Here is a 72,089-nt window from a genome sequence, read left to right on the forward strand (position 1 = left end):
TTCTGAATCCTGCACGTGGAAATAAAATGAACTCGGTTTAGTCGTACAAACATTAAAAAAATCATCTCTGCTCCGACAGGAAACCAGGTGGAGTTCGACACCTTTTGGCGCTGGTGGAAAGCAGCTTGGAGGTCTTGCTCATGCTGGCTTTGCTCTCCCGTTTCTTCTTGCACGGCGTGTCCCTCTGGATGCTCTGGCTGGAGGAAGGTGGCGACGAGGAAGAGCTGGTGCTGGCACGGGAATCCTCATCCGACATACCGGTGTGGATTGGAGAAGAGCCGGTACCTGAGGGGAAGCAGAGGCGGGGGCTTCGTTTTAACAGGTTTAAAACACACTAGGATTTAAAACAAATCACAGCAGAGAGGGAGGAAATATTAGCCCCTGATAAACGTCGCTCTGGTTGTTCTGGTGTAAATCTAGTTCTCTATAAACTTGTTTTGCTCCACGTGGAGTAAAAATATCCGCTGAGGGGTTTTCAGGAGGAACAGAAACAACCAGATGTGTTTAAAAGATGAATGAAGTCAATGTGGAGACGACTTGGTTCATCTTCTTCTTCTTCTACTGAATCAATTCAGGACTGGTCTCCACCTCCTACTTCTTCTTCTTCTATTCTCACTCCTCTTCCTTCGAATCCTCTTCCTCCTCTTTCTTCCTCATCCTTTTCCGTCTCTGCTTCCTTTTCCTCCTTCTTCCTCAATCTCTTCTCACTCCTCATCTTCCTCGTCCTTCTCTCTCTTCCTCCTTTCTCTCCCTCTTTGACCTCCTTTTCTCTTCTTGTTATCTTCTTGCTCCTTCTCTTCCTCCTTCTCTCTCTCGTCTTCACTTTCTTCTTCCTCACCGTCCCCATCCTCTTTCTCTTCTCCCTCATTCCCTTCTTTCTCTCTTCCTCCTCCTTCTTCCTCATGCTTTACCTACTCTCTTCACCTCTGCTTCCTTTTCCTACTTCTTCCTCACTCTCTTCTCACTCCTCATCTTCCTCGTCCTTCTCTTCCTCCTCATTTCTCTCCCTCTTTGACCTCCTCTTACTTCTCTTCCTCCACCTCCTTTTCTCTTCTTTCTTGCTCGTTATCTTCTCACTCCTTCCCTTCCTCCTCTTCACTTTCTTCTTCCTCACCGTCCCCATCCTCTTTCTCCTCATTCTTCTCCCCTTTAATCCCGCTTTCTCATTCTTCTCCTCCTCTTCCACCTCATTCTCTTCACCTCCTTGTCTCTCCTTTTCCTCCTCTATCTTCACTTCTGCTTCCTTTTCCTACTTCCTCCTCATTCTCTTGTCACTCCTCATCTTCCTCGTCCTTCTCTTCCTCCTCATTCTCTTCTCACTCCTCATCTTCCTCGTCCTTCTCTTCCTCCTCATTTCTCTCCCTCATTGACCTCATCTTACTTCACCTCCTTTTCACTTCTTTCTTCCTTCCTTCTCCCTTATCTTCCTTTCTCTTCTCACTCATTCCCTTCTTTCTCCTCATTCTCTCTCTCCTCTTTCTTCTCCCCTTCAATCCCGCTTTCTCCTCCTTCTCCTCCTCTTTCTTCAAATCCTCCTCCTCCTCCTCCTTCTTCCTCATCCTTTTCCTCCTCTCTCTTCACCTCTGCTTCCTTTTCCAACTTTTCCTCCTTCTCTTCCTCATTTCTCTCCCTATTTGACCTCCTCTTACTTCTCTTCCTCCACCTCCTTTTCTCTTCTTTCTTCCTTATCTTCTCACTCCTTCCCTTCCTCCTTCTCTCTCTCCTCTTCACTTTCTTCTTCCTCACCGTCCCCATCCTCTCTTTCTCCTCATTCTTCTCCCCTTTAATCCCGCTTTCTCATTCTTCTCCTCCTCTTCCACCTCATTCTCTTCACCTCCTCCTCCTTCCTCTTCCTCATCTTTTTCCTCCTCTCTCTTCACCTCTGCTTCCTTTTCCTACTTCTTCCTCATTCTCTTTTCACTCATCTTCCTCGTCCTCCTTATTTCTCTCCCTCTTTGACCTCCTCTTACTTCACCTCCTTTTCACTTCTTTCTTCCTTCTCCCTTATCTTCCTCGTTATCTTCTCACTCATTCCCTTCTTTCTCCTCATTCTCTCTCTCCTCTTTCTTCTCCCCTTTAATCCCGCTTTCTCCTCCTTCTCCTCCTCTTTCTTCTTCCTCATCCTTTTCCTCCTCTCTCTTCACCTCTGCTTCCTTTTCCTACTTCCTCCTCATTCTCTTCTCACTCCTTATCTTCCTCTTTTACCCCTCTTCCTCCTCATACTTCTCTTCCTCCACCTCCTTTTCTCTTCTTTCTTCCTTCTTGTTATCTTCTCACTCCTTCTCTCTCTCCTCTTCACTTTCTTCTTCCTCACCATCTCCATCCTCTTTCTTCTCCCGTTTAATCCCGCTTTCTCATTCTTCTCCTCCTCTTCCACCTCCTTTAACCTCCTTCACCTCCTTGTCTCTCCTCCTCCTCCTCCTCCTCCTCCACCTGAATCCAGGTATTTAGTGAAAGAAATGTCTAAGTCTAAAAAGTATTGATACAGGTATCGGGATATTTGCCCTGGTATTACTTGGTATCGGCTCGAAATGTAAAAAAAAAGAAACGAGTTATCCTATTCACGTCTTCTCAGAATAATTGTGGCAATAAATAGCCCCTGACTAAAACACTTCTAACCGCATGTTAATGTGTCCTCAAAGGGACCACAGTAGGTTCACACAGGTTTCATAATCCACTTTCATTATTGACAAACACGCGTGTTTATGAGCAGCAGCTGTGGACACTTAAACCCAGCTCCCTTCACTCGATTATTTCACTCAAATACTAACATTTATAACGCGTATTTATAGATTTATCAGCTGACAAAATAAACTAGTAGTTTTTTAAAAAAGGAGATAAATCCAGAGACGCCATGAACAAAGCTGCTGTTACCTTGCTGCGTTTTTAATTTTAAATGTTAGCTCCATTTCTCGGCGTGTTACCAACTCCACAGCCGTGAACTCGAGCTAAATCTAGTTATTAGACGAGTTATGGGTTATAAATGTAGTTGATTTGTTTATATATTGTGGTTATAACCCGCTCCTGACATCACCTCCACCCCTTCCTCATGCGCAAAGCTAGTGCTACCTGCTAACACCTCCCCCTCCAACTCCCAGCGAGAAATAACACGAAAACTACTTCAAAAATAACCCCGGCGTTGTTTATTTTACATCCATCCCGCGTGATATCAACCGCATTTACGCTTAAAAAATAAAAACGAGCGCTAATTCGCGAGTAAAAACGCGTCAGACAGTAGTCGGGATCAGCTCCGCTCCGGGACATAGTCGGAGCCCGGTTTTTCCCACCGACTAACTCCTGGCGTCTTGTTTGTTTGCCTTCCTTGCGCGTCTCCGGAGCTTTAAAGTCCAAACACACAAACACACACAGACACACACACACTTCCAAATACAATCTGAAATGTAAAAAGCATGTTATTATTTATTTAGTTTGGCCGGTCTAAACTCACCCACTCTATTGTGTCTGGACCTCCGCCACAGTCGAGGCTGGTGCCTGTCGCCCTCTGCGGAACGGAAGTAGCCTACCGCGGCTGCAGTGGGCTGAACGGCTCCGGTCCTACTCCCTGGAAACAGGACAGCCTACATGCACACACTTACAAATGATCCGCATCCACTTAATCTAACACAAATTAAACAGCTGGCTGCAGACGGCACACGTATGCGTTAATATTTCACTTAAAGACATAACAATTTTTGTTGTTGTTGATCGCAAAACATCCCCAAAATGTAAAAAAAAAATACATAAAATAACCTGTAAAAGTGCTTTGTTCACTATATTCAGAGACCTTACAATGAGAAAAAGACTTAAGTCATGTGTTGAATGCAGCCTGCGTATGCACAGTTTTAGTAATGTGCAATAGTTTGAGGTTTTTTTTTGTGTCAAGTTGCATCAATTTTCTGCACTTGCTGCTTAAAAAACCTCCTTGTTCCCTTTTTCCTGATTAATTATTTAAAGTTGGAAGTTTAATTAGATTTAAATCACTAAAACTCACCACACATTATTTCACTAGTAATTCAATGTATCACAACCAGTAGGTCAAAGGTTTCTACACACTTGGTTGGGGGCTTGCATCTTATTTGATTTAAATATTCTGGCTTTATTACTTTCGTTATGTATGGAAAGGAAAAAGGTGAGGGGAGGGGGGGAGGGAGGCTTGCAAGCTGAAGAAGACCATCTGACTTAAACTGTGAAGCACGGGGGCGGCAGCATCATGTTGTGGGGGCGATTTGCTGCAGAAAAGGGGACTGGTGCTGTCCAGAAAATTGGAAGATTATGCAGATATGCTGAAGCACATGTTACGTTTACGTAAAGTTCTGATCCATTTGGAATGAGTTGAAAGACATAAAAGCTAAAAATAAATCTTTCTGGGAAATGTTTACTAGGATTAAATATCGAGGATTATGGGGAAAAAAATTAGTTTAGATGTAGCCAGATAAGGTTTATGTGAAGTTTTACTTTAGATGTATATATTTTTTTATTTGTAAGATGGTTTGGCTTCAGTTAAAACGCATGTATCGTACACTGAATTATTTAATCTGTTGGTTTGAAGTGTGTTTTCATGGAAGAAAATCCTAATCTGTGCAAATTGAAACTAAATCTGCTCCAATATCATCCTCCACAAAAGACCATAAAAACAGCCTGGAGTAGTTTTAAAATGCAGTTATTTACTGAAACCTAATCCTCTCATCTAATCTTTGGCAAAAAAACAAACAAACAAACAATAAAAAGAATAAACATATCTGATGCAGAGTTTAGCCAGGTTGGCATGCAGCCTCCTGGCCACCGTCTCCACCAGCTAATGGCCTCATTATTATTAATTAAAACGGGCCAATCAGAGTCATTAATCAGGATCCAGATCATTTTATTTGAGGGGAAGAGGCTTAAAAGCTTTTGTTGTATGAATTTATAACACTATAAAATGGAAGAATGACAAAATATTTTCAGTGTGTTTGAGGTTTTGTTTTTTTAATACTACTGAACCACAAGCTCCTGCACTCAAGCTTTTGACATTTATCCTTGTGAAACATCCTGGACAAGCACAGTTTTACATGAACCGTATGAAACTGCTACAGTAAAACTGTAGGTTGTGAGGCTCTGTCATTCAGACCATCTTTTCCATCATGGCCTCTTTTAGCGGGATGCACCTTCATGATTTAGGAACAACAACAATGACGACGGTGAGTTCAAGGTGCTGACTTTTGGCCTCCGAATCTCGCCACATCTCCATCTAATCCAACATCTAGTGGGATATCCTGGGCAAACAAACATTAAAAGGAGGCCTCCCACCTCTTAACTTAAACCAGGACTTAAAAGGAATCCGCTGCAAACGTCTTGATGCCAAACACCACAGCGACGGGCGCCTCGACGGGGGACGAGGTTAATTAGGCTGGTGATCCCAATTAGTCCGTGTATTTCACGGTATTTCAAGTACGGGTTTAGACTCTAAAATTAACAAATAAATAATTAAGAGTGTACTTAATTTTCAATTTAAATAACAAAAAGAATGTTGAATATATATATATAGAACAGAAAGAGAACTAAACCAGAGAGCGGCCATTTTTGTAGGCGTAGAGGAAAAAGACGACAAACGAAGCACGGACATGACTTTGGAACAATACTCGGATGTAATTTTAGATTTTAAGGCTGTTTAGGCTTCTAACTTGACCCCGTACGCCTACGCTACAGAGACCAACAACATATCCTTATCTGACTACTGATTGGTTCCCTTAATAGTGGCGCATTTCCTCTTTAGTTATTTCCAACTGATTGTTTTGGATCAATAAAGATTGAACACATGGAGGAAAGATTAACTGGGGCAGTTTCGGAGATACAAACATTTGTGCGACTTGCCTTCGGCCAAATTTTGTGCCATTTCTGACAGTGAAACTGTCAAAAAAAAAAAAAGACACAGCGCCAACTAGTGTTCGGCAGTACTTTAAATAAGCCTTAAGAAACAACAGGTTTATTTAGTGCTCAACATAATGATCCATTCCTGGGAAAAAGCCTTGGACCAGGGCTCCAGATGTTGAAGACGACTTCCTAGTTCCTAGTCAGACTAGTTCAAGTCTGATATTAAATTTTCATCATTGGTTTTTATTTGAAAATGTTTTTGCATTGGGATTTAAATATAAAAATCTAATGACGGCTGTTTTTCCCAATCTTCGCTTCTGGTTTTAAAAGCAAACTCTTGAAATACCAACAAATGCACAAACCGCGATAATATGGCTGATTCGTTGGATGTTAATTGGCTCAATATTAATTCTAAACATGGTGCACAAATGTAATAAAAGCTTCCACATCGGGGTCATTGAATGAGAATACAAGGAGGCAGAAGAAGAAGTAGTAGAGCATTTTTTTTTTAACTTTTTCTCACAAGCCAACCACAGTGTGTTTTATTGGGTGCTTCAGTAATACAAGTGCACAACAAACCACTCTGCAATTGCAGAGGTGGCGGGTAGCCAGTAAATATACAAGTCCTGCCTCTTTCACAGGCAGACCTATACTTTTGCGGTCTGCCTCAAAAGCCTTTGAAAAAATACATACAGTACAAACAAAATCAGAGGAAGTTTAAAAAGCGTGAAGGATCGTTTTTTTTTTTTTTTTTTACTTTTTTTTTTTTCAAACCTTCCTGCTACATGCAGATAACGGAACGACGACGGGAAAATAAAAAATAAAAATAAAATAAAAAATAAAATAAAACCAAGAAGAGGATATTCTGCATGTTTGTTCCAGGTGCCACTAGGAAAAAAAAAAAAAAAAAAAAAAAGAGAGAGAATACATACTGTATAGTAGCTGGAGGACGACGCGCATGATAATTATAATATTCTGGTTTTTGTTTTTTTTTTGTTTTTCTCTCCAATACAATACTTCCGACATTCAGATATTGGAAAATAAAAATCCCAATCTACTCTTTGTATAAAAAAGAAGCTTTCAAGTCAACAAGGAACAAAGGACTTTTTTTTAAGTTTTTAGTTTTTTTTTTTATATATATGTACACAGAAAAGGTAGATAAAAGGAGGAAGAAGACGAAGAGGAGGAGGAGGAGGAGGAGGAAGAGGAACAGAGCATTTATACCGATGCACTTAGTGAATGTGCTTTGACAGACTACGGGTGAGAGAGGTAGAGAGAGGTTCAGTGAAGGGTGAGGGAGGTAAGGTAAAAGGGGGGAGGAGGAGGGAGGAGGAGGGGGGAGGTTTATGTGGCGTATCTCTTGGTCCATTGCTTGGCTATCCTGTCATGCTCGGTTCTGTTGGTCAGGTACTGTGTGGCGATGCTTCCCACCAGAGGGTCGGCTGGAACAGAGAAAGACAGAGAGGACGTTTAATTATTCGGATCTCGAACATTCGTTTAGTCGAGTTAAAAAGTAGAAACGTGACAGTTTTAAAAATCCTTGTAAATAAAAAGTTTGAAATCCCGCCCAGGTACAGAAGCACTGGTTAATTTATTTATTTTCTTTCATGTTTATTTTCGTGGTTTTCCCTCCGTATTTATGCAATCAATCGGGTCTGGATAAGATTAGCCGCTAGGCTAACGTTAGCGCTGGTTCTGCACCACAGCCACACGACAAACAAATTATCGTACCAGAAGCTTAAAATGAGCGTATTGTGAGGGGAAATTATCGTGCATACTCGGCTACAGTAAAATATTACAGACTGTGTATAACAGCTTATAATTTCTTTAAATAAAATTACAACATCGTTGGAAAAAGTCAGTCATCTTCTTCCTCTTAATCTTATCTTCTTAACCACTATTTGAAATACTCAGAATTTATGAATATCACCCCAGAGTTTCTACATGAAGTTTCATTTTCATGTAGAAAATCAAGGTCAACGAATCTTATGTGGAAAAAATCCAAAGTTTATGTATAAAAATAAGTATTAAAACACATTGAAGATCAAAGTAAGTTTATGACATTAAAACTAAACTTAGAACATTAGAATAAGTGCTGATATAGACACTTAATTTATTGCCTCCTATGTTGTTGCCTGAAAGTAAAACAATAAACACTCGCTTGCCAGTTTATTAAGTACACCTTGGAAATATAATGCAATCTAATGTAATAATCCTGCACTAAATCTGAATTATATTACCCTCATTCCTTTTTGTTAGTGTGAACACAGATAAAGTCACATTTAAAGTGTGTGTGTGTGTGGAAGAGGAGTTCAGCTCATTCATTCAACCACTATTAGAAATCAATAAGCGACGTCTGTTCATTAGCAATGAGCCTTTTAAAAAGAAAGAAAATAAATCTAAACTAGAATCAACAAATGAATCGATCTAATGTGAGAACGCTGAGCGTTACTGATGTGATCGTGTAGGTGTGTAACAGGCGGTTTAGGCTTTTATAGCCACAGTTTTCTAATATTGTTGTTTTGGATCGATTAAAGATGAAACACATGAAACAAAGGTGAACCGAGGAGGCTCTGAGACGTTTCGGTTGTTGAAAGAGAAGCAGAAAGTGGAAACTCGACCGGCACAAAAAAAGACAATAGTGTTTGGGTGGAGCTGTTGTTACAGAGCGAGACAGACTGAGCCTCCGTCATTTATCTGTGAACATGTGTTTGAGTGTCGTGTTTTATTTTGGTAGGTTCCTCGGTTTCCTGTTCTCATGTTGGTTCCTCCCTGTGTGTCCTGCCCTGATTGGTTTCACCTGTGTCCTGTGTGTGTGTGTGTGTGTGTGTGTGTGTGTGTATATAAGGTGCGTTCCATTTACCTGCAGGGTGGAATTTGGCACTAGCAATGACGTCACACCTGAGTTATCAACGTCCCAGTTACATAAGTCTGGAAACTAGACGACCGTGTCCATGACAGCTCTCACCTTGACCTAATGTAACTCGGTAATAATATTATTGCTATAATGTTAAATTACATTTAGCTTGTTTAAATTACACAAATTGTAAATGGAACTGATAACTTGAATTATTTATTTACAAATCTACATGATCACACGAGGCAGAAATTTATAAAAAGTATTCAAAAGTTTGAACTATTTTTAAATGTTTGGCTCTGTTTTGGTTTTTGCCAGACGGTTGTTTTTAGCCGTTGTTAGCGCGACATGCGCTTGTAGTTCCCATATAACACGTAAATTAAAAACTTAAATTACACTATAACAACATTTCAACGTATGTATGTGGAAAAATAACAACAAAATCAAATCAGAAGTGCAAATAAACAGAATATTCCATATTTAAAGGCTTTGACCTGGAAGTTGAAGCTGACTGACTGAGAATGGAGGCGTTTAAATGAAGGATTAAATGTCAGGAAATGTGAGTTTATATGTAAACGGATTTGAGTGAGCAGCTCCTGTAATGTTCGTGAAGACTTGTCATATTAAAATGTTTTCACCGAGGAGTATTTTATTTGAGTTACAGCCGTAATCAGCCGCCACTAACGCGTGTCTTTGCTTTCTCTTTGTTAATAATAATCTGTGCTGCAGGACGAGAGGGTCTTTATGTGAAGCGAGTGCAGCTGGAGGACGCAGAGTGTCTCAGGTCAGAGGAAACAGAGACGCTGACGAACGTGATTCATCTTTAAAAGTCACCGAGAGGAGGCGAGTTACTGCCTCTGCTAATGAAGGACTTCCTGTAATGAATCAAAGCGTCCAGACTGAGGTTTATTCCCCGACTTCCATTAACGCTGAGACGCTACATTTAAACGGACATTTAAACAAATGCTCGTCTCTGCTGGTAACATGTGTTTTAATATGTAAATTTATTTTATTTATTTATGGTTCAGATCTGATTCAGTGAAACTAATAAACATTTAAATCTGAGACACAATAATCAGCAAATAGTAAAGAGAGAGAAAAGAGGAGGAGGAAGAGGAGAATAAAGTTATAGTTTGAGGAAAAGAAGTAGAAGGAAGGAGGGAAGTGTGGGGGGAAAGAAGAGGAGAAAGAGAAGGAGGAAAAAAGAGAAAGAGGAGGCTCTAAATAGAAAAGGGAGAAGAGGAGAAGTGGGGGAAGGAGGAGAAGCAGGGGGAGGAGGGGGAGGAGGAAGAGAAAGAGGAGAAGGAGGAAAAGAACAGAGTGTAGAGGAGGAGGAGGCTCTAAAGAGAAAAGGGGGAAGGAGGAGAAGCAGAGGGAGGAGGAGGAGGAGGAGTACAAGTACAGGATGACGAGAAGGAGGTGGTTGAAGGAGGAGGAGAAGGAAAAGAGAGGAGTAAGAGGAAAGAAGGGGAGAAAAGAAGAGGCCCGGGTCGAGACTCAGAAAAAGGAGAAGGATGGAAGTTTGGGGAAGGAGGAGGAGCAGCAGGAGAAAGAGGAGGAGGAGAACAAGTAGAGGAGGGAGAGAAGGAGGGTAAAGTCAAGGAGAAGTAACAGCAGGATGAGGACAAGAATGAGGAAGAGAAAGAGGAGGAAAGGGCAAGACAGAGGAGAAGGAGCAGGAGGAGGAGAAGGAAGAGCAGGAGAAGGAGGAGGAGCAGGAGGAGGAGGAGGAGGACGAGCAGGAGGAGGAGGAAGAAGAGCAGGAGGAGGAGCAGGAGGAGCAGGAGGAGGACGAGCAGGAGGAGGAGGAGGAAGAAGAGCAGGAGGAGGAGGAGGAGTACAAGTACAGGATGACGAGAAGGAGGTGGTTGAAAGAGGAGGAGAAGGAAAAGAGAGGAGTAAAAGGAAAGAAGGGGGAGAAAAGAAGAGGCTGAGAAAAAGGAGAAGGATGGAAGTGGGGGAAGGAGGAGGAGCAGCAGGAGAAAGAGGAGGAGGAGAAGAAGTAGAGGAGGAAGAGAAGGAGGGTAAAGTCAAGGAGAAGTTACAGAAGGATGAGGACAAGAATGAGGAAGAGAAAGAGGAGGAAAGGGCAAGACAGAGGAGGAGGAGGAGGAAGAGCAGGAGGAGGAGAAGGAGGAGGAGAAGGAGCAGGAGGAGCAGGAGGAGGAGGAGGAGGTGAAGGAGGAGGAGCAGCAGGAGGAGGAGGAGCAGGAGGAGGAGGAGGATATGAAGGAGAAGCAGCAGGAGGAGGAGGAGGAGGACAAGGAGGAGAAGGAGGAAAGAAGAGAAATAGGAGGCTCTAAAGAGAAAAGGGAGAAGGAGAGAAGTGGGGGAAGGAGGAGGAGTAGAGGAGGAGGAGGAGGAGGAAAAGAGAGGAGTAAGAGGAAAGAAGGAGGAGAAAAGAAGAGGACTGAGAAAAAGGAGAAGGATGGAAGTTTGGGGAAGGAGGAGGAGCAGCAGGAGAAAGAGGAGGAGGAGAAGGACGGGGAGAGAAGGAGGGTAAAGTCAAGGAGAAGTAACAGCAGGATGAGGACAAGAATGAGGAGGAGGAGGAGGAGCAGGAGGAGGAGGAGGAAGAAGAGCAGGAGGAGGTGAAGGAGGAGGAGGAGCAGGAGGAGGAGGAGCAGCAGGAGGCGGAGGAGGAGGAGCACGTACCTGGGTTACAGTCTGTGAGCAGGGAGCAGATGGACAGCAGCACCTTGGAGATGGTGAGGGCTGGACTCCAGTTGTCCTTCAGGATGTCCAGACAGATCACACCCTGACTGTTGATGTTACAGTGATAGATCCTGGTACGAAACGTCACCTGGACACACACACACACACACACCAACAACACAAAGTTCAGACGTATGAACACGAGCACTGGTGTCAGAACAACGAAGGGTTTTTACAGCATCTTATTCTCATATTAAAGTGTAACTTCCTGTCTCGTATTCTGCTCTGCATGTCAGTGATGTGAAATATCGATACTGCATCGGTATCGCCGATACCAGCCTGAATTTTCCTCAGTATCGGATCAGAAAGATAATCTGTGGTATCAAACATCACTGCTGCATAAATTTAAAATCTTCTCCTCAGAGTTCACGTCAAATTTTCTTCTTCTTTGCACCACGCTGCTAAAGCTCTCTGTTATTTTAATGCAGCTACTGCCATCTGTTGGTAGTTGTGTTTTACTACATCTATAATTGGCCGAGACATTAACACGCAGTAGGACATACATGTTATTTTTTTCTTTGACCCGGCTCGTATTTGAGGCGAGTCGTTATTTCTTCATGTACGGTTAATTTAAAATAAGAAAATGAGAGGTGAGATGAACTGGAGGTTTGTGTGTTAGTGTTTCACAGAGTTTCTGCAGGTTTGAACAAGTGAAGACTTTTTAAGACAATTATGGATTAAATGTGAGACCTGCACCAAGTAGGAAAAATAAGAAAAATCAATAATTAGTCGAATTAATCCACACAAATAGACAAATACAATAAAAAATTTGTTTGCTATATTTCATGTGGGTTTTTTTGTACAATGCTTGTTTGCAAACATCAACCAGTTTCAGCTGCAGCTTCGATTTAAAGTGTGGATGATCCAAATTTCCATGGATGATTGTGTGGAAGAGTAGAAGATAACGCCTTAGATTTAAACGATTAACAATAAAAAGAAATCATGAGCAATATTCTGAAATTAAGAAAATGAGACATGAGATGAGCTGCGCTACGAAACAGTCAAACCGTCTCATGAACTCTTCCTATTGCTCAAGAACCCGACGCGTTCAATCGACGTCGAACTTCCTGGAGTCGACGTTCTTTTTCTTGGTGAATTCACCGTTTGACTCAACTTCCCATTTTCTTTTGTTTCGTTTTCTCCCAAAAGCGTCTCTCTCTCTCTCTCTCTCTGGGGAACGCGAACACATTCTGGTAAATCTGGTAAAAAGCACCTGATTCAAAAACTTTCATCATCCAGATTATTTCTGTCCCACGTTAAAAAACACCTGTGCTGAAAGATAACGAGATATAACGAGATGTAACAGGATTTAAAGTGATTATATTTAATTAATATGTCAAAGGACAGAAATTTTATCTGCTCCAGATTTAAATTTATTAATAAAATAACATAAAATCATCCACTGTGATTATAAAACTTATCAAGATCTTTGGGCTTATACTCACTTATTGTATTTCTTTGTGATAATATTCATACAATTGGCCCAAAGTCAAACATATTCAGTCATATAAGACTTAATGTAATGAAAAATCTTGATTATTTGAATTATTTCACAGTCAATTATTTACACTTTGTTCGAATAAAGTGACGTTTTAATCACAATGGCTGCAGTTTAGACTAAAATAAGACTAGTTTTGAATCCATAAAGAACAATAAGTCATTGTTTTCCAGTATAATGGATCCACTTTGGGCCATTTCACACAATTTGTCACAGTTTCTTTCATTTTTGATTATTTTTACTGCTGCGTTTTTATCAGAAAAAATCCAATTCCAACGAGTCGTCCCACCAGCAGAGGGCAGCATGGAGTAAAATCGATGCGGCGCCTCTTTGAGCATGTTCCTCAGGAACCAACAGCCAAAGCAACAAAAACCCCTTTAGAGCGGCTTCACATCTGTTTGGTCCTGACACCTGACACCTCTGTTTGCAATCACCAACATCTGGCGCCCTCTGACCCCGACCCTCCGGAGGAAACGTCTAACGAGACCCCAGCAATGCCAGCTCTCCCCCTCCACCACCTCCACCTCCACCTCAACAAAAAGAAAGGAAAAATCACCGAACAGAAACACAACCTGGTGGACTTGTCATTTTGTTTCGCCTTTTAAACGGATCTTTGCAGCATTGAGCCACCGAGCTTCAGTGGAGCTTTTCTGTGGCAGCGTTTGGTTTGTGTGTGCAGGGAGACGGCGGCGGTGGTGGTGGTGGTGGTGGTGGTGGTGGTAAGGGAGGGGAGAGGAGGGGGGGTAGTTTGGCTTCAGATCACAGTGTGTTGGAGGGGTAGGAGGTATTGAAGGGGGCGGAAACACTCAAGGCCCCTCTGGCCACGGAGAGCTGGGCCGGAGCCTGTGGATTTGTTTGAGTCTGCTGTCAAACACACAGAGCTGGTGGTTACACGGCACAAAGGCCGAGAAGGAGGGAGAGAGGAGGGAGAGGGTGGAAATAACAGAGGGGGAGAGAAAATGACGGCAGAGCCACGGGGTAATCGGGTGCGGCTCAGAACTAAAAAGGAGATCGTCCCTGACATCAAACCCGACGATCGGTGAATGAAATGAAAAGAAGTGCGGTGACTGAGGAACAGACGCCGCGTCCTTGAAACGACGTCGGTCTCCTGGACCACAAACAGATAATTACACAGCTTTATTTAATTAAAGGATTATTATGAATGAGGCTCTTTGGTGTCGAAAGAAACGTGCGTTCATATAATTAACAGTTAAATAAATAAAAAAGTATTCGGTGGCAACGTATTTATTCACAGCGGTGAAATCATTTCCTATTGAATCTACAGCATCTGTGAGGAAACATAAATAAATAAGTCAATACTGCACGTTTCCCTGAAGGAAGAAGACAGAGGAAGAAAGGAGGAAGGAGAAGAACGAAGAAGATCAAAGAAGGAAGGAGACGAAAGAAAGGAGGAGGAACAAGGAAAAGTCTTCCTCCTACTCCTTTTGGAACAAGCTGCTTCTGTTAGTTTTTTCCATTTATAATCATTATTTCAACAGATGGTTACATATTGTTAAACATGTCCATTCATTCATTAAATGAGACTATTTTTTTCTATTTTACGTGACGAACAAGAACAACTTAATGTGACCAAGAAAATAATTACATCTGAGAGACGCTCGTTTGCCTGATCCTGTTTATCTGATAAAAAACAACTTCATGGGGAAAGAAAGGAGGTCGTACTCTTTAAAGTTTCACCTGCAGCATCGATTTAAAGTGTCAACAATCATAATTTCCACACTAACAACTGATAAATTGTGGATGATTGTGTGTAAAGTGGAAGATAAAGCTAATGAGGAGTAATTTAGAGCCACATTCCTCGACGCCGTCGAGCGTTTAAGCGTCTTTCCTGCACATTTCCAGTGTAAAGGCGATATTTTTTAACAGCTATAACTCAGGGGGGGCTGCTGCTGACCTTGGGGGGTTTGAAGGGGTAGTCCGGCGTGAAGGCGATGTCCAGGAAGAAGACCCCTCCCTCGTACACGGAGCCCGGTGGCCCCAGGATGGTCGACCTCCACTCGTAGATGTTGTCTCCTTTGGGGCCGGCGCTGGAAAAACGAGACGAAGACGAGTGAATATGTTAATCAGCGCTGGACTGGACACGGCGCTAAGTGTTAGCTCCTTCTGACAAGTTAATGATCGAGATATGGGGGAAAAGCCGAAGCCGTGGAGGATGTTTCAAAATCATGTTTAAAAGATTGAATTTCCTGCTACTGACAGTCACTTTATTTATAAGCGACGAGAATCCTTTATTGGTTTAAGTCGTGCAATATAAAACAATAGAGAATAAGAATAAGCACCATAAAAAAATAAAAATAGAGCGGTAAAGATATATACATAAAGGTAATTCTGCAAAAACCTTGTAAACATACATTGTAAAGTGTCCACTGGGAGGGTGTGATGTTTTTTGAGGGGCGGGGCTTATCTGGAGGCAAATAATCTCAAAACAATGTAGCCTGTGAACATTTGTTAGCATATTTCAACGGACTGTTTTGGCAGCGATGGATGAGAAAAACACACATATTTTAGAGAATATACTAAAACACTCACTCCCCGAGACTGTGAGTGTTATTTTATTCACCGACCTCTACACTCTGACTCACTGGATGGACGATTTGACCAAAGGAGGACACACAGGGGACGAAGTCTGGTCTGTCTTTATCAAGTGAAGCCTCTCCAACAAAGATATTACAAGAAGTAAGTGGAACCACTGTGGAGAGTAACGTAGTAAATGCATCTTCTGCTTGGACGCCCCTCACGGTTATCATTATCATTAACATGTAACAAGAATCCCCCAAATAATGATTAACTCAATGTAATTTGTGAAATCACTCATTGACATTGGATGATTTGACAGGACTGTACAACGTGCAATGGCCAAATATTTACACGTATCTGATTGAGAAACTCAGCATCTACACAAAAGAAAAACTGAAGGAATACAAATCCTTAGATGCCGATAACAACGTCCTGAGTACACGTGTGCAAGTCAAGTCAACTTTATTGTCAATTCTGACACGTGCAACACAATACAGGATTTAAATGACCTTCCTCAAAGGCCTACGATGCAGCAGCTAAACAAAAAAATGTGCAAACAGTAGTAGAGTTGCAATAGAAGAATTTAAACGATGACTTTTGTCCATACAAACACAAGGGGTCTGTCTTTATCAAGCGACGCGTCTCCTACCAATATATTACCAGAAATAAGTGGAACCACTGTGGAGGTAATAAAACGCAGTAAATGCAACTTCTGCCCTGAAACATACAACTAACGTTGCGTTAGCTAGCGGTTAGCATTAGCATGTAACAAGAATCCTTCAAATAACGATCAACCTAATGTAATTTCAGTCACAATTCAGGCTGAAACTGACGTTACATATTAATCTTCCCTGACATCACAATCCTTTTAATCACATTCAACCAAAGTTTTCTACGACTGGAAGTCTTTAAGTTAGTTGACATTTTCGCGCTCGACAGTGACAGTGTTTGCCTCAAGCTTTGCCTCCAGCTAACGTCACAGTGACGTCACAGTGACATCATGAAGGGGTCTACTGGTAATAGTTTAACCCAAACCCCTTTTGAATGACCATCACGTGGATGATTGAGAACCTTCACAGGGTCTATTGGTTGTGGTTCTGATGTTCCTGCATGTTTTTCCATGAAGGCAGAAGCATAAAGAGTCCGAGGCCTTGGGCGGGTGAGATCTGCAGTGACCCTTCACTTAACCACCTTCACTGTACTTTTCTTAACTCGCAAAAAAAAAAAAAAAAATCAAAGCCTCTAAACGTGATAAGAAAAGAGCTGCTGTGTAGAAATGGATTTGCAGGTCAAAGCGGTGTAAAAATGATTTCATGTTCGAGTTATTTATTCTGCGCGGAGGCTGAAGGTCACATCTGTTGTATAGGCCTGGTAATTAATTCCATTTCCATATTAAGGGATCCCCCCTCCCCCTCACCACCACCGTTGTTTGTGGTTAAGACCCTGATCTGGCAGCGAGCCCGGAGGAGACCGGGACAACGTCCAGATCACAAAGACTGGGGACAATGAACAATCCCTCTGATTTCATGTCATTACCGGGGGACGGTGTTTAACGCTAACCTCTCGCTGCCGCCGAGCCGAGCAAGCTGCGATGTCTCCTTTACTTAAAAGCTAAATAACCAAAAGGCAGATATTTCCTGTAGCATCTGGCTGCAGACATGCCCCGCACAATAGATCAGTCTCCAGAAATAGAAATAAGACATTTCCTTCCTCACTTCGCTGTCAACACACGCACAGATTTTCCACTAATCGACTGTGCCACTCTTTCACACCGCTCCCGTCTTTATCATTTTTTAATTAGCTAATTACGATCGCGTTTTTTTCTCTCTGGGGGAATCACATCTGAACCGATAAAAAAAAATTCCCTAATCTGGACTATTATTGTTTCGGACTCAAAGAAAACCTTGGATTTATTGTGTAAGAATTAAAACAAAAAGTAAAAACACTGTTCAGGGACCACGCTGGTTCATTTGTAAGGAAGATTTATTTCAATTATGGGATATTGACACTGGTTCCATTTGTTTTGGCGAGCACAAACAGCACAGCGTGTCCAAAAGACAACCACAATTGCAAGTTTTATTTCTCCTCCAAACAAACCCTGTTGCATTTTGTTAGTACAGAGAGAAATGTCAGAGCCAACTAAAGGAAATGACCTCAAAATAGAAGGATTTACAGGCCCACAGAGACAGATGTTAACATCTGATAGGCGGCGGTTTGTGCCTGTCATAACAATATAAAGTGAGGGTAAACCACATTACAATCCCCTGCTCATATTCGTCCGTCCCCGAGCTCAATCTTTCCATCACGATTTGACACAAACTGATCAGGTTTTGAGACGAGACGTCAACGATCCGTCCAAATAACAACTTATCGAGTGTCCGCTCTGGACTTGGAAAAATTCTCAGATGAGAAACAGTCGAACGAGTTCTTTAAATCTACTAAACTGTCATAATTTATCGTCCTCCTGGACGTTGTATTAAATAAAAGGCCAAAGCACAGATGCTGGATTCAACCACTGGCTAATTTTCCAGGATTTATAATAAATTCGGCTTCTGTGTAATAAAACCCTCTCATACGTTTGAATGGAGGCAGTGAAGTGACAGAGTTGTTGTAATATCGAAAGCAACATGACTCAGAAACATGCAGCAGTAGCCGAGTCACATTCCTGCCGGATCACAACATATTTTAGTGGCTGATAAGATAAAAGGTTTAAAATGTTATCACCACGAGTTGTTAAATCATGTCTGAGAATAACAGGCTGCTGTGAACTGATGTGACGTCTTAAATAAACTTTACTCTGCTCATACTGGATGTTAGATATTATATTTATGTCTCATTAATAGTTTAACGCTCTGGATTCGAGAGCGTAACTGGTTCACGTTGCCGTGTTTGGTTTCATCCTTTTCAGCACAAACTCATATTTTTATTTTTTTTTTTATTTTTGGATCTAAAACCACACAAAAACATAAAATCCGAGTAGGAAAAAGTTTGATTTTTTCACTGTGAAAACCACAAACATGTTGAACAAACCATTTTTCTAACTTAGAATTTAAATCTAAAGTGTAAATTTTAAAAGCTTATGTAGAAATTTAGCAAACAACAAACGTCTTTATAAGTGTTTCCATTAAAATGCAGGAAATGCGTCACGCATTTTTGTCCAACCATTCTCTCTTCCTTAGTAACCACTGACGCATCACTTCCTGATTAGTTGATGGGATGCATTTTTTCAAGGCGTGTCATGTTTTCTTCATTTATTTTTTTGCATTCGAGCACTTGAAGCCGTCTAGTGCGTTTTCATTTCTCCCGTGCACCAGACGTGCGCCGACATGACGGCAATATTCAGGAAAAAGTGTGGCGCACAACTATTTATAATACTTGGCCGATCAACTGGTTAAAAACTGGTTTATAGGAAGAACTTAGCACTTTCTAAGAAAGTTGAAATGGGAAATCAATGGCGCTGCTTCTTGCTGCTACGTCTTATTAAATTGGACGAAGCAGCAGCATTTGTCTGAACACTGGTCCTAGGAAACGCAGCCTTGAGCTAGATTTACATTCCTACGTCTCCGAGTTGTCAGGGAATCTTTCAGATATTGTTCAGGTTCAAGCTTTAGTTTTTCATCAGTGGAGGTGGAAAATCCATCTGGTAAATGACATAAGGAAGATTTCTGGACAATGATGTAGGGTGATCAAGTTATTGTTCATTCATTCATTTGTAGTTATTTTGAAGTAGTTTTTGTGTCTCTTTGTTGGCAGTTCACACACTCTTTGTCATAATTCTGAATCTGTATGTCGTCAATTTAAGGTTGTTTTGTGTCTCAATGACTCTTTATGACAAAATTCTTCCGTTGCAAAATCGACAATACCTTCTAGCTGATGATTAAATTAATCTGATTGTTGGCGATATTTACATTTAAAATGCTGCATATCTCATCAAGCAGTTTCTCAACCAGTAGTCAGCCAAACCACAAGGGGGCGATCTCACGGTTAAAGCTTCATAAAGCTGCCTAAATAACTGACAGAGACAGGTCGTAGCTTCTTTCAATATCGTTGCTACAGTCACGTAACACTCGTTTATAAGAGTCCACTTTCAGATTTGAATCATTCTTGGATTGATTTTCCATCCTCTTTTAAGAAAACTTGCCGCGGCCTCAAGGCAAAGAAATGACGGAAGCTGAAGCCATGGGAGCCCGACCAGGCCTGAAAACTGATCGGTTTAAGAAGAAGAGTCAGACAAAGCAAAGACATACGCAGCATGTGGAGATCAAATATTGAGGAAATACCACAAACTTCTGGAACCAATGACAACATTAGTTTAGTGAAAACATCTTTCATAACGACGCAAATCTGTCATTTTATTCACAGTGTTATCATTCCTCATGCTATCTGTAATAGCAGGCAGGAGGTCAAACGACACGTTGTACGAGCTCCAGTGGTTTATTTAAGCCGTTTTGTTATGTGCTTGTAATTATAGTATTAATCTGAGCGGCCGATGAGAGCTGCACGTCTTTTCAAACGTGTCCGCTCTCACATTACTTTATTTTTCACATTCGCTGCTGTTGAAAGGAACAGCTTATTTTCTTTGCTCAAGGCGATCTTTCCCTCCGTGAAACTCACTCTTACGTTTCTTTCGATGCACACACCTCAAGGTAACACTTCCATTACCGCTGCACACTCTCTCTAAAAGATTCCCTGACACCACAGGAAAAGACAAAGACGGTGCAGTCCGTTCCATTTCCAAGCTAAAACCCCCGGATAGAAGGAGATGCTCACTTCGTTTCGAAGGCCAATGAGTTTGTATCTAGACGATAACAACTCAAGAGACATGATGGAAAGATAAAAGATGAGCGGGCACGGCCGAGGGTCTTCACTTAGCAGCGGAGATTGCTGTAGGGGATCTGACAACCGCACAACGGCTGTGGATAAAGGGCTAAGTCAATAGCTGAATGTGCATGCCACCGCTGGCTGTTGCTTGGAGACCTCCTCCTCCTCCTCCTCCTCCTCCTCCTCCTCCTCCTCCCCGTCGACTCGGGCGTTCCTGCGGCGCTTTGTTGCAGCTGGTTGAAGGCCAGCTCATTCAGGATCGGCCGGTCGGTCTCTCGCTCGGCTATCGGTTTTTAGGAGAGGAGAGGAGAGGTGAGGCCGTGGCGAGACGCGCCGCAGAGCGCTGGCGTGACATCCCATTCACCAGGCTGTAATTAATGAGTGTCAGGAGTTAAAAGCCTCAGGATTCTGTGGTAATAGCTATGTAAAATATTATGCTCTCCAGCTGACACGTTCCAATTCAGACTAATTAGTTTGTAATCAAGGTACGGGCGTCCTGACCAAGTCTCCAGAAATGTTCTTCTCATCCAACCCCATACATTTTCTTTTTGTGGTGAATCAAATTTACTAATGATCTCCTAACTACCACCAAACATCCACACTGAATAATTCACATATTTCTGTCTGACTTATGTAAAGTTCTTCCACACAGCACACATGTTCAATCATGTGATTCTGATTCCTCATCTTCTTTGTCGATTTTTTTGCAGCTTTGACGCCGTCCAACCACTGCTTTGAACCTATAGGGACATGGTTTTGGTCCGGCTTGGCTCAAGCCCGATGCGATCATTTTTAAAACACCTCAATTGGCGTAGATGCCAATCAAGGCGTCAGAGTGTCAACTAGAGCTGCACAATTAATCAAATTTTTAATTGTGATCATGATTTACTCTGCTACGATTAAATGAACCTGATCGTTGGTGATATTTACATTTAAAACGTGGCCTCTGCTGCATCTAATCAACCAGTAGTCAGCCGACCACCAGGGGGCGAAGTCGTGGTTAAGGCTTCGTTAAGTCACCTAAATAACAGGCGAGCGCACTTTGCAGCGTTACTCAGCGTACTGACGAGCATGCACGTCCATTCTCTGGACTTGTTTTGGATTTAGAGCGAGTAACGTGAAAGAAGAACAAGTTATATGCAGCAGAGTTGTGTTTGACTCACAGGGTAACACAACTAATGTGTTCAATCATCTACAAAAAAATCCGACCAAAGCTAACGCTGCTTCACTAAATCCCCGTCCGTGTCCTCAGCCCTTTTTTTTTTAACGTATTTTTTATTATTAAGCATTTGTTCTACTTTAAAGTTTCATTTCGCACTGAAAACTGTTATTGTTTGTTTAAAAGTAATGCAATAAAAATACAGATGTTTTCCCTACTATGATGAATAATCATGATTACAATATTGATCCGAATAATAATCATTTTGGCCATAACCGTGCAGCTCTAACGTAAACTGTGTAACTTTTAGACCCACAGAGTTGGGATTCTGTCTCGTCACGTTCGGCCGGCGCTTCACAAAAAAATCCGGATCAATGTGAAGTCGGCGATAAGAACAAGAAACCCGCAATTATCCAACACCCAGGCCTGAAATAGAGACTGACGGTCAGACAAATGCACCTGTCACTTCTGTCTTTCTTCCTCTGCCTCCGTGGAAAAACAATCTTCTCTTCAAGCCAGACAGACCTGCCCTGCACAAAAAAACATGACCGCTGGACGAGCGCTGCTCATGGGGCTTTGTTGCAGGCTGAAATTACAATAACCTCTGTGTAAGGAGCACTACATCTGCAGTGCACTGTCAGCCAAACGCCTGGATTCACTGAGTATCTGGGTCATTTGTTTCAGGGGTCTGGGAGACATTAGTGCGCGGGTGTCCGTGAGAATCTTCCCACTGCCCTGTCCTCTGAGATTACGCTCATGTAGGAACCCACTTTGACAGCTGTGCAGCTTCCTCCACAACACAGCTCCAAAATAGAGTTTAACCACAGATCTGAGCTGCTCGTTTGTTCTTTCCACTGGCAGGAGGAGCTGGGATTGTTTTTGTAGTCGAGGGCCGTCCTCGATTAATACGTCAACTATTTTCTGGGTAGTCGATTCATCTTTTGGTTAACTTTTAAAATATAAAAGATATTTACGAATAACTATTATTCAATTATAACAATGACATATTTGAACACGATATCTATGCATGAAAAACCCAAATCACACTTGAAGTTATATCAAAAGATACTAATCTTAAACAACAGTTTGCGCAATTAGGAGAAGATGTTTTTGTTAAAACTCCAGCCGGCTAGGAGGACAGAACCAACAACCTTCATACTGATTAAAACCACTGCTAATGGTTGTTTACACCAACTTAGAGCATGCAGTTCATTTACATCTTCATTGGTTTAACAGGTCTGTTTGTGTAGAAACTATCTGCTTACGACATGTAAATGCACTGGAAAGTGCAGCAACTAGCTAGTAATTAGCATCTGCTCTCACAAAACAACTGATGAGGACACAACCACCAACCAACCACAGACTAAATTCGCTGTAACGGTCCAAACATTCAGCACATCAGCTACAGTTGGGAGTCGTTTCAGTTTTTCAGGATGACCAGACGTCCTCCTTTTCCCGGACACGTCCTCTTTTTTTTTAAGACCTAAAAATGCGTCCGGGTGGAATTTCAGACTTATTTCTGTTCTACTAGAGCCTCACACGTGTTTACTTTGAATTTGCGTTGTGTTTCTCTGTGTCGTTCACAAACTAGTCACGCCCTCCCCCCACTCAGTATCATTCACGTTGCATTCAGAGCGTTTGAGCTGAATCGATCTATGCTCATGATTCGACTTTCTGAATGTGGTCCTTGTCCCAGTTTACATGCAGCGGAGAAACGAATAACTGACAGGAACATGTCCTCCTCCTCCACACTAGGTGGCGATATGTGTCTTTTTAGTGGGTTAATACAGCCCCCTTTCCGTTGACCTATTACACCATAAAATAAACAATAGTCGTGCATGTGTCAGACCAGCATTTACACAAAAACCAGATGAATAATAGTTAGCGCTATCGGCTCTTCTACCGGCTCTGTTTACGTTCTTCTTCTTCTTCTTCTTCGACCGTCTTTCTTGGATGTTTTTGTTCCGACAGTGCAGCGGTTGTGGAGCGTGCCCCCACGAGTTGTCTAGTTAAAGTCTGATTAAGGTGTATACATGCTGGAGAAAATGAATTTCTAATCCCATTATCTGTACGTCTTAATTGGATAAAGAAAACTCCATTTTTAGTCCAAGTAACATGTTTACATGCACTTAAGTTGTCCAGTTAAAGTCGGATTATGGTAAGAATTCTGTAGAATTACTGTCATTGGTCGATAGCCTTTCTTTAAACATTTAATTGGTCACAAACTTCCTTGTTTACCACGGCAACCGCACCAATGCCGAAACATAAGTGTAGTTCACGGTTTCACATGTGATAGCTCAAATCTGATCACCCTACTCAGTTGCAGTAATTGTGAAACCACTTTGTCGTCTTCTATTTCGTCAATTTTGAGTTACTGGTCGAATCACTGCCCTCTGCAGGACAAGCAGTCTCTGCTTTGTAATAAATTTCCTTGGATTTGACGTTTTTGGGAAGGTTATTTTATTAAACATTGCTACCTGCTAAAATATTCCATGCAAATCGACTCCGTTACACAATCAACCAAAGTGCAGTCGCCATGATTCAGTCATAAACTGAGAGAAGGAGCGAGCACCTCTTAAGGACCTTGTTAGGTTTTCCACCTCAACAAAGACAAAGACAGACACTTTAAAGACTTCACTGAGAGTTTTAAGTAGCTGAAGAGTTAAGAGGAGAGGGGGACTGTTACAGGACATTCAGCAAGACGGAAAATCTTCGATTTCACAATCTTTGAGGCCATGACCGGCGTTTAAAAAGGCAACTTTACTTTAGGAGTTTTGGGACGATGATTCATCCAAGTAGCTGTTACAGTCCTAAGGGACCGGTGGGAAGTTTTGATTTAATAGGAAACTCTGTGGGTAAAACCCCGTCAGAAACTTGCTCGACTTGTTTCTGTAATAACCAGAAACTGGTGCCACTAATTGCTATTAACGGCTGGATTCTAACCTAAACCACTTCCCGTTTTAACGGTGCTCTAACGAAGTCACCGTCAGTGAGAGGCTCAGGTCTCGAGGGGTGAATGGTGTTGAAACTTCTTGGGGAAAGAAGATTTTCTTTTGTTTTCAAACAGAAAGCAGAAAAAAGCCAGATTCAGAGCTGCTTGTTTGTCTTTGGGATGTTTGGGACATAGGTATGTACGACCAGAACCTGTCACCTCCAAAGAGATGGACTTCACATCTGAACAAAGAAACAGAAAAATAGTTTCTTCCCGTTATAGGAAGAAGACACTTCACCACAGAGTTCCTTCATTTTCCACCTTTCATTCTCGGTTCCTAAAAACCATCGAGGCCGATCCAAGCGATCACAGAGAGCAGCGATAATTTCCATATATATTGAGTGACCTTTTCCTCCCATGAAGTAGTTAGACCACAGTGTCCTTTGCCCATTTAATCATCCACGCTGCCTTACTTCGTAGAAACATAATCTGCAGATTGGAGCCAATGCCAAAAGATAACCTTTATGTTTTGTGCGAGAGTCTTTACGTAAGAATCGCTCTCGTCATTTTTCTTTTTTTTTTTTTTTTGTCTCCCAGAGTCGGTTCCCACGGGCGTCAGGGATCCGGTTAAGTCGCTCAAAGAAGACACGAATTTATGATTTCGTTCCAAACATATTTACCACCAGTAACTAGCAAACTGATTTCATGTCGGTGCAAGCAAAAATGTCAGACCAGAATAAACATCAAAGGCGACACTGCGAGCGAGCGCTATTAAAGAATGCAAGAGTCAAAACCACACAGCTGCAGGGAAACAGCAGGAACAAACCGTCTTCTGTGCTTTCTAAGTGACTGCGGGGTGCAAATGGACTCTTACAGAAACTGTTATTTAGACAAACAATGCACGAATCCTTCACTGTCGGAGAAATTGGGTAAAGTCTTCACAGGCCGTCTGACTGTCGACCGCGTCTGCAGGAGTCTATTAAGAAAACACACGATGTCCGTTACGGAGCTTCACCACATTATTCTGCTCGCGTTGGGTAATCTGTGAAAATTATGACATTATGAGGCAACCGCAGAGTAAAAATACTAAAATAGCTCCTTCTACCTCTTTTCACAGAAATCTTTCAAGAAGCTTTCACACCCTTTCTACTAATTCACTTCCTCATGTTGCAGCTCATTTTGCAAACTCAAGTTTTTGTTTTTTGTTTTTTTACATTTAGCTCTTCAATAACCACTGTTACCGACATACGACTGTATGTATGTTTATGTGTGTACTGAGCCAGTTCAACTTCATTTTGGATTTGGTTTTTCACCACATTAAACTTCAATAAGTCATTTTGCTTTAATAAATCGACATGTTTTCTGAACTGCACCAGTTTCTCCACAACACGATTCACAGTTTGAATGGTTTTCTTCGTACAACCAGACTCCACTGCGTTGTATTGACACGTGTTCCTATTATTTTGGACTAGGCTACATAACAACACCTTCAAGTTGAATCACCACCTTTCAACATCAACTGGTTATTAGAGCAGGTACAAAGAGCGCGACTGTAATTTTAGAATGGATTTACTTTCACCGCTGTACCTAATGTTTTGGCGACTGGGCGTAGATTGACAGCGTAGGGAAGCGTTGGAAGGAAAGGCACGAATGGTTTCTACAGTTTTAGTAAAAAAAAACTACGCCCCAGGAAAGAAGACGTAATCACCACGACTCTGAGCTCAAACCCAGATGAGATTAGTGGAATATTACTTTCACTTACTGTAACGCACGAGGTCACAAAAACATGCAATCACAATCAGACACGAAGCCGGAGTGTTTCTGCTTTTACAGCGAAGCAGGTGAACGACTCTCTGAGGCCGGAGCTGCAGCGAAGGGGCTGATGAATAAAACAGGAGCGTAAACGAGTAATTGAACGTGAATCAGTGTTTGGGCGCTAGCTAGCGTTCGCCGCTAAGCTACAAATAAAGCCATTATCTGCATTATTGGTCATTCACCCTCATTCAGTTAAGATCTTCTGTATCAGAGGAGCTGCTGTGGTTATCAGAACAGGAAATATAACGAAGCAATCTCCTTAACACCCCCCCTGCACCCCCACCCCACCCCACAGCCGACCGTGAAAAAGCTCCAAGACCAATTACTGAGCAGCTCGACAGCCGAGGTGACACCTCCTTCCTCTGTTCCCTCGTCTTTATTGTCTCAAATGACACGGTTTGTTTTTTTTAATCAAGCCTTTTATTGTTAATCTGTACGATGAATACTGCAATTACTGACCGGAAGGTTCATCCGGCCGCAGCGGCAGCAGCGGTGGCTGAGGGTGAGTGGATAGACGGATGCATCGCAAAGAAGTCAAAGGAAATAATAAAAATTTTATCCCTACAGACGGACCAACCTCGCACGCTGGGCTCAATCGATCTAAAGAGCCGAGTATTGAGCTGAGGAAGTGGCTCAGGAAGTTTAAAGTCATGCAAACAAAGCTGTAAATAATCATTTCTAATCCTGCAGGATGCTTTTTTAGGTACAACACAGTTGTATTTTTTTTGGTGGTGTAAGCACTTCTTTCTTTCTTTCCGTCTTTCTTCCCTCCCTCCATCTGTGCCGCTGCTCGGCGCTGCCAGCGTCTGACGCAGTGCAAATGTTTGCCTCTGGCAAGAAATTAATAATGCAGACGCGTATACAATTACCATAACACACCCGGTTTGCATAAAGGAAAACAGCACAACATCATGAGTCATAAAAAAAAAATCACTTAGCCAACAAAGAAACGCTGTGCAGAGCGAAGGATGATGCAACGAGGAATATGAAATAATCACTTCAAACCAAAAACTGGTCAAATACGCAGTTTATCCTCCGTCCTCGACTTCCTAAACCACCTCGATAATTATCATATGAGCCAACACGTGCAAATTATAACTGATGAAGGGAAGCAGCTTTAGAAACTCCAAGTGAAAAAAACACGTTGGGTAATTATATGGATTGTGCCGACGTGCAAACTGGTTCAAAGGCAGAGAAAACTGTAAAAAAATAAATAAATATGAGGAGAAACTGCAGCCTTTTGTGATTTTTTTTTAATTTTACGGCCTCTTCCTCCAAACTCAGACGCAATTACAGTCCAGTCTCCTCAGCCTCAAAGCACTCTGGGAAGCCGTTTGGCTTTGTTGTGGAGGGAATGGACTTATTACCGGAAAGGTCAGCGATCACAGCAGCGATACTCGGCCGGTTCGTTCCTCTCCAGGTCTGCAGGTACGGACTCTTTACAGCGAACCAGCAGAGAGAAAAAGGGGACAGTGCTTTAGGACGTTACTCACCGGTTATTATTCACTTCGCCGCTCGCAACAGAATGTTAAGAGTGTTAACATTTCACCCCCCCAGAACCGCAAATATGTCGTTAAGGCTCTTTCCTCGGCAGCAGCTGTGATTTGTGTGACTTTCGGAGGGAAATCCATCAGGTCTCCAGATTCTCAGTCACGAGGATGTGGGAGCGGTCGTGTTCGCTCGTGTTTTTTTGTTCGCGTGCCAGAAGATTCGTCTGTTTGCTCGGATTCTCGACGACCTCAAAGCGGCGGCCGCTGTGACGCGACGGCGAAACACTCGACCCACGTGACGTCGGCGCGAACCCATTAATAACAGCTCGGACAAATGTTTGCCAGAAAACCACCTTCGCCAACGAGGACGCGGGGCGTTCAATGACCCGCATGAATCAGGGCCGGGACGCGTTCGCTGTCAAACAAGCAGCGCAGTGGAAAACATTAAGGATAAATTAAGCTCCTGCGTTACCTTCGGTCTACGGGAGAACATTTATTTCTTTGTTTTTTTTGTACATAGGTGCAGAAGGAGAGTAGCAGATGTGCGACACGTCCAAACCTCCTGCTCCTGAATTTATTCATCTCTCTCTCTCTCTCGGACTCTTTATTTCCAGATTGGTTCCTGATCTCTGATCTACGTATGTGTGAGGAGATGGATTTATTACCAAACATGCCTTTATTGCCGTGTAAAGCAGAAGCTTTGATTGCAACTCAATCACGACTGAATATTTAATGTCACGTAACTATGACCGTCATTAATTTCAGTTAATGAAAAATACAAAAAAAAAAAAAAAAAACGAGCTTGAACTGGTTTCATTCGTCTTTTTTTTGGTTTGAGTATATTTTCCGAGTTTCCAGCTAAAATATTTCATAGACTTCACAATAACTCAAGCATCTGGACAGAGATAATCTTCTTTGATCACAACAATCACGTAAAAATCTGCTTGGAATAAAGCAGCACGTGCACGAATGGAAAAGTCTGAGTCTGGTCATTGGAAGTGGAGGTTTTCTTCTAAAAGAAACCCAATAAGATGGATAGTTAAAAAAAAAAAAAAGATTATTATGGAGGAGAATCTCAGCAGAGAAACATCCACATCACACTATAGCACCTTAAGATTACGCAGATCCCACTCAAACACTAAGATAATAACAGCAGATTATAGTAAATATACTAGTTTTAATCATCAGGTCTGAACTTCTTCATTTATAGGTTTCACATACGGACTGTAGCTGTGTATCAGTACTGGTGATAATCGTAGTATTAGAAGAAAAAGGAAGGAAATTTCTATATCGTAAATGATCCTGTGTCACTTGAACGCAGCGTTTTCTTCTGTTCTACTGTTAAAAAGAGAGAAAACGGCATAAATAAAGTTAAAGATGCTTTTCCTGGATTTTTATTTCCATTTTTCTTGATATCAAACCTGATAATTGTTGAGTGTTTGACTTTGAGCTTTATTTATTTTGAATATATTCAAAAAAAAGGATAAATTAAAAAAAATAGAAGAAACAAAAGGAGAGTGAGGAAGTGAAACTAGTCCCTCCTTTTTTAACTTAAATACTTCCATATTTTACAAAAGGAAAAGAGTTTCTACTCCACATTAACAAAAAGTAATAAAAAAAAGAAATAGAAATTTCTCATTATGAATAAAAGTTTAATGGTGAAAGTTGTGGTTAATATTTAGTGACTAATGTACGGAGGCCGTGAGCAGCCGTGCATTCATGCATGTTATTTCCTCCAGTGATAACGAGTTAATTTCCTCAGTTTTCTCGAGTTAATTATCTCGTTAGCTCTGGAAAATAAAGCTTTGTTTTCCCGATATGTCCAGAAACGTAATCATTATCAGTGGTAAAGCAGCTCACCTGACAGTAGGTCATTATTTTACTACATCACAGCGTCAGGAGCATCCATCAGTCAGTACGATGGAACTCTATGGAATTAAATATAGTGAGATCATGTGATAATGACATAAATAACTCGTTATCTCGAGAAAACGGAGGAAATTAACTCGTTATCACGGGGAAAATAAAATGGATATGTGAATGCATATGCGTATTAATGTACTTATCAGATAATAATGCTTCTGTCCGTCCACTTTTTCACCGAATAATAAACGTATCTGTGAGTGAATGTGAATGAGAAGCCTCGTGTTTCCGGCTCAGTCGGGAGCAGATGGAATTCTTTTCTAATCGAGCGGCTCAGAACTCGATGGTTATTTACAGGGAAAACGCTTCGTTTCGATCTCAACAGATTCCTACTCGCAGTGAGGCCGGTCGATATCAGCGACAGATTGAGTCATTTTATTATTTCTTTTTTATTATTTCCATGCGGGGGAGAAACATTTCTGTGGTACGACCGACAGCGTTTCTGGAATCGACACCCTCGATGATTCACCGTGAAACAATACGGCGACACCCGGGAGGTATTCCTGGAGCTCAACCCCCCCCCCTTCCACCCCCCTCCCTCGTCCTTCCGCCCCTCCTTCATGAATATTAATGAGCCCCTCCTGCTGTGCTTAATGGTAACGCCGTGAAAAATGATGCTGGCTGTGTCACTCACGTCTAATCCCCCCGGGGGCCACGGCACAAAGCTAATATGCAGCCAACACAGACATGAAGATGATCCCATCAGCCAGGATGGAACCGGGGGTCAGAGCCTACGATAAAGACGTCCCAGCCTCGTTCCTCGGTGGTGGCAGTGATGATGATGATGATGATGGAGACGCACGTCCATGTTTGAGGCTGTGAAGACAGTCTTCACCAGCTCTGGTTTGGGGAACGTGGGGGAATTAAATCGCACGCATGTTTAAAGCAAATAACAATATCTTAACTCTATATCATGTTAGTTTATTAGGCTCAAAAATAAAATTCTAGCCTTTGGAAGGATTCAGAACCAGCCCAGAAACCAGCCCGGAGGCGTTTAGAATTCATTACACTCTGATAAGATCTGCCGGGCCAATCAAATCACTGGTGGCCTTTTATTTACCGTCGCCGTGGAGTTGATTTTGTTCTTCTGTTGGGAGACGCGAGCTGTCGTCCAGCGAAACGATTTCAAAGGACAAACCCGTTTAATGGTTGAAGACGCTGTTTTTCTTCCTCGGGAAATAACTTGAAACGCCACGTGATGAAACCCAAACAGTTACGCCAGGTTAAAGCAGAACAATACATGTTTTTGAATTTAAAATAAGCTCCTGATTTAAAGGGAAACGGCCTGAATGAAAAGGCTGAATCTTAGAGGGAGGTGTGTTTTTGTTCATGTGGAGTGAACAGTGAGTTTGAAAAGAAAAGATCTTGCATATTTTTCTTTACCGCGCTCATAATACCAGGAGGAACTAATAAAGTTAACATAGTGTTTCTTAGTTAGTACGTCCTGTACTTTGGGAAATTCAGGAAGAACAGCAACAACGCTATGGAAAGCAAGCAGAGTCTGAAGTGAAGCTGCAGTAAATAACTCCTCCCTCAGAGAGTTCAGCTTCAAAGTCAACGATAAAGTTTTCTGCATTTTCTGCTGACGTGAACTGAGACATTCACTGTGTTTACATGCGCAGCTTAACGGAGCTATGCTCATAAATTCGACTTTCTGAATTCTGCCCACGTCCCAGTTTATACTCAGAAGTTGGACACAGTCGGAGTCATTAAATCAGTCGTACAGACAGAATTTTTATACAGACATACACTGAAATGCTGTTACGGTGTAATTTAGGTTTTTCATGTGTTATATATGGGAACTACAAGCCAATGTCATGCTAACAACGGCTAAAAACAATAACCTGGTAAAACCGAAACTGTACGAAACGCCATCTTCGCAAACATTTCTTGTAGATTTCATCCCTGTAAATGATTCTGTTCAGCCCACATGTCTAGTTTAACTCCGATTAAGGCGTATGATGCACGGTGGTGAATGCTTGTCCAGTTAAAGTCGGATTAAGGCAATAATGTCTGTCTGATAAGTGTATTGTCTACAGGTCCATTTAAAGTGGATACAAATAATCAGCCATTTTAATTACAACCAGTTTTCCGCCACCTACTAGGCTGAGCTTCAGTCTGACATGTTGTAATGTTTGGGGTTTTAAACGCTTTTATTTATTTATTTGTTCAATAAAGAGTCGGCTGGAAACAGTAAAAAGTCTGAGCCTGTGTTTCATTATTAACATTGATTTAATCTACTTAAATAAAAGCTAAATCAGCTAATCAATGTTTTACACACAGAACAACAGTGGCAACAGTAGTTACACAGGAGGGGTTCAAATAACAATCACATCTAATAAAGACCTACAGTTAAATCCTCTAAGTCTGTGGCGTTCAAATCACCGCGGGAGCTTTTCTGCGATTACGTTTCATAAATGACTTCTCTTACTGAATCAAATCTCTCTCGGTCTTATCTACTTCCACTTCGGCAGCAGCTTTGTTATGTTTCCCAGAATGATTAGTAGTAAAATGACAGAGAAAGGGGCCGAACTTGTTACTCAAACTGCTGCAGCTGCATTTAATCTTTTCCGAGTTGCCTCAGGAGCAGAAATCGGCGTCTCCACCTCTTCATGCGATGGATTATTCAGCTGAACGTCACTGAACAATAGCAGCTGCTGTGTTGTTGTTTTTTTTTCTCTTCTTCTTCTTCTTCTTTTCTTTGAATCTGGAGGGGCCGACCATAAAAACCTGACATTTACTATTACGCTCCGGGCAGCTGAACATTGTTCTGCTTCCCCTCCGCTGAGGCAGTAATGGAGGTTTGTCCGTCTGTGAGCGGACGCAGACCTGTAGGCTACGAGTTACTTTAACAACGTGAAAGCGTCTGGATTTCTGCAGCGAGTTTCCGCGAGTCCAACATCACAAAGGAACGTAGTGACACATGCAGCAGAAAAAGAGATGAACTCTTTTTGAGCCGTGGAGCTGATGGAAATGTAAAAGACGTTTTTACACCCATCGGGAGTAGAGATACTGATCTTTTGGGCCGAATGCAAATTTTTCTGAGCCGATATTTGCTGCTGATACCATTTACATGATAAAAATGACACAACGATAATAAAAGATTCAATTTAACCAAAAACATGAACATTTAGTGAACTCAAAGAATCAGAATAACCAGGTAAGAAGCTCATACATCGGTCCGATCTCTAAGTGGGAGCTGATATTTTCCTCCTTATCAGTGGGGCATTCGTGTCCATGTGAACACATCGAGTGTGAACAGAGGAGGAGGAAGATGTGGGAGAGATGGGATGTGATTCAGCCGATGAACCAGAACGATTCCACATTGTTCCCGTGGGCTCGGACAGGCATTTTATTTTAATGCTCGGACTCGTGATGACGGTCCGATACAATCTAAAACAATCCACGAACACCTACAACCGCCTTCATAATAAAAGTCATCGGTTCCTCAGATCATTTAACACCGAAGCTTTAAGATTTAACTCATTCAGGAGTTAAATTTTACACATAAAATGATCTAACAATTGTTTGTTGCAGCTCTAATATTAGAGAAAATGAACCACCTGATTGGTGACGACATCGTCGCCGTGTTTTCCCTTCAGCGTCCAGATCACTGCAGCATTTACGCATCTCGCAGTAACACAATTCATCTCCGCTCCACGTGCTTCAGTAGGTGTAAAAAGCAAAGCAGCCCAGATATACTCGACAGCGAGAATAATTGCCGTGTCAAACCCTCTCAGGTTTTTCCACGTGCTGCCGTTGGTTTTGATGCACGACGACTGTGGAGGTGACAGGCCGACTGTCACGGAGCCGAGCGCCAGACGGAGCTCGGAGACAAATTTAAATACTCGCTCGACGTTTGCGCTGCGCGAGTGTGACATTTCCTTTCACAATGCAAAGAAATTCTTCAGCTTTAATATCCAGACTCGCGGAAAGCGGAGAAACGCCGCGTGATTTATGGAGGCAGACAGGTGATTGAAACAACGGCCTCTGATATTAAATGCAGCCGAGAGGCATCGCGCTAAACTTAAACGAACGCCGTTTTATTACGCTGCTCCTCACACAGATGTTTCGCTAAATTAGATCTTCAACACTCCTAAGGTGTTAAATTGTAAATTCGGACTCTTAACACACTCACACACACACACACACACACTCATATCTACGCTGCAGTAATCTCCATTTTGCAGAGATAAATGCTGCATCAGATCTTTTCTGTTGCCCTGAAAGCCGAGAGACTCATCCAGGCTTTAAGTACGTTTGAGATCATTTTAGTTTGAAGGCCTTTGACCTCATTCCTCTCGTTGTGCGTCCTGTCCACACTGACTGACTGAACCAAAGTCCTCTAGGAGCTGAGCTTTGCAGAGTTCATTCATTCACAGAACAAATTAACAGATGTAAACACTGAACACTGAAACACAACTTTGTGCACGTCTTTGAAATAACGAACGTCAGATTAGATAAGTATATAAATAATAACCTAGCAGGTGAGTTTTCAGTGTCATGGCTCCTTACGTTCCCCTATTTGTATCAAGTTGTGAGATCAGATCTCGAGATGCTTCTTGAATCGGTATCGGATCTTTAAAATGAATAGATCTATCTGAGGCAGCAGCTGTTTGCAGAACTGATCGAATCGACTGTGGTTAAAGCTGGATCCTCGTGGTCTGATCTCTCAGGTAACACCTGTTAACCCTTTAAGACCTAAACGTCCACCCACGGATAGAAGAAAAAAAAAAGCTTGCAGCGTTTGAATTACGGGAACTCACCAATGGGCAAAGTGTAGCTGAACACAAAACAAAAACAGCTGCCGTTACGGTAATGATGACACACCACTGCTGTTGGCCACAGGTGACGTAAAACCAGAGAGATCCAGGGAGAAAGAGTTTGTTTTGTCGGAATTTATTGGTAAAAACGAAGTTAATTACACCCTTGACGTTCCCAGTGTTCAGCCACACTTACACAGCGACACGTCAGCATCTGTTCCAAGGAATCAGACGGTCTCATGATTATTGGGAACAACTCTTCCATTTGTAATGAAGCTCACTACACCAATTCTCAGATTTACCCCGATATAACTGACTCATGTAATAAGGTGCAGAAAGTCTCCAGATGACCGTTCCCACATGATTCGGTTCTGTCCAAAGACTCTGACACATCCTGGTCTAAGATCTTTCTCTGGCTCTGCAGCCTCTAACCTTTAAAATCACAAAGACCAGAAACACCTCAACCTCCATCTCATAGAGGATGAATGAAAAGGGTGTTACTGTCCGTTAGACTTAAAAAAACGTAGGTTTTCCCTCGATGGTTCCTTAAAGACATTTGAAAAAACCTGAAGACCTCTCCTACATTATTTCGAATGCTTGAAATATGTGCAATTATGTTGCCATATTTTTTAGTTGTTTCCAAAAGAAATAGCTTTAACGTGTAATAATCCGAGGTGTGAACGTGGCCCGTTCTGCAGAGAGAACTGCTGCATCAGTGATGGCTTCCTCCGCCCTGAAGGTGAGGGGAGTGTAGGTGATGCAAAGGAGACTGCAGATTTTAACGGCGCGAAATGATGAAGAAGGCAAATTCCCCGCGACCGGGACAAAGAGTCTTTAAAGGGCTCCTCAGCGAAGGGAGACAAATGAGGCGACATTCATCAACCGGCCCCCCAGCGCCGCATTGGTTGAAGGCGCCAAAGTGGATCTGTTAAACACAACTGTGTGTCCGCTTCCAGGAGGAGGTTCCATCGGTCTGCGACTCCATTTGTAACGCGGGGGGGGATGAAATGAATAACCTTTCAGGGCCGACCTGGCCAGGAGCGGGAGGAGCGGGCGGCATACAAATGACGCCGAGCACTGCGGCGTCGCGCTCCTTTCGTTCACGCCAGGATGTAAACGCGGCCCTGACATTAAAAAATAAATATATATAAACCTGGTTTCTGATGCATCTGACCTCGGGGTCTGTTTGAGAGCATCACATGAAATAATAAACGTTATTAGATCACTTCAGGGTGTGGAAAAGGAACACACACACGCGCACAAAGCAAAAAAAAAAAAAAAAGGATTATCTTCAAGAAGCTTAATTGTTTCCGTGGCAACTAGCCCCCCCCCGCTAAGACGACGACTGTGAAATTTCCGCTGGCAATTATTTTGCTTTCAAATGACTTAGTTGTGTCCTCAAGCTAAAAAATCCTTCATGTGAGCCAACCTAGTTTTTCTCCGGGGGAGGTGTGGTGGTGGTGGTGGTGGTGGGGGTGGGGGTTTCTGGGGGGGGGTTCAAACAGATTAGTCCTCGAGGAAAAACAACATCTCTTTTAGCCACCGGAACAATAACAAAACTGGGGTGTGAGCTGAAATGAAAAGGTTAGCTCGATGTTTATCATTAACGACGGCGGGGTTCTGATGAGACCCAGCAGGGGCGATTAATTCATGCAATAAACAAGGCCGTCGTCTGAGCGAGGGGGGGGGGCGGGGTTCAAATCGCCAGATGCGTTCGCACAAAGCTGTTCGCCTTAATCATCTTTAAACAGGTGTCTGCGAACAAAATAATCCAGAGCGATACACAAATAAACAACATCTCCCACAAGTGTCCTCGGCAAAGAGCCGGCTTCCATTTTCCGTCTTAATCTGCAGCAGATACAGCTCTCGGTGCTGATTCAGAGTCATTACGGCGCCGTAATAAACAGCCGTAATCAATGTCAGTGTCACTTTGTGTTAATAAAAGCTGCAGCCCCCAGAGGTAAAAAAGCCCTTTTGTCATGTGGTCGGCCGCCGCCGCCGCCGCTCGCTCGCGACCATATCTCTTCCTCAAAGGGCTGCGAGCAGCCGCACACAATAACCATTGTCTGTGGTAAATCCCCAGCACAGCGAAAGCAGGAGAGGAGGAAGAGGAGGGAGGTGGGGGGCACATGAGAATCATCGAAACAGGTTTCAACCGTCGCTCATTTTCCACCATTACGGTGCAGAACCACAACACTGTCGCCTATAAATAAATAGCTAAATAAAGGCTGAACCGAGGGGCTGCTCCGTGCACGATGCTGCAACAACGTTTTACCTGAGATTAACACCTCACACCTCAAACAAAAATAACCACAACACAACACCAGCATCACAAGAAGACGCTTCACTTCTGCACGGCTGCGTCTCCACCGAGCATCCGTACGTACGCGTCTGGATGTAAAAACGGCTCCTTACCTGCAGTTTGGAGGCGGGTCTAGTGTGATTTCTGCCAGTTCTTTCTGAATCCTGCAAAAAAAAAAGAAAAATAACAAAGGTTTAATAGCTACAGCTGACAGAATCTATCGTGCAGCGTGTTTAAGGTAAAACGTTTGTAGCTGGAGTAACTTCTTCAGAGATGTTCCATCATAACGTCGTCATCGGTTCCTCAGGTTTGCAGCACGTTTCCCCTCCGGTTCCGCCTCTTGCATATGGCTTTGCTTTTTTTGTGCAGCTCTTCTCTGTCGTCACACTTTTTTTAAATCCAATCAGATTTCCGGTCGGCCGCTGTGACGGCTGTCGTGTTTTAGATTTCTCACACGTGGACTGAATTTGCAGAGGTTTTCCAACGGGAGGACGCAGGATACACGCTTCGGATTTGACCGATTCATAACGTCGGGACTCGTTCGGATCAATTTGAACGTGAAAATTGATTTTCTGTGAACCGAGCCTGAATAATAACCATTAAATATGATGAGTCAGTTAAAGGCTGGAGTTTTTTAGACTCGTCTTTTATATCTGGATTTCATTTAATCCCCTTTTACTCTTTTTATTTTACTTGCTTACTGGCTTTTGCTTGTTCGTTTATCTAATTATTTTAACTCTATGTGCATTTTAACATGATTAAATCTTGAATTTGTTATCTTGAATTCTTAAACTTTTACATTTCCCTACTTCCTTTATATATTTTATCATTATTGTATCCTTTCATACTGTCTTTTACATCTTAGACGTCATGATACGATACATTATTGCTATATTATGATATTGTGATACATAGTATTCTACAGGTGCTGCTTAACATACACGTATTATATCAGATGACAGTGATAATTCGCTGGACAAACTGAGTCAAAAACAATGTTGTAACATGTCCAATTATTGCGCTTGTACAGAAACAGTAGTGGCGGAAGTTGTTCAAGACTTTTTCCTTTTATTCTCAGTGCCCTGCCATGTTACTGGACCTTCTAACATCCTGTGCACATGCATGTGTGAGTGTTTTTTATCTTTGCGATGCATTTTGTACGCTAAGTGCTTTATAAATAAAGTTTGATTAGAGAATATAAGACCTGCCCTTCGTGGAGAGAGACTCCGCTTTTAACGCAGAGAGACGCAAAAGCTAGATTCTCACGACGTCAGATATAAAAAGACTCGGCGGCCTCAGCCAACTTTTCGCTCAGCCGGTTGCATAATTCTCTCGTCGCCTGTCTCTTATTTATTTTTTTGGGTGAGAAAGTGCTGAGACTGGCAGAGACGCAGTGACAGCACTGACACGCGGAGCAGCAAAGAACCAGTTACCTTCCCTTTTTTTTGTTTTTTCCCAGCGCATGAATAACGTGGATGTTTGAAACGACAACGCCTGTGGGACGACAGTCTTTTTATATAACTTCACACCCTCGGGCAGAAGAAGGAGAGGCATTCGCTTTTAAAAAAAAAACTCCCTCTACAAAGCCAGATTGGGCTCTGCCCCCCCTCCCTTCCTCCTCCTCCTTCTCACCTCTTGGCACTAGTTGAAAGTTTAGCAGCGGTTTTACTCGAGATCTTGGTCTCCTTCTTTTTGGGCTGTGCTTGCTCTCGCTCCTGCTCAGGCGGCACCGACGACTCCCTCTGTTCGATGTCCGAGCTGCCCCCACTCGTGCTGGGGCTGTCGTCCGGTCTCTGCACCTCGCTGGACATCGTGGGCCCTGGAAACCGGGTAAAAAATACACGAATAAATAAATAAGTAAATAAATAAAAAGCGAGTGGAGATGATGAGCGAGCGTGCACGAAACCTAACGGCTGCACCAGGTGAGGGTTAAAAGCGGGGACATGCCTGCAAATTACACACACGCATAGTAGCTCAGAATATAATGAGGCTTTAACCTAATGACCTATTAGGGGTTTAAACATGGCCACCAGTCATTGTGTCGATGCTGAACCAGTGGCCTAGATCTCTACAGCTGAATAAACTGCCATATTTACTATATTTACACGTGCACATCCTCCTTGTCCTATATTTTATACGTCACTATATAACATATTTAATACTTTAAATATACTTTTAATGCATTTCTACCTCACTTAACTTCTTATTTTCACCTTTTTACCGACTGATTCCCTCATCCGTGCCTAAATAATGCTACTGGAAACCAAAATAAAAGTATTTATCTGTTCTTTAAACAAACACGGGACAATTTAGAATCAACAAACTAAAAGAAATTGCTGTTTTTTAATGTAAATCCTACATGACACATCAGAGGATTAATGTGTAATGGTTTAAATAATTATAATCCAATAAAAAATATATATATAATAAACGTTTTGGATGGTTGAAGGGGAGGTAAGTTAATAATGAGGGTCCTCTCTCCTGTGAACGGGTCGACGCATGGACGCTCCCAGAAAAGAGAGCAACAAAAGGCGGGTTAGGGTTCATTATCGTGGGGGGGTGGGGGGGTCAGCTAATTGATTGGCCGGTGCAGGTAGGTCAAGGTTCCGCGGACAATAGGGGGGTGAACGGATGCGCTGGAAACCAAGTCGTCCTACATAAACATTAGGTCGGGGGGAGGAGGAGGAGGAGGTGGAGGAGGAAAGTAGGGTGCGTAACCGCTGAGGGGTATTTATTAAGACAAAAAAAAAAAAAAAGAAGCTGCACAGGCCTCGGTTGTTTTAAAGTCAACGCGGAGGAGAAGAAGAAGAAGAGGAGGAAGAAGGAGGAGGAGGAACTGTGCGGATCCGCGGACTGGAGTGGTGACCCTTCCTCGGCACAAAGAGAGGCTCGCCCCCCCTTCCTCCTCCTCCTCCTCCCCTCCACCTCCACCTCCAAACGCACACATCCACCACCTCCCTCCCCTCCCTTCCCTCCCTCCTCTTCCCTCATTCTCCTTCTTCCTCTTCCTCACCAGAAAACAAACGACACTCTTCACGGGACATGTACTTACTTTTTCTTTTTGTCCGCGTTGTCTCTCGCAGGGCCGGCTGAGACGCGTGTGTGCGTGTGTGCGTCGACCTTTTACCTCCTCGGCGGCGGCGGCGGCGGCGGCGATGCTGCTGCTGCTGCGCGTTTTTTTTTTTTTTTTTTTTTTCCGCGTCGTAATCCAAAGGTACCGAGAGGAAAAAGGAGAGAGGGAGAAGAGAGTGTTTGGGGTTGTGGTGTCGGTAGTGGTGTCGGTGTTGGTGGTGGTGGTGGTGGTGGGGGGGAGAGGAGGAAAAAAAAGAAGTAATATCCAACCCCCCACACACACGCACTCGCTCCCGTGTCCTTGCTATTTAAATGGAGGTAGAAGCAGCAGCAGCAGCAGAAGCGGCGGCGGCGGAGACGCGTTCACGCACAAACAGCCCCGGACCGCCTCCATGCGCGCTCCCGGCATGCTCGCACACGCGGCAGGCAGGCCTCATTGGCGAGGGCCAAGGCAATAAATAAAACATGGATTAGTTAGTGGGGCTACAAGCAAACTGACAATGTCCGTACATATATATAAGATACAGACAGACATAGATAGATAGATAGATAGATAGATAGATAGATAGATAGATAGAGAGTAGGGATGCAACGATATATTGGCTGAACATCGGTATCAACAGTGCAGGAATAAAAAAATGAAAAAAAATCTTCTCATCGTCCTATATCAGACTAAAACCAGTGGAATTATTTTGTTGAGCGATGTAACACTGAAGATTTCACCGAGAATTAGCTTAGGAATTTCTAAAGTTATTTAAAAAAAAAAAAAAAGAAAGAACTTTGTGTGAATTAAAGGTTATATTAAATGTCAAATCGACATTAAAGGTTGTTTCAAAAGTGGCAACGATAGTCTGCAGATATTCCTGCAGATACCCTCCTGAGGAAATGGAGACGGCTCTGACCTTCTTTATAAACTGAGTCTATGTTATATCTATGTTATCCAGCTGTAGACCCGGGTACTTTTACTTCGATTTTGTGTGGCATACACGTGAAACTCACACTACCACGATTTGTTAATGACCAAATAGTAAACTTTAATTGGAGAGATGTGTTTTTCATCCTATTGAAACCCCAACACTGTTCACCTATCAATTAGAACTGAAGAAGCCTATTGGAGGAGATGTCTTCAATAAACCCAACAATTCTGGCTGATAGCAAACTCTCTCTTGGTCTCTCTAGGTCTGGCTTTGACTGTATGTCCCTTGATCCAGTTTTCTTGCAGCTAACCAAATCAGGTTTATGCAAGCTTTCAAGAGCCAATCAGCTGACTATGATGCTAGCTACGAGAGAGCAACAAGCATTATGAAGTGACACATTCAGTACGTTAACATGCACGTGAAAAAAAAAAACTAATTATGGCCTTAATCCGACTTTAACTGGACAACTTAAGTGCATGTAAACACAACTTAAATCTGAGTTGTCCTTATCTGATTAAGACACCCAGTTAATGCGATTGGAAACTGAATTTCTCCGACATGTATACACCTTAATTGGACTTTAACTGGACAACTTGTGTGTGTGCATGATCCACAACCACTGCTCTGGAGTATGACCCCAGAACAAAAACATGCGAGAAAGCCAATGGCAGAAGAAAAAGGTAAACGGAGCCGGTAGAAAAACCACATGAGGGATAGCGCCATCTTACCTGCACCATAAGTAGCGTGCGCACATTACATAGAAGATTAAAAAAAGTTGGACTATTATCCACCTGGTTGTTGTTTTAAATGACGGTCTGACACATGAACGACTCTTGATTATTATATGACATAATACATCAACTGGAAAGGTGGCCGTATTAACCCGATATTAACATATCGCCACCTAGTGTGTAGGAGGAGGACATGTTCCCCTCAGTTATTGGATTTTCTCTGTTGCATGTAAACTGGAACAATAGCCGCATTCAGACAGTGATATTTCGAGCAAAGCTCCATTAAGTTGTGCATGTAAACACACTGACTGACTCTGGCAATTGTCGCAACATGATGTTCAGCTCAGTTCAGTCCAGACTTATTGATATCCCAAAGGAAATTAATTTTGCAGCAGACACAGTGAACAAGGACAACATCAGATGACAGCAACAGAACAAATAAAAAATGTGACATATTCAAGTGCAAACAATGCATAAAGTGCACAGTATTAAGACATGAGAAGTAAAAACGATGTATAAAATAAGTGGGAATAAGTGCAGAGTATGAAAGAGGTAGCAAAGCTGACGCTGCATCCTTGTTCCTTGTTTTTCTGCATCCTGAAGCAGTGACCAGAAGGGAAGGATGGTTAGGTTTGTCAATAATAAGTTCAGCCTTGTTCCTTAACCACGTAAAATAAACATCCCGGAGCTGCACTCCTGTCACCTTACTTGTAGTTTTGATAAGCCTGTTTTTACTAGACAGAGTGAGGAAACCAAACCAGGATACACAGCAGTAGGTAAGGACAGACTCAACGAAGCACTGACAATTAAAGAGTCATTAAAACATCATGTGCTTCGTGTCAAAGTTGAAACGGCTTCAAATCTCTTCATCGCTCTAAATGAGGAAGCGGCGCACCAACCAGTCACACGTCTTTGTCATCTTTCTAACCCTAACCCTAACCCTTGCGCAACACTTCACACTTGAAAGAGAATGTATTCCCTGCTGTATCTAGGTATCACTCCCTTTTCAGGGCTTGGACATGCCAACCTGACAACAAAGAACGACTGACAACAAAGGCCGAGAGTGGCGTCACCTCTCGTTACCTGTGCCAAAAAAAGTTGCAACCGTACAAAGGCTAAAGCTGACAGCCAATCATCATTCACGGCCTCTGGAAGGCAGAATCAGATTGTGTCTGGTTTGGTGAAATACAATCAATGTTCATCCAGAACAAACTTTTTAATGTGGAAAGAGAAATTCTCCATATGAATACTGATGTCAAGCATCCACTTTTGGACCTGTCATTATTAACATGAGGTCTTGTCATGAATGCTGCATTCAAAGTCGTCATGTTTCCAGTGTCCACCCCTGTGAAGACTCCCTGTGAAACCAGCGACTGCTCGAGGGCTCCAGCTGAATTTTCTTTCTTTTTTTTTTTGATCCCTTTACGCACACTTTCCATTAAGTACACGGGTCTGCAGACTTTGCTCCAGGGAATAACCCACAAGGAGCAGCACTGTGACGCTATAACAGGGATGATGGTGTAATTCCACATCGTAAAAATACATTGACGGCGGTTTTCACGTTAAGTGTAAGAGCACATGTCACCGACCTTATGATGGCGTAATGGTGAAATCAATAGACGCCAAGAGGTGCTTCGAACTGAACCAGGATTACTCTGACCTTAATAAATCAGTTTGCAATAAAGCAAATACATCAAGCTCTGTTCACTTCAATTAGAAATAAGGAAAACTGATTCCTGTTAAAACAAAAACCTACTGTAAAAACCTGCTGTATCGTGGTGTTCAATGAACCTCTGCAACCAACCAACCAACTGGTAGCTTTATGAAACACCCCGGTTCATTAAAGTATTCACGTGTTTCATCGCTCGCATGCATTGATGGTGACGTCAGCTTAAGTGTGCAGAGCTCAGTGAACTGAACGCAGTGAAAATCTGCAGCGAAGCGGTGAAAAATCCGTGGATGCATGTGAACAAACGGTGACATATTCGCCCTACACGGTGCTACTCGAGGTGAAAATCCTGATTTTACATCCGCAGCAGGAAAAGCGTCCAACCAACATAATCTGAACTCACATTACTGATATGAGGCAAACTCAAAGAGCAGAGACGCATACGTCTGTCATACATCTGATTAAAGTGGAGCATCAGCATGTTAAAAACAAGAGTACAAGATGCAAGATGCTTAAATTAAATTAGAGATTGATAAAGAAGACAAGATCAGATCAGATACAATGGAACATTACAAGATAAGATAAGATAAGATAAGATAAGATAAGATAAGATAAGATAAGATGACTGTTGGCATGACGGTGATCTGTGTATTTTTTTATATACTTTCTCCCTATGTTTGCATGGGTTTTCTCCATTCCCCCTAGAAATGCACAAAACTCAAACATCGCAGTAAAAAAAATGATAATGTGCATATTGAAAAACCTCTCAAATATCTAAAGCTTAAGCACTTTTATGTTCTCATGAGGAGGTTTTTCAGACGTATCAATATAAAAGTTTATCGCAAAAGTGCAATGGAAACACTTTTTCTGCAATTCCCCGTCACTTTCGTCATCGGAGACGACCCAGAGGGTCATATGAAGTCCATCTTCCTCAAAGTGAAGTCTGGCATGACAAGAATTTAACTTGAATTATGGGATATTGCATAAAGACAAGACTTTACGAGAGTTGCAGCTCATTTGCATAACACCTTTCATCGTACAAAGCTGAATTTGTACTTTATTGAAATTTCAGAAACATAAAAGTCCAATGGAAACGCAGCTAATGTTAGATCTGCAGTGGACTGGTGACCTGTCCAGTAACCCCTGGGACTCTAGTGAGGATTAAGGTGCAGTAGAAGATGAGATGAGATGCATTTATGCTTTTTACTCGTTGCATTTAACTTGTAGATTCCTGAGAAGTGCATTATAAATAACATTTATTTAATAACACAACACTGAATGTTGAGAACAAACTGATGTATTGGGATGATATGAAGTCTTCAGAGGTAGTTGTAACGAAAACAGGAGTTTAATGCTTTTTATTCGGTGTGGAGGCCAAATCTTATCCTGCGAAAAGCTGGAACTATCAGCCTGATATATTTTGCCAGAAAGCCGAGCATCATCATCATCAACAACACCAACAACAACAAGAGAAAACTACGCTGAACGGCAGCGTGTGAAGCATGAACCAGCCCGAGGGCAGGAAGCTTCCACTAGTCGGGCAGTGGATGACATTTATTAGCATTATTCGCTACGTTCTCCATCAATACCTGCAGTGCCAACAAAACAGCGTTAGCGTCTCCTTTGGGTGAAACGAATTCCGTCCCGAGGCTCTGAACCAGCCGGCGCAACATTATCAGCTACACAGAGGCTGCTGAGCCAAACATCCATAAACCAAGAATAAGCTCTGTGATGTTTTATCTGCGCCTGAAAAGTCGATGCACGAATTAAACACTTTGTTCAGTGATTCTCTCAGTTCAAACAGCGGGGTAGCTGCTGCAGCACTTTCATGGGATATTTGAAGTAGGAACTGTGTAAACGCTCTCATCGACTCAGCCAAGAGCCTCACGATGCACTGAAGCTCCGCGTTCCGTCTCTGGAGTTAAGGTCAAAAAGACAAAGACTTGATGTGGCGCGCTGCCTCAAAATAGCCTTAAATCCGCTGCATAGTGAGGTCTGAAGTGTCATTTGAGCAAACGAGAGCTTTTAAACTGTTTTTCGGCTGCGTTCGGGACCAATTGGGAAAGTTAAGGTCAAGAAACTTAACCTCGAATCAAAACTCCAGTTCCTGGTTTATTTATAAGGATGAGGCACACTGACGTACATCGTAATAACCCACAGTCAGAACAAAAACTAAAGGTCTGCACACGTGCTTCCGCCTGTATCCACCACTTTCAGCTATTTATTTCATCCCGTGCTCCAAGAATGTTATTTAGTGTTATTTATCTCCCGGGTCATTGGGCAAAAAGTCAGTGTAGGTGTGATGCAGACATGGTTCAAGGAGACTAGAAATCTGTTTTTACAGAGTTCAGTCGGGCTTGGATGTGTTTTTCCATCAAAAAATAAACTTGTTTAAAACGCAGCCAAACAAGCTTCTTAATTATCGTTGGCCTCCTCCCTGACCACTTTTCTGTCACGGTCTCTGGGAATGTTTTCGTGGAACCCAAACTGAGCAATTAAGTCCCGTTGATGCTTTGTCTGCAGTTTGTGGCATTATTATAAGACGAGACCACATGAGAAAAGATACGGCAAAACGAGATCGGATCATTTAAGATGATAAAATAATAATAATGTTATAAGCTAGGACCAGAACAGACACTATAAGGGTTTACAGATGATGAGGGATCACAAGCTGGGTTTTCATGGAGCCAAATACTCTGATTTCATTCGGTTTAGAAGCCAAATTAAATTTCATCTGTCTTTATATAAATATAAGTGGCGTTCAAGTGACGTTTCCTCAACTGGAGAGTTTGTTTTTAATAACATTATGGCACACAAACCGAAGCGTGGAACCAAATCTTAAAGCCCGGCTACTATAAGACTAAAGGACACAATAACAAAAGTGGATATGACCCCACAAACTTTCCACATCAAGCTGCTGCTTTTAATAATAAAAGTATAAAATCAACAGCTACTGCTGATCAGAGGAGAGACCTCCATCTTTGATCGGTCACGTGATGTCTGTAAAAACAGACGTTCGGATTAAAAGTAGAGGTACATGGAAACATCATAACGAATTATTAGAAAATACATACAGTCAACAGGCTCGACTAACCACCATCTGGTGAAAAACCAACCGGAGTTTATTGAGTCGAGTTTGTGAGTTCTACATTAAATAAATTTACATCTGTGCCGATTTCACGGTGGCGTCCAGACTTTTTTTTTTTGCAGTGTGACACATGAAAAGTCCTCAGCAGAGAGCGTCTCGCATTTACCAGCACTTAATGGACCTCGTTACGCTTAATACAGAGCGGCTTGAATAGAGCAACCGCAGCCATGTGACCGCCAGCCTGGATTAAATCCTCCTTCTGAAAGGGAAAAGTGGTAGAAACCAGGAGGTTGGTTAGATAGATAGATAGATAGATAGATAGATAGATAGATAGATAGATAGATAGATAGATAGATAGATAGATAGATAGATAGATAGATAGAGCCCAATAAATTTACTTATTGACCCTTTTTTGTTACAAAGCATATTAATTAGATTAGATTAGATAAATTTAGATTAGATTAGATTAGATTCGATTCGATTAGATACTTCAATTATCCTGAGGAAAATTCAGTGTCCAGTAGTTTCATTGCATAGAAACAGATATTTAAGTTATATAATAATATGAATATATATATACATTTTGTTATGATGAATGAATGAATGAATATTGTCAAATACTTAACCTTTAAGTTTCACTTATATGTCCCATTATTGAGGTATTAACATATAATGGATAATATTATATATATTATCCATAATATATAAGCATATTAAGTTCATTTTTGCCCCAAGCAAAAAAAAAATACTTAAATTAAGTGAGACTTTCTAGGCAGGATGTATTTTATCAAACTAAATTAATAGAAAAAACACAAATGTTGCATTAAAATGTTTAATTAAGTGAAATATGACCCCGTTACACAGGATGGAAAGTTTGTGTGTGGATTAGTTTAACATCTAATCTCAAAAAGGTGTTTTGGCTAATTTTAGAATTATTAATCCCTTAAATGCAAATCTATAATTAATGATAATCTACAGCAACGTATTACTGCGTTTTTATGAATTATGGAAGTCAGGATGTTGGAGGAAAAACGCCGCGTTCAACCATCTAAACGACTTCCTCCACCGCTGGTTAATAAGACGTGTAGCTTCCCCTCATTGTTACTCAGACTCTCATTGAGTAAAACACCCAAACCACAATCACTGTAACTCTGTGTGGTGTCAGCTAACAGCCCACACAGCGAACGTGAAGCATGGGCTGCTTTTGAGCTGAAGCCTTTATTGTCTGGATTAATAACCCCATAGTCAGAGGTAATGGCTCACGGGAAGCGCCGATCTTTTCTTCCTCTTTCTCCAGAGTCAATCCGCCGAGATCTGCAGGGACGCCCGAGGGCAAGCTCGCTCGTAAACTGGAATAAATTGTTCTCTCCAAACCAGCGCCTCATGTGAAACCTACTCCTCCTGAGTGAAATGTCTGTTAATTACAGTCATGCGTTCTGTTTTTTTTTTGGTTTTGTTTTGTGTTTTGTGTATTTCGGGTGGCGTTTCCTAAAAAAAAAAAAAAGAGGTAAATGAATAAATCATGATTTTCCATTATGCCTCACAGGCTCACGTCCCTGTGGGATTATTGTTGGAGAATCAATAAAACACATAAAGGCTCAGCCTGTGATTTCAGCACGCCATTCATGTCGTGTTTACACAGAGATTTACTCGAAGGAGGATGTTTATTTTCACAGTGAAATTTATGGCCTGGCATTTCTCCATGTGGTCTGAGTGTGTGAAGTAGCGTAACGGGATTTACACGATGTAAAACCTCCATATGTATTAATGTGTACACAAACCGGGATCTCTGACTTTTAGGAAAAAGGCTTTTCTACATCATTTACATTTAATTTTTTTTAGTAAAATAAGGTCAGTTTTTCTTAAACTTGCTTATATTTCACTTGTTTTTTATGCAGTAGTGACTCTAATTTCTAAAGACCAACAGGAAGCAAGAAAAACCAAAGCCCACAGTAGCCAGAAGAACTGGTGCCAGAAAAATCTGCCGCCTACTTGAGAATATAAATAAGTGTAAGTGTATCATACATTAAAATATACTGTATGGATCAAATGAGGGTGAAAGAAAGGGTGGATGCGTTTGTCGGGCCGTAGTTTTTGCAGCATGTTCTGCACTATTACATATAGAGGACCAACTCTGCCATTATTAAAGATAAATAAATACAAATATACACATATACGCCAGGCATGAGCAGTCGATCTGTGCAGTCGATCCGTGCACTCTCCGATCAACAAACAGGTGAAAAGTTCAGCCAGTGTGGACAGACGCCTCGTCTGCATTACATTTCCTTGTGCATGCTGAAGTATGTGCATCAATAAATAAATAAATTAATAGAATTTATGGCATATATTTAGATATTTATGTATTCACTTAATTATTTATGGCATATATACATATATATATTTATTTATTCACTTATTTGATTATTTATGGCATATATATCTGTAGGGTTTTTTAAATTTATTTATTCATTTATTTATGTATTTATTTTTAATTATGGCAGAGTTGGTCCTCCATAACTACAGATGGTTTAGACTTCTGCATACGGAGACGGAGACTCTGCGCAGACCCTAACTCAGTAGCTGACGTGCACCTCCCTAGAAACGTAACTACGCATCACGGCGACGCAGAGCACGAGAGCTGTGATTGGTCCACTTGGTAGTAGCATGTTTCCAGCTGCTTCTCTGTACCCCGCAGTTTTCGAAATTGATTGTTTTGGCTCAATAACACATGGAGGAAAAGTTAACAGAGGAGGTTTGGAGATAAAAACATTTGTGCGACTTGTCGGGAACGGGAAGTAGAAACAAATAAGACACAGCGCCGTCTAGTGTTGACTCTCATCGACTCAAGCTGCATGCGTAAGTTACGGCGTCTATGTCCTATAGTCCCTTTAATAACAACACCTGAGTCTCTTCAGGTTGACTCATGATCAGACGGAGTCTAATTTGGCCTTGAAAATTAACTTTCCTCACTGATATCTACGTGTATTGGCTCATTTTTCTGCATAAACACATAGAACAGACACACACTTTAAGTGGTGTTTCCTTCATTGTGGAGGAGTGTTGCCTGAGAAAAGGGAACACGGGCATGTCCTTCAAGCTCTGCTAGAATTAAAAACAGCATTTAGACACACTGTGCATTTAATTTTCAGTATTTAATTGTACTTGAAACATAAATGCGTCTGGATTAACTGCCGGGCTTTGCCCCTGCAGCAAATATGTGGCCCTGTTCTCCTTGTTTCTGGTAATTTGTTCAAAAATGAAACTATTCTTTCTGTGCATGCTAATCAAGTCACGTAGCACGAGTGTTTTTTTTATAGACTAAAAAAAGAAGCCTATTTGCATTTACTGCAGCGTTTATTCCCACGTTTCTTTGATCTTTCTTTCTTTCTTCTTTCTTTTTACTCAGAGGCTGAAATAACATATTTCTAACCCAATGTTAAGTAAAATTAAAATATCAGACCTTATAAATTACATATTTTTTCCATACTTGCATGTTCTTAGACTTTACCCTATACTGCTTAATTTAAGGGGAATGTTTTTTATGGCTGCAGCAAATTACCCTCTAATTCAAACATATTTGGTTTTTCCTGGGAAATTCAAGGTTCTGCACTCGAATTCAAAGTTATGCTCAACCCTGTGTGGGCATTTTAATGGTGATAAATGGTCAAAGGGGTCGTGTTACAGCTGCCGTCTTCAAAGCTCACCCAAGCTGGCAGGTACGGGACCCGGTGTCAGTTCAGATCTGGGCCGAGTGCGTAACAGGCCGCCCTCATTCTAACGAAGGTCTTTTGGATTACCCTCCACAGTCATTAGATCAGCATAATAAAGGGGGACTGTGGCCGGTGTAAGAGGAGCAGGAGGAGGAGGAGGTGGGACGAGGGGTCGGGGTGCTTGGCGTGATAGACAGCGACCTATTAGACCGACACGTGAAAGCGAATTCACTTCCTCAGTTCGTCCCTGGCAGGACTCAAGGTCACGTCTGCTCACCGCTGAGGAGGCTTTTGTGATGGAAATCCTGTGGATAGAGTTTAACCCCTAGAACAATCCAAAACCTGGTCCTCCGTGTGTTCGCTACCTCCCACCCTTTCCTCCTCCCCCCCTGGGGTCACCCCGGCTCCCGTCCAGAGGCTGCAGGTCCCGTGGCAGATCCCTGTTATTGGACAGTGCCTGCAGATTGGATGGATAAGTGTTAAGTGTGCTTAAGTGGGGTTTCATTGTGTGTCTTTAGATGTGACACAGATGTTGCAGCGAGAGAAAAAAGGAGGGGGGAGGATGGGTGATGAGGTGGTTGGGTGGGGTGGGGGGGGGGGTGAAGAAACAGAAAGGGAATGAAATCCATCTGTATTACGCTGTGTGAATGTTATAATGTCATCTTTATAAAGTCGAGAAGACTCATCTGAGAAACAGGCGGCCACAGCTTAAAATGACCAAGAAGTTGCCCCGAGGAGCTTTTTTTTATTTTTTTTTATTGTCAATCTCCACCAAATAAACCACTCTACTTACTCTACACACACTCGCCGTTTATATCCGCCGCTCTGCAAATGTCGGTCAATGAAATGTCTGTGATGTGTAAAAACTGGTGGTTCAGTGTTTAATGGCGCGCTTAAAGCGGGAGGACGTGATCTGCTGCAGAAGCAGGAAGCAGAAAAGCGAGTCTGCAGCCGTGTCGGCAGCAGTGTTTCAAACTAAAGCTTAAAGGCTTTACAGTCGTGTGTCGCTACTACGTGCAGCTCCCGAGAAATAGGCCGGACCACGACGTCCGACGTGCATTTCCTGGTTCACGTCTCTCAGCTGCTGATCAAGCACAGGAAGCTACAAACCGTCTACTCAGACGCCATTTCTGTCTTCTGTGTAGTTATTAACTCGCCATCATGTCAAGTATGAAATGCTTATCATGATGCAGGCTCTGCGTAGACTGCTATAGTCAGCTATCGTCGAAATTCCACCAACTTTAAGGCTAATTTAAGACACTACAGGACGTAGACACCGTAACTTAGGTATGTAGCCTACGCTGGTGTGAGCCATTTATACTTATGTGCACCCAAACACTAGTGGGCGCTGTGTCTTTTTTGCCAGTCAGGTTGGTTTCCACTTCCTGCTAACTTTCAACAACTGAAACTTTCAACGAAATTTTGCCAAAGTTGAGTCTAGCCTCCTCAGTTAACCTTTCCTCAAAGCGCTCCATCTTTACAGACTCTTTCATGTCCTACCTTATTGTGACGTCACATCGTTCACTGGAGGCAAAACAGAGGGAAGCTCGAGGCGAACACTTGTCACAGTCAACCGGGAAAGAAAAAGTCGTCTTTCTGTATTTTTTGGTGCTGAAAAACTGAAAAAGCAAAAACAGTAACTTGAAGTTATTTGCATACCAGCCACTGCCAGTTGTAAATAGCGTTAGTTTGGCTTTGCCGGTTAAAAGAAGTAAGAGACAATACACACATATCAGGTCAGATTAATATGTAATGCATCTTCAGTTTCAGCCTGTAACATTATGGGTTGGACTAAACTGTGACAGAAATAACGTTAAGTTAATCATTATTTGGGACATTCTTGTTACATGTTAACCAATGCTAACCGCTAGCTAACGCAACATTAGTTGTGTGTTTCAGGGGTGTCCAAGTAGAAGTTGTATTTACTACGTTACCCTCCACAGTGGTTCCACTTACTTCTTGTAATATCTTTGTTGGAGGCTTCACTTGATAAAGACAGACTAGACTTTGTCCCCTCTGTGTCCTCCTTTGGTCAAATTGTCCCTCCAGTGAGTGAGAGTTTAGGGGTCGGTGAATATAGTCCCATCAGTCAGAGTCAACTTTTTAAAAAAACACTCTAAAATATGCTAAAATATGCGTTTTCCTCGTCTATTCTTGCCAAAACAGTCCGTTGAAATTTGCTAACCAGCGTTTACAAGCTATTGTGTTAGAGATGTTTTGCCTCCAGCTAAGCCCCACCCCTTTACAAACTGTGAAGGGGTCTATTGATCTAAAACAATCAATTCCAAAATTGCTGGAGCTGGAGAAGCAGCCAGAAATACTAAAGCGGTAAGAACCTAATACCAAGTGCCAATCACAGGTCTTGCAGTCTGTGGTGCTGCTGTAAATAGTTAAATTTTTGGAGAGGTTCATGTCAGCTACATGGTTTTTTTTTTTGCCTTAATTTTCCAAATTATTGTCCAAATTGGATGAATGACTTGATGGTGACACCGCTGGCTGTGTTTAAAGATGGATAAACCTGCCATGAAGGCACTCATGGTTTCCCTGAAAGATGGTCGCCGCCGTCTTGCTCGACTCCATCTTAATCCCGGTGGCATATTAAAAAGTGATCAAAGAGGTGGAGCGCGAGTGGAGCTGAGGCAGAAAACTATCAACCCAGTAAAGTTGTCATGAAGCGGAGAAATTATCTGAAGAGGCTAATGTTTATTTCTGCTATGAAGCTTTAAACATGGAGGTCTTTGTTGATCGTCTCACCTTCAGAGCCAGCCTCTAGTGGACATTTGAGGAACTGCAACTTAATCTTTCATTCAACCTTTAAGTAAATCCTTCCTCCCAAAAATATATGTTTTAAACATTGCTGACAGTTAAAACAGAATAAATATATGCATGATGGAGACAATGATTAGACATTTACTGTTCAGCTGAATCCAACAATAAACATCTGTTCCAGAGTCTGTATGTGGGTGTGTTTGTGTCACTTCCTGCCTTTGAACACAAGGTGGAGCTGTAAGACTTTCACCAAATTTTCCCTTTTCCTGCGTCTCATCTGGTCTCGCTGTCACGTGAAGAAAGGCTATTTTTTTAAAAGCTCCTTTAAGTGTGAACAAATTAACTGAAGCCACCGAATCTCATTAATGCTCAATGATCCTTCAAGGCTTTGAATTGTTTTATCGGGTGTAATCTCAAGGCCTGAAATGTCACAAAAAGGCACTTGCTCCTCGTGGACTTTTACAGCTTTCATTTGATAGTAGCGAGTCCTTAACATCAGCTATAAGCTGAGGAGAAGAGAGGTTACACTTCCCAGTTAATGGCTGAGCGAGTCTCTGAGATTCAGGCTGGAACATTTCGTCTACTCTGGGTTTTTATCCTCCACTCTGACATTTCTGGGACTTGGATCTTTATTTGTCCCATCAGAATAAAACATTAAAATTAGATTTTTTTATTTTTTTTCTCCTCCTCCTCCCACAATAGAATCAAAACAGATCTTCTCCGAGGGCGGCAGGGGAGGTCTCCACAGCTGCCTTGTTCTATTTGAGGGTCAACTCACTTTCCAGTGCTGGATAAACTCCGGCTGAGTCACGGCCGAAGATTTAAAAATCAGCTTCCTGTATTGGAACTGAGGGATTTGTGGAGAGACATGTGTTGTTTTGTTTTTTTTTATCTCCCCCTTTTTTCCTCCCTGCAGCTCTTTTAGTAGAACAAATTTAGCCTTTTTTTTTTTCTGTGTTTCCTCACCTTTATGCACGTGGTGTGCAGCTTTATGGGGCGCACACGCTGTTTCTTTTATTAAATGTTGATTTTTATTCATGCACTTAACATGCAGCCACAGCTGGAAGTTCCCCCGCTCTGGTGGCCAGTGACCCTACCTTCCAGCAAAAACATCTGCACCATCACGACACCATAAAACCCCCGTCTTTTCTTTTTTTTTTTTTTCCTCGTACATTAGAAGTTTGAAAGTGAAACTCGATCCAGTAAGAGAATTCTTTTCACATGAATGTACTTGACATACTTTTTCGTGTCTCCCGGGCTGTCAAGTGTTGAGCTCGAGGGTCGACTTTTGGCGTTCCCACATCTCCAAACCATCTGATTTAGCCATTATCGACTATAAAGCTGCTCTTCACTGCTTTCAGCTGTCACTTCGCTGCTTCCTCAGCTCACTCCTTCCTCTGTGCAGACTCCTAACTATTGAGGATTTGACGGCACAGATTGTGAAATGCTAATTTTTTTCCCCATCCGCATTAAAAGTCGCCGTGTGACAGTTTTCTTTATGCAAACAACCACTTCTGAGTTCTTCAGCAAGAACGTTGTGCAAATTATGTCGATCTTGAGTTGTTTGAGTGTTTCTGTCTCCTCTGGCGTCTCTGGCTTTGCTTACTTCATGTTTTACTTTGAGGAATATTTCGGTTTAAATGAGCGATGTCTGAACATCATCACAACCTCATCTCGTCCATGAGACATGGCGTTGGTGATATACTTTATTGGGCCCTGTTAGCTTTGCTGCATCTGCGCCAGGACGGTTTGACGGACCAATGACTTCTGAACCATATGAGCAAATTGTAAAGGAAAATGTCCATGAGCTGAATCTGGAGAGAAACTGGGTCATGCATCAAGACGACGAGCCCAGGAACACAAAAGAAGAATGGATGTTTAGGAACGGCCAAGTCAAAGTCCTGACCTTAATCCAACAGAAATGTTGTAGCATCAGTTCATGTGTAGAAAATAGGGGTTGAGCGACATCAGATTTTTTTAAAGTCGACTAATATGCGGTGAAACTCGAGTCCCTTTAACGAGATCCATGTAGGATATAAATGTGACCGTAAGTCCAAATGTAAACAGGAATTTCAATGATATATATAGTTACGTGTTATGTTATTGCAGAGGAAGTATGGGTAATAAATATAATTAAAATAATAAAAAATAATAAAAATAAAAGGTGCTTGGGAAAAAGGAAAAACACTATTCAAGGTAGCTGTTATAATTTATGATAAATTTCTGCTGTACCTTAAATAATTTGCATACAGAGCCAAAAACCTTGGAGCTGCAACAACATTTGCAATGAACAAATGTTATTCTGACCAGGTCATTTATACTCTTTTTTCCAGTAATCCAAACCAGTAATCAGATTAAAGTTACTTATCCAAGTCACTGTGTGTTACTATTTTTTCTCATTTTCCTGAGTAAAAAGATTTACTCTGTTCTTACTGTTAAGTCACGTTTCCAGCATGAGGACAACTCACGTGTGATACCACACAAAGACACGAAACCTAAACAATGGAGGGAGGAGCTGGAAATACCGCCACTATTTTGAGTTTGTCTCAGCTAAAGAAAACAATATTAAGGTTCGCTGTCCTCTCTGTGCTGGTGACACACAGTCCTATGTAGCTTTAGAAACAATCAAATTTAATGCAGAACCAACACCATCCAGACAAGAAAAGATGTTGCAAAACCAGTAGAGAGTGGGGGAGAGTTGAAGAAGTTTGTCGAGCTGTATGTTGTAGAGGATGTTAAAAACACATTTTGGATTTGTTAAATATCCAATAAAGTGAATGCAACAAATAAAGTCACTTGTAATTTAATTTAGTTACTTTTAAAATCAATCAAGTAATAAATAAAGTAACTAAGTTACTTTTCAACAGAGTAATCAGTAATTGGATTATATTTTCAAGGTAAGTGTGGCAACACTGTTTATACTCCAGGAGAAACTCAAAGGTAAGCCACGCCCACTGCAGTACACGTCACATGCGCTAAGCATTGTGGGCGATGTGTGATGTTCGATACCAGTGATTTTCCTTTCTGTTCCGATACTGATCAAATTCAGTCTGGTATCGACGATACCGATCTGATACCGATACTTTGTGTAAATTCACCCTAATAGTGGCCTCATTAACTATATAGCCGAGCTAATACAACACATAAATACATAAATAAATACAACAACAGAAAAACCAAACAGAGACACAATCACACAAATTTTTTGAAAATGCTGTTTCATCCATTATAAAAAAGAAATAACTCAATAGTTTAGTTACTTTCCATCGGATTGCATCTGGGAGCTCACAAAGTGGCCCCTAGCATTTCCGTTTTTCCACATTAGCCACGCCCACTACCCATATCTGGCCAATCACAGAACAGTAGCGAGATGTGTCAGGAATAAGCTGCGAGAAAACTCCCGCCAAAAAAAACCACGTCACTCTGTTCTCTTAGTCCAAGTGTCGCTGTCTTACAGAAAAGCACCTTCTGAACTCCTTTCATTTGTCCGAATATATTCCAGCTGGTTTTTCAACTCATTTTTCAGTTTTTCTTCAAGTGTCCAATCAAGACAAACAACACATTTCCTGCACCCGGTTGATTAATATAAACATCACTCGTTACAAGTTGATGTTTTAAAAAAAATTATTGAACTTAACCAGACGTTTGAGTCACACAATTGGTTTCTGTCAGTGTTGTTCCTGTTGAGCATGACCCCCTCCCCCCCATCTCCCTCCCCCTCTCTCCCCCTTCCGTTTGCTAATTTTTCACAATAAAACCCGCCCCCTGAAATATATTTCCAAGCAGTGACTCTTCAGTGGAGTGATTTCAGTCCCTGCGGCCAGGCTAAATATACTGCCCAAAGAGCACGATGAGGGTGCAGAGCGTTTTTTTTTTTTTTTTTTTTAACGTTCACATGGTGTGCACAGCTTGACTGCAGAATGGCTACAATCAATCAGAGACCATTCAAACACAATCAGCCGTGTTGTGCTACGGCGCCACATAAACCTCCTCTCCAATTACCGACACAATCACATCTGATTGCTCGTACTGTGTGCGTTGGTCAGTCTCCAGGTTCTGGATGCGTTGGACGCGTTTTTTGCTCCGTGACTCTGTGAGATATCTGGTGAAGTTAGACGAAGCAGAACGCATATTCATTCTGGGAAAAATTCATGGGTTACTTTTCACCTCTTTGCTCTTCCATGGTGCTTTCACTGACCGGCAATAAAATCTGGGAGCATAATTGAGAGCGACGGAGACAAAGTGGCGCAACTATTTCTACCTCTTTTATTCCACACAGATGCACGAGATGGTTTTAAAGCTTCTGACTGCAGACGTCCTCTCTGCTCGCCACAGTAAAATATTCATAAGCTGCTTTGTTGGCATCCTGTTTTAAAGCAGCTACACCGTCGTCTTAATGTTTGGGGCCACCCCCGCAGCTTTTAATGGTCCGAAGGAGTGATTTAGGAAAGGTTTGCATTGTGGCTTCTTGTTGTTTTTTTTTTTGTTTCTGCTCAGATGGAGCAGATTAACGGTTTGTTTGCATTGCCTGCGTGATGTTCCATCATGCAACACCCCGCTGCACACATGCAGGACATATAACGAAAGATAAATACGGGAGGAGGAAAAACGTCTAACACAGGTCAATTTCGGAGTTCCTTTGTTGTATAAAAACTGTGAGAATATACCACTTAATTGTAAGTGCTAAAATAATAAAATATCTTCAAACTTATGCAGCACGCCATTCAAAAGGTATATTTGCTAAAAATGGGCATTATCCAGTTTGTTCTCAATATAATTTGTGTTTTATTTTCCTATAATTGTCAATAAGAATAATATAATTATCTATAAATTCAGGCGGTAACCTAAATAAAAATCAAGCTGCAATTCCTCAAATGGCCACTTGAGGCAGACTTCCCTTAGACCTCCATGTTAAAAAGGTCCAAAGAAAAACATATTCGGTTGCTTTAGCTAATTTCTCCCCTCATGACAACTTTGCGGGTTAGAATTTTTATATAAATTTATGGATAATTAAGGGGCGTGGCTTGTTTTGAGTGACAGGTGGGTGTCCTCAGGGTGCTGCCTCCACTCATCCCCTACTTCTTTGACAGTTTTTGAATTAGCTGGGTGGAGTCAGGCCAATGTGAGGAGTCTATTGGGGCAATAATGTCCAGTTAACCAACATTAGAGAGTATAAAGTATTGTTCAAATTAGTATATTTCCCCTCTGGTGTTGTATAAAATCAGGGATCCCAAGCTGTTGACAAGCTGCACCTTTGAAACTGCTCTTCAGGAAACCTGCGATTAAGATCACGGAGGGTTTTTTCCGTCTTCATATGGCTCCGTTTAGGTTTGTAGCTTTCATGGTGCATTCTTACAAGCTTAGCTAACTCAGGAGACTCTTAATAAATAACAAAATCAATTAATTATCCACTGAAAGAGAGTTTAATGCTCCTCCCGTCTTCTCTTTCCTTTTTTTCGCTCTTGGAGCGATGATTTCTTTTTGATTGTCGTTGTCGCACCTTAAAAAGTTTAAAAGCATATCCCGCCCGATTTCTTACGGCAGAAATAAGCGAGGCCAAAAACATCAGATGACTTTTATTCCTCTAAGAATAAAAAGTATGTCAAGGAAACTTTGGGAGCACGATGAGTGTAAAAGTTTCCTCTCCTTAAAAAGACTCAAAAATGCGTGTTGCTCTCTTTTCTCCTCCTCCCTTTTTTCTTTCTTTATTCATTCAGAGAGCGATGAGTTCTTTTCATTTTGAACCGAGTGCTTTCACTACTTTGAAGAGTCATTCACACGACGTGTGACGGGATCGAGTGTGAAGAGTCGTGACAGGCTGAGACTATAGACCGCAGAAAAAAAATGTTTGAGTTTAATTCGTTTGATTAATCCTGCGCTTTGCTGTAACTTCACCGGTTACAAAAGAAATTAAACACACGTCATGGCAACCATCAATCATCACAATGTCACATCCTTTTTCTGTTGCATCAAATAACTATTATATTAACTAGTTAACCAGCTTGACTTATACTGCAGTTAACCACCAGGGGGAGCTCTACGTGCTCTGGCTTTACTTTTGAGGAGCTGTCATGGGCTCCATTTTTTATACAGTCTATGGGAATTTTGGTATCGATCCGATACCAAGTAAATACCAGGCTAGTATCCCCAGTTTTACTTGAAATGTCATGATCAGTGAATGACTTTGTAACTTTTTCTTTAGTCAGTTGATTATGATAAAACCCAGGACAAATATTTTAGTCAAATAAACCTGTTTCCATGAACTACTTACAATATAAATCAACTGTATAACAGTATAAATACTAAATAATTCCCCTTTTTCTACACACAACTTCTGGAAAAAGGAACAATGTAACAAAAAAAATGTAAATATAACAATGCAGACAACACAACAACAATCTAAAATGAAGTCAGTAACAAAGTCAGTTAAGCAAAATAAGTAAACAAAAGCAGCAGCCGTAATACTAAATATATATATATATCAGAGAGGAAAATGTTGGCTCATCAATTTTCCATCAAAGAAGTGAGTCTGCATCCCGTGTAATTGTCTTCTCTTCCAAGTATCGACTCCATTTCAATAACAGCATCAGTGCCTGTTGTGTGATGCTGCTGCGATGCTGTGATTTGAGTATCAGACTCTGTCCATATCCACCTTTTTACTACAGGTGAGGATGGAGAAGCTCCTGCAGACTTGGAGAGAAGCTGCATGAACTCAGTGAGGAGTAATTTACTGGACGTATAGAAGAGAAACTGGAACAAAAGTATCAATCTCAGCACGCTAGTATCGATCCAGTACCGATACTACCCTTGGTATCGATACTATATTAGGTCGGCCACAAATATTGAAAACTTAGCACGTTGCCATCGCAGTAGATTCAGTTTTATGGCCTCTGAACCACACTGAGCTTCAAAAATGCCCTTCAGTAAATCTGCGGGTGAGTTTGTCCCTCTTCATCTGCGTCGACACGTTTATCTAACCCAGAAGTTTTCCCGAGGCTCTAGTCTGAGACAGCCTAAATAAATTAACTATCTGCTCCAAAGAAGGAAAAAAAAAAAGAGCTTCTCTCGCCGTACTTACTGCAGAAAGGGCGAGGGCGAAAATGTCAATCAACCCCTCGGAATAACAGCCTCTCAAGGAAACTTTCCGAGCAGGATGAGCGTATAAGTTTCCTATCCTTTAAGAGGAATTATAAATGCGTCTTGCTTTCTTTTCTCCTCTTTCTCTTCAGTGAAATTTTCACTCCGAGAGCGATAAGCTCCTTTTCATTTTGATTTGGCCGCCTCAGAAATGTTTGACACCGACCGCAATGAACCTAAAACCGCTCCGAAGCCAAACCTGTGACTGACGTCGCAGAGGCTTCGTCCATCCCCACGAAGGTTTTTAACTTTCATGGTGACTCTTACAAGTTCAGCTAACCCAGAGGTTTCTCAAGGCTCGGCAAGGCTACAGTCGAAATAAATGAACTGAAAAATGGTTTAAAGCTTCTCCTGATGTCTTGCTGCTGCACCAGTCAAAATAAATTAACTATCCGCTGAAATAAAAGAGTTTAAGGCTTCTAACCCGACGTCTTACTGCAGGAATGAGCGAGGGCGAAAAATGTCAGTCAGCCAAGAATGAGGACTCTCTTCTTTCTTGAGAAACTTTCCGAACAGGATGAGTGTAAATGTTTCCTATCCTTAGGAAACATTAACAGGACCAAAAATAAATCTGATGGACACATTTGGGAACGATTTACCTAAGTAAAAAATCCATTTAAATGTGAGGATAATGGTGCAACAGGAAAGATTTGGTCGTGTTTTCACTTGAGAAATTCAATTGAAAAGTATCAAATGAGAAAAGAGAGCCAGAGACATCATTAAATTTGCAGATGAGGCTTCTGTGGTGGGTTTAATCTCAAGAGGAGATGAAGCAAACTACAGGAACAAAAGTCCTGATGCTGACAGCTTGGTGCTCTTCAAATAACAACAAAAACTAAAGAAATCATCACTGACTTCCAGAAGAAAAGGCCTGACCTCACTCCTCTGTACATCAGTGGTGCCTGGGACTCTCATCTCTGCTGACCTGAGGCTGCTCAGGAAGAACAACCTGCTGGAGACCTTGTTCAGATTCTGCATCGAAAGCCTCCTGCACTGATGCAGAGAGCAGCCGGCGCTGCCCTCTCCAACCCTGGACTCTGTAGCTAGAATAGTTCAGGCCATTATCTGTTCAACCTACTGCCCTCTAGGAGGCGCTACAGCTGCATCAAGACCAGAGCTGTGCATTACAGAGAGTCTGGCCAATTTAAATCATGGGCGCCATGTTTGCTACATTGGAGGTTAGATTCTACAGTGTAACCCTATGAGGAGGATGTGCTATGATGAAATAAATGTCTTATTTCCACCATTAACGGGCCTATAAATGTTATTACTAATGTCTGTCAATATGTAAAAGGTCCTCACTTAAATATCCCAGCGTCTACTTCCTTTAAATATCTCAAATGAGCTGTAAAATGCTTTGTAGCCCAATCACCTCATCAGTCATGGAGCTGTGTTTTGTTCTCCGTGTTCATCCATAACTGTTAGAAGTTTTAAATTACTCAGAAAAATGATAAACACTCAGAAATAGTGAAAATTAAACTAGTCTTACTGTTATTTAGTATTATCATTAGTATCATTATTATTATACCATTAGTACGCTAGCCATGATAACTCTATCTACATGGATATAAATGACATGAACACATGGGTTTCACAGTATATATGACGGTAGCTGCTATTTTTCTAAGCCTTTAGTCTAGATAACTAGCTAGCATACGGCTAGCATAAGGCTTTTGTGAGACAAACATCAAACAGAGACATTGACATTTACCTCATCACATAACAGGGAGAAATCAGTTTGACATCCAGTTCTTCTTTTTAATCTTATGCTCCATAACTTCCTCTGTTTTTTTCCAACTTTATTCTCTGTTGTTGCCACTTCTCTATGGGTGAATATTGGTTAGATGTATCCAACATGGCGCCCATTAAACATGTGACCAGCTCAGAACCAATCAGCATAGAGGGACAGATCAGACGTCCAGACTCTCTAATATACGGCTCTGATCAGACCAGGACAAAAAGACAAAGAAACAGGTTTTATCCCAGAGCCACCACCTAATAGATATATTCATGTAAAACTATTCATCTTGTTGGTACGTCTCAATGCACTTTTACTTTATGTTTTCTGAACACATGCTCAGGATCATGTTTTAATTGTTGAATGTTGAATGATGGCACCGATTGTTTATTGTTTAATTTAGTTTTGTGATCTGCACTTTAAAGGTTCAGCTTTTAATTTCGTTGTGCTTTTGTGCAATGACAATCTTTTCTCATTTGGTGGATATTAAATGAAACTTTTTGCTTTGACGGTGCAGGAAAACGTTTGGATTCTCCTGCTTCAGTCCCTGCAGTCTTTTTTAGCCCGGAGAGTCGAAGCTGTTGAAGCATCTTTTTAAAAAAAAATATTATTTTATTTAAATTTTTCTCATCCAAGATGAGATGTCTGCAGGAGGAAATGTGGAAAAATGTTTGTTTATTCATCACTGAGAGCTGGTGAGCTCCCCTGAGGATGGGTTGATGTCAGGCTTTGAAGAGCAACAACATGATCACGATCCCCGTTTGAACCCGGACGTTAAGTGGTATCGGTCGCTTAAAGGAGGCAAAAAAAATGAAGAAATTAATAAGCATCCCGGTGTAGCTTCACCTGGTAATTATTTGTCTGATCTGTGCAGTAAAACCACAGATAAATGTTTCAGTTGAGAAGGATCTGGGTTTAAATCTGTCTTTCTGTCTTTGTGGGGTTTGCACGTTCTCTTTTAGAGTCACTGGTGAGTTTAAATTGGCCGTCGATGTGACCGTGAATGGTTGTTTGTGTTTCTGTGTTTGCCCTGAGATAAACTGGAGACCTGTCCAGGGTGTACGAGACTCCAGAAGACAAGCGGAGAGGAAGATCACAGGTTTAGATATAATACAATTCCTCCAGATTATCTTCTCACTGTGTTATCTGCATACTTAAAAAAAAAGGGATGATTGATTGTTGAGTAAGTTTTGTCAGATCCAGTCAGTGACGGATGTTTAAATATCGGAGAAAATAAACTCCTGCACAGCTGAAATCCTAAACCTGGACTTTATTGACTCCGACCGGTCAGAAAATTACATTTCAGACAAGTGTCTTGACTGACGTCTTCAAAAACATCTGTTGCTTTTCACATCATCTGTACTCTCTGTTCTCTCCGGTTAATTTACGGTGTTTCTTTTTTTTTTTTCTGGGAGCCCAGCCCGAGCAGGTTTGAATTGTGCTGACTTCGCCGTTAACTGCCCCACTTGACTGTTATTTGCGGGAGAGAAATCCATGCAAACATAATCCGTGACAGCGCTGAAGTTGTTTGCTCTATTTCAAGCTCATCTATTTTTAATGATGTTGACTTTTCTTTGGCAAAGAAGAAAACAGCGGAGGAATGGGGGCGGGAAGGGAGGGCTGGGGGGTGGCGTGCAGTGCCGCCTTCGCCCTGCAGGTGACAGCAGTAGCATATTTAAAATGCATTTGGCACGGGCAGCGCAGAAGAGGGGGAAGCAAATCCTCCAGTTTTGTTCATTTCCAGCCTTCTGCAAAGCTTTGATTAGCTCTGGTTTAATCTGGGGCCGTTTCAGGCGGCTCGTCGCTCTCTGCGCCCTCTCGCTTGACCCTGCACACACGGCATCAGCAGACCTCGACTTGTGGAACAAAAACATAATAATAAAATAAAAAAGGGGGGAGAAAAAAAAAAACAAAAGCATCTCAATCAAAACGTGAAGACATTTCTTTCATAGTTGTGCACAAGCCCAGTAATCTCTTCTGAGATGTGAAGTGCAGCTGCGTGCAGATAAAAATCGCTGACTTCCCTCCTCGGTGCAAAAGTGTAAAATTAGGTCCTCTCTGTGTACACTCATGGCTTTCTCTTTCAGATTTTTTATGACAGGGTCAATGGTTCAAAAAAAAAAAAAAAAGAAAAGAAAATCACATCTAAGGTTTGCATTGAGTTAACCGGGGACGCCATGGCAACCGCTCCGAGGCAGTTTTCCTGAGATTTTGGGAGAGAGAGCTCTGGGTTTGTTTAATTGGTTGAAAACCTTCAGCGCAGACTGAGGCTCCTTCTCGACTTTGTCCTGGGAAGCCCGTGAGAGTTTTATTAACCTTAATTCACCACGGCCGGGGGTTTTCAGCCGAGCGCGCGCGCGCGCTTCTTTTCCAGCTACGGCGACGCTTCGACATTCGCACCCTCGACTGGAGGAGGCCCAGCTCCACCTCTGCAGCAGCAGCTGGCTGTTATTTGCGTCTCTCCATGGCAACGCCGGCATCGGCGGTCGGACGAGGTAGCTCGGCAGACAAAAGGGGATTACTTACAGCAGTTCAATTTTCAGCCGAGAGCCGGCGAAGATCCTTTGAAAAGCCAAAGGCCACATACATCGCTACCACCTTAGTTTGCTTTTATGAAGCCGTCTTGGAAGTGGAAACCCTATAAAGTCATGTTATATAACTTGAAAGTACTCGGGGACAAAGAGAGAAGTTCAGGATTTGGCAGAAACCTCCCGTGGAGATAGTAACGCCGCCCTCGGCTGTGTGAAAATGCTAATTATCACCTAAACTCAGCGTCCCTGTGGTAGATTTAACCTCGTGTAAAGTCCTCTGTGAATTCGCTCCCCGCTGCTGAGGATCCACAGCTGGAAATGTGCTGCAATAACCTTTCACTGGCAAAGACCTTAAGGCCTTAATTGATGTGAGGAGGTTCACTGGTAGACAGACAAGTGAGGGACATGGATGGAGGGATGAGAAGGGTCGAAGTGAAGGGGTGAGGAGGATGATGTGTAGATGGATGAGGAATGTTTCGGTGTCTTGTCTCCCTGGTGAATAAAAAGACGGACTAGTAAGTAAAGAAAAGAGAAGGACGTTAAGGGAGTTTGAAAACTGAGATGAACAGAGAGCGTTAAGACCAGGGCTGCAGAAACTTGCTGGCATCATCGCCGACCACATAAATACATCGTGATTCCAGATGTAAAAAAAAAAGTGAAGAAATTCAATACATGCAGAGTCCTGCAGAGGGACAGCAACACAAGCAGCAACTCAAACCTGAGAGAACTCCAAAAGAAGACGGCAACGTGGTTTAACACCAAACTGTAGCTGAGCCGTTGAATATTTAATCCCTGTTCACACGGGATTAGTTTTTACCTGAGGACGTCCTGTGATTCAGATATCACCTCCCTACGTCTGTGCTTCATGTGACACATTCACACGAGACAAACAAACTCAGTGTTTTACTCAAATTTCCGTTCCGTTGTTGTGGCTCTGCTACTTTCCGTCTCACTCCACTGCATGTCAGACAGTTTTACTTACTTTTATTATAAATAAATTGTAACAGATGATAAAAATAGATGTTTGATGCTATTTATCGCAGGGAAGAAATGACCAATGACCTGTCAGTATTTAAATCAGCTCCACCTTTACAGATGAACACATTAACGGTTGATTTATTGGTTTCATCTGTCTAAACAGGCGAATAGTTCAGCGACATCTCGACTTTGCGCTCTAACATCTGTCCAAACTTTGAATTATAGCTCATCCTTTTATAAACTTTTAAGTGACAAGAGGCAGAAAATAAGTCACAAATCAAACAAAAGTAAAAACTCACCTCTAAATCACAGACATGGACGATTCGCACAGGATTAAGATCAGAGACGACCTCTGTGATTATTAGAAAATACCGGAGGTCCCCAGGTAAAACTAATCCCGTGCGATCAGGGCTTTAGACGTGTTACATTGAGCTTAATCTTATGGTTTAATGGAGGTCGGAGCCTGGGAGTCAACGTCCTCAAAGTTTGTTTTCGATAAACTCAGCAGAGACTCAACTCGCTCAAATTACTCTGGTCTTAAAACTTCAAGTCCCATGGGTTCACTCACAACTAGGAAAATCTGCTTTTAGTTTTTGTGCACCAACAGCATGAAAACATCTCCAAAATATCCTCATGATTGATGCTCTCATTACTCCTGGACATTTTAAGACGTTGCTCTCAGGCCACTTCACCTCTGTGTGCAGCAGCCTCACGGAGGCACTGAGTACCGTCTACTAGTGTTTTAGTTTGTTTTAACCTTTGTTTGATTTCGTATTTTTATGACTCAAATAAAGAAGGACGCAAGAGCAGATGCTAATGGAGATGCTAATCACCAGCATGGCAAGACACTGCTTTACAGCACTATAAAACTAAACCAGGTAGATTTGTATAAACGTTACGCTCTTAAGTGGTTGTTAGCAAAATTTTGCAGCATAGATGTTGTGGTTCAAACCTGTTAGCTGGATAGAGGGCATGTGGGTTATACACAGGTTATACTTCAAACTCATAAGATAAGATAAGATAAGATAAGATAATCCTTTCATTTATGCCACAGAGCGATGACACAATACTGCAAAAGCATCTTTCCTAATTACACTCCATAAATCTGAAAGTTTGTTGAGTTGTTGATGTGTGAAATGGCTTTTTCATCCAAATATATCGTGAACATTTATTTGGAAAACTTCTGTCATATTTCAGCAGACAACGTAGAAGATTAATCGACTACTCAGAAAATAGTCGATGCATTAATTGGAAGAAAAACGTTGCAGGACGAGCGAGAGGAACAGGATGACGTCTCGTGCCTGAGGTTATAATGACTTCATTTAGTTGGAGCCTTCTCTATCCCGGTGGCTGGAGGCAGAGTCGTCTCTGAACGGGCCCTCGGAGGAAATGCTAAAATGGTGTTGAAATGAAATAAGTTGCAGCGCATTTTATGTAGAAGAGAGCAGCTGCTTTGCTTTGTTCCCTTCGGCAGAAACATGACGAGCTGCAGTTTTATTCTCGCTCTTCATCTCCAGCCACAGACGCTCTGTGTGAGTTTGTTCGGATCACAGCAAAGATTCTCATCCCTCTGTGTGTGTTCCACTTTCAGACGGCGACAGAAAGGCCACACAAACAAACAAACACACAAACATACACGCACAGAGAACGCCCGCGGTGCATCACGCCACCTTATCGGCAGCCGTGCTACAATAACGTTTACGCCGCTCTGTGTTTATTTGCAACGCTTCGTAACCCCCAAGAGGAAGGAAGGAAGGAAGGAAGGACGGAAGGAAGGAAGGAAGCAGGAGAGGCGTTTAGGTGAAGGATTTAGTGCCCACGCAACAACTGAAGCAGCTCGTAGATGCAGCACTGATGGCACACAAACATTCAGACACGCACACGCCTCCATACATATTCATACAGCTGAATAATTTAAAAATCACCGCAGTTTGTTCCCCCCCCTCGGAAAATGAACGTCAGTGCAGAAGCCTTTGTGGGGATTAAAACATGAATTCATCCATCAATCTGATTTAAATAATCAAAGACTGATAGAAACTGTGTGTAACAGTGATGTGTAAAGGTGGTGAAGTCTTCTATGAGAAAATAAACTCGGTAACATCGTCGGAGGTTGTGACAGAAAGACAGTTTTTATGAGTTGTTCCTTTGGTTTTCAAATCAAACAGGTTTTTATTGTCATGTCAACCACATGTAGCAGGTGCAGCACAGATGAGCGGACATTCCTCCAGGACCGTGGACATGAAGACACAGGACTAAGCACCAGACAAAGTATAGAATAAACGGTGCAGACTAGGAGTGGAGCCCAACCTGAATACGGTATTAACAAAGCCACAAACAATATTCAGGAACAAGACAAACAGTCTTATCAAAAAGCTGCCAAGTAACATTTAGGAGTCAGAATGAAAAGTCTCGACTAAGTAACAGAGGAGGAGGCTCTGACTGGACCAAACACGACTTAACAGCATCACTAGTTTAGAGGGTTTGTACGTGACGTCACAGTTAGCTGACGTCTCCATGGTTACGGCCACTGGGTGTCAAAAAGTGACAGGTGAACATGGATATTAGCAGCATTAGCTTGAATCATAGGCTTTAATAGCGTCTAAATTGTAAAATTAATTTAGAAAGTTGAAGGTGAAGATCGACTGAACAAAACAGATTTGAAAAGCAGTCAGAGATATATTTTATATTTTTACAGAAATCTGCCAAAGAAAATAGAAGTAAATGGAATACGCTACATGAGAACAAACAACTGGAATCCAGGCACAGAAACCTGTTGTTGTGGTTCACATTTAGTGTCAGGTAACTTTAATTTATGCTGTATTTTTTGACAAAGTCAGACCAACGATAAATACCAATAAAACAATAAATAGAATATTTGTGACCACTCCTCGTCATCCCTCTAATGCTACAGTATTGTACGGCTAAAGTTACTTCTCAGTAAAGCTCTTAGCGTTAGCATCTTTTATTTAGCTACATTTATCAGACCTGAAATGAACTAAAACTAACTTAAACTAACTGAAACTGAGGCTGATCCACTTTTCCAAATCCATATTAGTTCGTCTGGATCATTGTCGAGTCCTTAATTTGATTTTTCCAGGTTTCGCTGTATTTACTGATAAATTTCACCATGTTTTTGCCACTCAGGGGGCGTGGCCTCGGGCAGCAGTGACGTTAATGCATACCCTGTATAGGTATGCTGTATAGGGACTATTGTCTACTGGTAAGTGGTAAATGATGACGCAAAGGGAGGTTCACTGTCTTGCTCAAGGACACTTCGGCATGAAACACGTTCCGGGATTCAAACAACTAACCTCTCTACCCGCTGAACCACTATCACCTGTTGTCTCCCACAAGCACCACATCATCATCACAGTCATGTTCTGCCCCTTCAAGTCACAATAAATCACCTCTATTAGCTGCATTTAATACAAAACACCAACCAATACTGCAGATACATCCAGAATTAACACTTATTTTTACACATGCATGTCCTAAATTAGAAGTGTAACTCAAAAAATTAGATTTTTACACCTATTTTGAATTTAATTCGAACTCAAATACAAATACTGGATGGTTTGCACACCCCTCGTGCAGACAGTGCAAGAACAAGAAACAGCGCAAAACGCTTGAGAGGCAATGCACCTATAAAAAGACATAAACAAAGTAGGAGTTAGAGCGACTGGAAACTGCGGCGTAATGTCCGTAAACAATGCAAAGACGTTACAAGGTCTTCTTCGTGTGTGTTCGGTCCAGTTTCAAGAGTCAGGAGTCTGAGGGAAGAAACACACTATAGCAGCCTGAGTGTGTGTGAGGGCCGTCGTCCACGATGCAGCGCCCGGTGTAAATATTTGCTGCAGTCCAAGATTCCCAGCTCCCAAACGGAGACGGTGACGCAGCTGCTCAGGACTTTTCAAATAAAAGCCAGAATAAATCACTGAAGTGCAACTGAGTGATGGTTGCTGTGGTCGATTGTAAGGTTTACTCTCGCTCTAGCAGAGACTCCGGGGGAACAAGGAGTTGCAGAAAAGAGCAAATACAAGGGCAACAAGTGCTTGTTTTGAAAAATAAAACACGATCCGCTGCCTGAAGCTGACATTTTGCAAATTACATTAGGGTTCTCCATCACTGCTGGGCAACTTTGTGGCACTCAACAGCAGAAGCAGGAGTTGCTCAAAGGCTTTTAAACATCGTCAAATCATCCACACGTCACGTATTCTCGGCGGAGTCTGATTTATAATTTCATTTCACTTCCACATCAGGCGGAAAGATGAATGCAGTTGAAAGGATCTTCTTCTAATTTATTTTTTAAATGCACCTGGAAACATTTCGGGTCCCCTTCCATCATTAAACCATTTTTTAATCCCTAAACTTTACTTCAAATAAGTTTAAACCTTCAAGGATTCCTCCCGACACTGAAATATTCACAGGTGCACGCCAGCGCAGCTTTTTTTTTTCTTTCTTTTTTTTAAAAAAAGGCCCCTCTCTGACGCCTGCCTTGCGTTTGCATCCTTTCAATTACACCGAACTGCATTCGTTTCAAAGGGGTTCGTTCATTTGAGGAGATAAAGTGCACGATAATGGACGAGCACGCTCCTTCTTCTCCCTCCCTTGAGCTTAAATTGCAGCGGGAAGGAAAGAGTGGAATTGTAAAACACATTTATCTGCCGCCGACAACCGTCTCCTTCCTGAATAATTAATGCCTCCAGGCTTTATGCGTCTTTCCTGAGTTCGTCCTTGGGGCCCGTTGACTCGGGGCAACCGGGAGACTGGCGTGGGCTCGGTGACGCAAACCACCGTACACCAGACCAACAGAGCAGCTTGACATTCAGAGGATGTCGCACCAGACTGGACCAAACATTTTCTTTCCGGTAACAGTAATAAATGATCGGCGCCGAGGGCCGCCGCTGCAGCAACCGTGAGGAACTGTTAATGGAGGTGAAGCGATGCAGAAAGAGAAGTAATGAGAGCGTGACGGTAAATAAATAATCATATAACTGTAATGACATACACTACCTGAACGTTTTAAACTGACTGGGGCCGTAATGTGAAGCTGATTAAACTTTCACGAGCGCAGAGGAAAATGAGAGCAGAATAGAAAGCGAGGGGAGTCTTTACACAGCACGGGCAACTTAATTTGCAATATTTATATCACAGGGTATATTATGAAGGAGTGAATACACACTGTATTTATTATTTAAGATAGTTTAGTGTGAAGTTTGTCCTCTTAGCTGCAGCCCGACACAAAAAAAACGAGCTTCGGGATGATAATCACGTAGTTTAGTTCATGTTTTGTGCCACAATTGTGGATCCAGGACTCATCTGGGACCCGCGACACTAAGGATGTTTATTATTAGACTTTAACACATTATTTACATTTTCTCTTTGTGTTCATTTTAAATGTCTGTGTATTACATCAGTCCCGTTTATGCAAGGGGTCTGCTTTCTATTATGTTCACATTATCACAATAAAGACTGTTGTTTCTTGATGTTTCACCCGTAGACTTTATATAAATGCGTCGCTCTTCCTTGGATTGGGTGAACTAACGCTATTTTGCCTGGAATACGGGCGGTGCCATCTTTGGAGTCTGCACAGTATGGACCGAGAGTGGAGTCACACAGAGCTGTGAACTTAAGTGCAGTCCAACCAGACAAGATGAGCAAGAAATTAGTTCTTGCTCCTGGAGCTAGATTGCTAAATCCATCCTGTCCAGGACATTATACTTAATGAAGCCCGAAGTGGGTGGAGCCTGTGGTCACCACGTTAGATAAGCTTTACTCCACCAACACTCGGACACTCCAAATATGGACATGGGGATTGTGTTGGGGGCGGGGCTAAGGCAACCTGGACACTGAGACCCACCCACCCAACGCTGCTCTACCTGTTAATAAGGCTACCACCTGTCACTCAAAGCAGGGACGCCCTTAATTGTGCAGAATTTTAAACCTTAATAAAAAGTAAACGAATGAGTTAAAAAAAAAAAACACTATTGAGACCAAAACCTTTTTTTTTTTTTGCACCCGGCTGTAAACATGTTTAGTAATGCTGTAAAGTTGGGCTTTTTAACATGATGGTCTATGGCAGGGATCAGCAACCTTCAACACTCAAAGAGCCATTTGGACCCGTTTCCCACAGAAAAGAAAACACTGGGAGCCACAAAACCCCTTTGACATCTAAAATGAAGATAACACTGCATATATCGTTTTCACCTCTATGTTAGGCCTATAGTGTGTTGCATTTGTGAAATGAAACAACTGCTACAGAGAAAACGAAATTGGATTTATGCATAAATAACAGGGATTTATCCGCGGTTGTCTTACCTGGTACCTGGGGTCGAAAAGTCCAATAAACAGCGGGCTGGACCTGCCGGCGGGTGTCGCATGTCGGCAGTTGTGACGTATATTTTGAGCGACAAAAAATTAAATACATTTTATTTTAATGTTACAAGATCACCATCAATTCAAATTTAGAATTATATGTAAAAAAATAAAATAAATAAATAAATAAATAAAAATAACACACTAAAATAAAAATACATTTGAATTAAATTCTCGACAGCAACTAGTAAATGTGCTGCAATGCACTGTGGGAGTTCAGTGTGGTGTGGCATTCACTGTCATACAGTTGTTGTGTAAACTCCCGCTCGTTCACTAATGAGTGACCAGTTGCCGCTATTCTGAGGCAGTTAGTTAGCGTGAAAAAGTGAACAGCTTTGATCAGTGTCCTTGCTCCGCACCGCTCGCGGCAGAGAGCCGCAACAGAGGAACGAAAGAGCCGCATGCGGCTCCGGAGCCGCGGGTTGCCGACCCCATGGTCTAATGGGTATTGGCTCCATTTTGGAGCCTCAAGTGGCCACTCGATGAACTGCAGTTTTTTACACTTCCACAAGGGCTTCATCGCTCAGACCTGGAGGTTGCTTTCTGTGCAGCATATGTCACACAAGCTAAGATATCGATGACGAGAGGCACTTATCTTATTATTTTTGGATGTCGGGCATAAGTTTTGACAGCAAAGTTCATTCGGCAAGCACACAAACACAGTATGACGATCTCTACCCAGGAGACATTAGCAGCCACATTGTGAATATT

General features: G+C 41.9%; 2 protein-coding genes across 3 annotated transcripts in view; both read right to left on the reverse strand.

Moving 5' to 3' along the window:
- LOC125016228 (ubiquitin-conjugating enzyme E2 E1-like) overlaps window positions 1–3,615 on the reverse strand; it is an 11,112-nt gene extending 7,497 nt beyond the window's left edge. Inside the window, exons 1-3 of one of the 2 annotated variants that reach the window (XM_047598564.1) lie at window positions 3,449–3,615; window positions 102–285; window positions 1–9 (exon numbers count right to left, since the gene is read on the reverse strand). The exon at window positions 1–9 is cut by the window's left edge and continues 42 nt beyond it. In XM_047598564.1, coding sequence (XP_047454520.1) covers window positions 1–9; window positions 102–256 — 164 coding nt within the window. In that variant the 5' untranslated portion in view covers window positions 257–285; window positions 3,449–3,615. The remainder of the gene's footprint in view (window positions 10–101; window positions 286–3,448) is intronic. The other variant, XM_047598565.1, reaches the window with a different exon arrangement.
- Window positions 3,616–6,728: 3,113 nt separating this feature from the next.
- ube2e2 (ubiquitin-conjugating enzyme E2E 2) lies at window positions 6,729–40,053 on the reverse strand. The gene is made up of 6 exons (XM_047598563.1): window positions 39,716–40,053; window positions 38,296–38,482; window positions 36,777–36,827; window positions 14,836–14,968; window positions 11,363–11,510; window positions 6,729–7,292 (listed from the first exon to the last, which is right to left on the reverse strand). The coding sequence occupies exons 2-6, from the start codon at window positions 38,472–38,474 to the stop codon at window positions 7,195–7,197; spliced, it is 609 nt and encodes a 202-aa protein (XP_047454519.1). The 5' UTR covers window positions 38,475–38,482; window positions 39,716–40,053; the 3' UTR covers window positions 6,729–7,194.
- Window positions 40,054–72,089: the final 32,036 nt, after the last annotated feature.

This window comes from Mugil cephalus, chromosome 11 (assembly GCF_022458985.1).
Source record: "Mugil cephalus isolate CIBA_MC_2020 chromosome 11, CIBA_Mcephalus_1.1, whole genome shotgun sequence".
Classification (NCBI taxonomy): Eukaryota; Metazoa; Chordata; class Actinopteri; order Mugiliformes; family Mugilidae; genus Mugil; species Mugil cephalus.

What these genes read in the sequence shown, in the direction of transcription:
- ube2e2 (XM_047598563.1), bottom strand. Translation starts at nt 38,474, where the DNA reads ATGTCCAGCGAGGTGCAGAGACCGGACGACAGCCCCAGCACGAGTGGG. An exon ending in CTTTCAACTAGTGCCAAGAG is followed by an intron (nt 36,828 to 38,295) that starts GTGAGAAGGAGG and finishes TTTTTTTTGCAG; the next exon opens with GATTCAGAAAGAACTGGCAG. An exon ending in GCTCACAGACTGTAACCCAG is followed by an intron (nt 7,293 to 11,362) that starts GTACGTGCTCCT and finishes TCTCTGTTCCAG; the next exon opens with CCGACCCTCTGGTGGGAAGC.